The sequence below is a fragment of the Tinamus guttatus genome, unplaced genomic scaffold (assembly GCF_059628265.1).
Source record: "Tinamus guttatus ecotype Peru unplaced genomic scaffold, ASM5962826v1 Tinamus_guttatus_pri_ptg000503l, whole genome shotgun sequence".
NCBI lineage: Eukaryota > Metazoa > Chordata > Aves > Tinamiformes > Tinamidae > Tinamus > Tinamus guttatus.
In genome coordinates this window covers 5,753,770-5,825,604 of record NW_028289037.1, presented here as the reverse complement: position 1 = coordinate 5,825,604, position 71,835 = coordinate 5,753,770, and the positions used below count along the sequence as shown (strand labels likewise).

General features: G+C 40.9%; 3 protein-coding genes across 3 annotated transcripts; 2 read left to right on the top strand and 1 right to left on the bottom strand.

Moving 5' to 3' along the window:
- Positions 1-10,389: 10,389 nt before the first annotated feature.
- On the top strand, positions 10,390-15,919 carry AGR3 (anterior gradient 3, protein disulphide isomerase family member). Its single transcript, XM_010222819.2, has 7 exons — positions 10,390-10,495; positions 12,007-12,070; positions 12,775-12,827; positions 13,518-13,594; positions 13,868-13,931; positions 14,965-15,048; positions 15,809-15,919. Exons 1-7 carry the CDS (start codon positions 10,390-10,392, stop codon positions 15,856-15,858), a joined length of 498 nt encoding a protein of 165 aa, XP_010221121.1. The 3' UTR covers positions 15,859-15,919.
- A 25,124-nt stretch (positions 15,920-41,043) lies between these two features.
- On the top strand, positions 41,044-45,376 carry AGR2 (anterior gradient 2, protein disulphide isomerase family member). The gene is made up of 7 exons (XM_088533447.1): positions 41,044-41,193; positions 41,307-41,370; positions 41,464-41,516; positions 42,621-42,694; positions 43,097-43,160; positions 44,193-44,276; positions 45,054-45,376. The coding sequence occupies exons 1-7, from the start codon at positions 41,049-41,051 to the stop codon at positions 45,101-45,103; spliced, it is 534 nt and encodes a 177-aa protein (XP_088389573.1). The 5' UTR covers positions 41,044-41,048; the 3' UTR covers positions 45,104-45,376.
- Positions 45,377-47,025: 1,649 nt separating this feature from the next.
- On the bottom strand, positions 47,026-63,118 carry TSPAN13 (tetraspanin 13). Its single transcript, XM_088533514.1, has 6 exons — positions 63,031-63,118; positions 52,849-53,016; positions 50,675-50,755; positions 49,532-49,645; positions 49,088-49,198; positions 47,026-47,979 (listed from the first exon to the last, which is right to left on the bottom strand). The coding sequence occupies exons 1-6, from the start codon at positions 63,091-63,093 to the stop codon at positions 47,905-47,907; spliced, it is 612 nt and encodes a 203-aa protein (XP_088389640.1). The 5' UTR covers positions 63,094-63,118; the 3' UTR covers positions 47,026-47,904.
- Between the last annotated feature and the right edge of the window lie 8,717 nt (positions 63,119-71,835).

Genomic DNA, 71,835 nt, shown 5'->3' with positions numbered 1-71,835 from the left:
AAAACTCTAAGAAGTGAGGCACATGTGATGATAGGAAGTATCAAAATATATTTACAGAGAGGGAGAGTAGTTGCAAAAGCCCTAGGGAGGCATATCTAGAATACGGGAGTACATTTTTGTTCAGGAAAGATGAATGTCAGAAGATGGCAACCAGGTTTGAGGAATAAAGACTTTTCCTTACAATGAGAAGAGTCAAAATCCTTTGCTTGTTCAGTCCAGAAGATAGAACATGAGGCTGACATGTGATATGTCTGCAAAAATACAAGAGCAAGAAAAGAATTATTTTAACAAAAGAGCAATGCTGGCAGGAGTACACCTCCCTGAAAAGTTGCCATGTGTAAGTTTAGACCAGTTAAATAAACTCAGAGGAATGAGTTTAAGGATAATCTTATGAAATGTAGTAGGACTACATTCCCAAATAACTTTTAGATAGTTTAATACAACTGTGAGCAAGATTTTATGGTATGGCTGCCTCCAGGAGTGGAGGACAGTACTTCATAACTCAGTCCTATGTTTCTGTCTGCCTCCTATTAATCTTTGGCTTTAAAAAAAGCCACAACAAGAAAAGACTTCAGCTAGAAAGAAGCTAATCTGAAACTAAATATGTTTCTGTGTCAGCTATGTGGGCTATACATACAAAACAGAGAAAGGTTAAATTAGGCCAAGCTAAAAATATACCCCAACAGTAGAAATGAATTGTTAGACAATAGAAGCCGGAATGTAATGTTTAACAGTCTTTAATGGACACAAATGTGAATAAAAGTAAGATCTGGGATACCTGACAGTGTCTCAAGGTAGTCTCATCTTTTACATTCTGTTTTCTTCTCTTCCATTCTCCTCAAAGTTGTTTTTAATTAGACACGTATATCTTTGCCCTGCATCTCAGATGAGAATCATAATGAAAGGAAGCCATAGTAATCCAAAATAAAATAAAACAAAACAAAACAAACACTGATTTGGGAGAACCCTTCTAAATCAAGTTTTATGAACACATAGTGTTGTGAAGGGTAATATATGTGTAAAAAAGAGCTTTCTATTTGAAGAATAAATAAGTCTACGGTCAGTTACCCTTTTCAGACTGCATGAAAAATGTTCCACGTGGCAATAACAGGTTGACAATAGAACAGTTATGGCTTCATGGATTAACTTCAGGGAACGAGCTCAGACTTGGTCTAACTGGTAAACACCAGTGAATCGTTCAGTGCAGGGGTACCTCAGAGGCTCTACAAAGAGGCCAGGTTGGGAAAGCTACCTGGAAATGGCCATAGCAGAAACCCTTCTATTGGGAAAGCAGTGCCATCTGCTCAGCTGGTGAGGAAGGATCAGCAGGAGGTCCTGTTGAGTAATTCATTGCTGAGGATAAACACTACAGCACCAGAAAGATAGGTCCACATCAGGAGAAGAGAAGCCTTCCTGCCTTCCTTAGGAGAAGCTTTCCTGAATGCCTGCCAGAGAGATCAATCCCATATTCTCTGATCCTATATAAACACTCAAAAACATGCTTAACTTTAAGCATATGAGTGGTCCTAAGGACATCAATAGGGTTGCTAATATGCCTAAAGTTAAATACATATCAAGTGCTGTACTGGAATGGGGCCAAGGGCTCAAAAAGTTGCAGGATCAAGGTTTGGCTGAAGAACAGAGAATAAAATGGGAGACAAAAGCTGAGAGATACTGAGTTGCTCTTGTGCCCTCTTGTGTCAATCCTTTATGGAAGCAAACTCTGGGCTAGACCCCTGTTTATAATAAAAGTTAAAGAAATACCTGTACAGAAAACTTAAATACTAAAAGAAGCTGTAAACACTCTCATTTTATAGCACACAATGCTATTTGATTTTTATGTGGTATTACATTTTAAAGCAAAGATATAGTGATGTCACTGCAGGAAAACATCCCCAAAACATTGCAGCAACAGACGTCTCTCTCAACAGATGCCTGGTTGACTCACTCTCACAGCTGCAGCAAAGTAGTCCAATGTGTTTCTGGAGAGCATTCTTGCTTGTGAAGTCTTTATTGGGACACTCTGACTGTAGGGGAATGCAGCCGCTTTTCATTTCTTGTGGCAGTCAAAAAGTTTCATTGAATATTTCTGAGCTCTCAATCTCTTCCAAAACACATGCTGAATTTCCTGGCTCTCTTTCTTAAAATCTGTTCTGGGTTGCTATCCCCATCCACTCTCAAATTACTTTATGTGCACGTAAAAAAAATAATAAAAAAGAGGCTGATTTTTTCAAAATTGATTTTTAACTGTTTTTCCAAGCATTGTGAATTTGTATATGTAATCATTTTATGCTTAAATGATTTGCATTCTAAACATATCACTGGAATCCAGCAAAGTTAAAATAAAAACATTTGTTCTTTAGCTATTAGTAATGCAATACTGCCAACTAGAGGAATTGGGAACTATCAAATTCTTGTCTTACGGACCACATCAATAAACTGAAATGGTTGTACAACCATAAATACTGAAAGATTATATTCGCTCTGTGCAAGTCCCACCCACAGCCTCCAGCTACAGTGGTGTTTGCATTTAATTTTCTTTAATTTTGAAGATTTTTGATATTATTCTATCAACGTTTGCACCACCCAGAAACTCAAACAAAATGAGAAAGTGAGATGGGAAATTAGAGATATTGGAGAAATATCTCTACAGATTAAAAAAAAAAAATAAAGAGTCAGAATGCAAAAGTAAATCTGAGATCTTTCTTATGATTAAAAAGATTTCTTAATCTACTGAAAGATAGAAATAATACACTATTCAGGTAGGCTACAAATTTATTTCTATGAGTCTATAAACTCATAAAATGGTGTATACTTCTAGGGAGAAGGTATTTGTTCATAGCTGAAGTAGCAAGATTGAAAATACAGAAAATATACACTTGAGCAAACAGGTTTAGCTGCTGCCTGTGTTTTCCTGGCAAGCACATTTTTAAAAGATCACTGTGTGATCACCAGCTCAGTATGAATCTGTTAATTTTGCACACTATGGAGGGAGCTGGGTCACTTGGGCCCCATTTCATGGTCCGTGTTCATTTCCCAGAAAGACCCATCATGCTAGGTCATGACCACTGTTCGAGACTGCCCAGCATTCAGCAAAAGTGCTGGAGAACAGGGGTGGCAACATGACCTGCTTCAGGACTCATGTCTCTCCTCAGGAGACTGCAACAAAGTTACCAGGAGAAGGCTCTTCCAGCAGTGTCCTCACTCTGTGGTTTCTCCTCTATCACAAGACCAAAAAAAGCATCACCAAATACACAGGCAAAGTCTCACCGGGACAGGAAAAAACTGGGAGGCCTGAGCATGCACCACACTTCGAGATTTATCTGCTGTGCTCTGGATCATGGAGTGAAGAAGTATGGCTCTCCTCTCTTCCAGATGATGATCACAAACGAGAAGCAATCTGGGGAGCTGTAGCAAACATGGTTCATTTTGGAAAACTGTTCCGCAGAGGCTCCCTTGAGATGGTTAAATAAAAGCAGAGAGAAGACAACTCTCTGCTCCATCACAGCAGTTTCTGATCTAGTTAGCTTGAAATAGGGAACTAGTCTAGTCTAGTCTTCCTCTCCGAAGAGGTTGGGTGGCAGTCTATGTGCTCACAGGCACATCAGGAGCTCGGCCGGTCAGAAGGCCTTCCAGGGCTTCCCCATGTGTGATATATTCCAAATCTTGCTAATGCTCTTCCCTATTATTCAGAAAATAAATAAATAAATAAAAATACACCTGAATCTAAATGAATGGGATTTTTATTTCACTGGAACCCTGGAGGATTGTTTGTAAACTACGTGGTTAGAAACATAACATAATAGAAAGATCTGGGATAGAAGGGTCAGCTCTGTCTGTTGTAGCTCACTTAACATTAAATAAACAAATTGTTGAGAACATTTTATATTTTTTAGATGAAGGCAGTAAAATCCAGAGCTGGTTTCCTGCTCTTTACCATAACACATTTATTCTGTAAATCTCAGCAAAATTCATCAAAAATAATAAATTCCTTATTTCCCCATACAGCCTTCCAAGTCTAGTATCTGCAGAAGTGGCAGGGAAGTTTGGGAAGCCTAGGGGGGACGAAAATAATCTCATTGGGAAATGGAAGCAGACAGGCAGACAGCAGTGACTCATGGAGGCTTGGACCTTCACTGTAGCTGCAGGGAGCTGACAGAGAAATGCAGATTAAGACAGGAACAAAGTTTTCCAGGGGCTGTAGGGCAATTTAAGGATGGAGGAGTCAGAATTCCCCAAAAACCTAGGGAAAACCCTGGAGGGGGTAAGAGGTGACAGTACTGGAATGGGATAAAGGCTTAGGAGTGAGAAAGTAGGCCTTGACTGGGGAAGCAGAGAATGTAGTCTACAGCCAATATAAGCGACCGTAAAAATTAGCTCAATAAATGTGTTTTTTTTCCCCAGTTATATTATTATACTTTCTTTTAGGAAAGAAAACAGTCTATGTGTTGTGAACTGGATTGTAATATCAGTGCCACTTCCACATTGGTGGCTATTTTGAAAGACAAACACAAAACCAGAAAAGCCCATTAGCATGTTGTACCTAGATTTCATGCAATTGTTTTATTGAAAGGAATTAGAAATGTTCCAGTAATTATTTTGACTGCCATGCTAATCCTAAGCCTAATTAATAGATTCTTGCAGAGGTTTTCCATTTATTCATGTTTCTCTTTGGCACTGAAGGTTCATGCTCAGAGCTCAGTGGCTGAGGTATGCTTTTCAGTCCTGCTACTGTTTGAGCTGTTTAACTATGACCTGAGACCCAGAGCTCTTGTACACCGATAAGTGTACACAAAAATATGTTTTTATGATTTTTTTCATGCCATTCAGTATAAAATTTTGGGGGGCATTGTGGTTGTGTAATCTTTGTATTCATTTTCTAAGGCACATCAGACAAGTCTTTTGCAGGGTTATCATGTAGATGCTGCAGAAACAACTTTGAATTTTGGCTGCTGTGGCAGCTATGCCTTCATCCCTTGCTTACATATGAACCTAGGTGAGTAGAACTGAATGGAAACCATGTCAGCAGCCTCCCTTTCTGGGAAGCAGATTCACACAGAGCGTTTAATCCTCTGAGTTAGCCCAGATGGTCAGCCTGGCCATAAGAAAGCACCAGCTGGAGGTTTCATCTTTAGATAAAACAGACTCAAAGACTCCCAAGATTCTTTTAGTCTTTGCTTTTTATAAGAGTAGATTCTTGGTGACCTATTTCAAGAACGGTCATTTTATTTTATTTTATTTTATTTTATTTTATTTTATTTTGTTACTTTATTTCATTTCCTTTTAAACCAGTGGCTAAAGCATGTTGCAGAATTCCTGCTGCTGAGTGAGGAGCTAGCCAAGATTGTCTATTACCATTTAACTTTTTCACACAAGTGAAAGTGCAACACAAATGATTTTTTTTTATGCAGGTGCAATTAAAATTGTGTCATCCTTATAATGTCAGCGTAATCTGGCTATGTTAGTTACTGAAGCAGTGAAGTAACACTATTACCTTTTGCCATGGTGTTCTGGCGTTTGTTTTTACAAGGGTAGTTTAGCTTCAGGATTCATGTTAATCTCAAGGGTGTTTGTAAGGAAGGAGAGATCTTCCCCCATCGAGGTTTGCTGGGGAGGGTGTTAAAAATGACACTTTTGTACTCTACCTCTTTTCAGACTGCTCCTTTCGCGGTGAGGATGTGTTCGGACGCATGGGAGCACAGGTGAATCCAACCTGGGCAAGAGAGCTGTTGCAGTGGGAAGTTCATCCAGGCAGGCTCAGTTTCTGCCAGCCAAAGGATGCATGTGAGAGGGGTGGCCAGGGTTTGAGGAGCTTTTGGGCCAGTAATATTCTTTCAGGGAGTTTTAATGTTCATCCTATGCTTCTGTGGACATTGAAGAACCCAAGACTGGCTAGAATTAACACAGATTATACACTGAATGTAGATTTCCATAGCAATAGGATTAATCCCCAAGGTTATAGAGTCGGGGCCCCCCAGCATGGCAACATTCCCATATTGCTCAATTGCCCCCTGGAAGTCAATGCCTAGCGTACTTGCTAGCCTTTAAAATTACAGAGGAAAGTCTTGGCACCAGCCACGAGAAAGTTCAAAATCTCACTGAGTTCAGCAGGACAGGGCATTTAATTCCCAGTCTTCAGCACTGTATGGGCTGAGCTAAAAGAAGCAACAACACTATCAAAAATTTGCGCTCACCTTAATGTTATGACATTTGTGGAACAATTCACACTGGAAAAGAAAAAGAAAAAGAAAATCTTTTGTATAGGCTTCTCATTGAAACTTGAATCCTTCATTGCCCTTTCCTTCCTCCATCAGTGACGCTAATGCATTTTTTGCTTCTCTTTTTAAATCCAAAGCCTTTTGTCTCAACTGTTGTAAAGGAGAAAACTGACACTCCTCGTCTTACAAAACAACAGCTTGAACCATTTCCTTTTGTCTGGTAAAGAAACACGGTCAGAGTTTAACATGACTGAGCTGTGCAAGAAGCAGTGGGACCATCAGGTCCCTTCAGAAACATTTCAGGTCTTCTCTGCCATTTCCACTCAAACTATAATATTTATAAAATTAGGATTAACTAACTGAGAGGCATAACGAGAAGTGCAGATTGCAGATGCTTGAACAGAAAATGGCTTTCTAAAGTTTCTTAATATCCCTTTGCAGTACTTTATCAGTGGTGTGTTTCATATCATTATCCTGTTCGTATGTTCGCCAGAGCTTGATAGGAGACCAGTTCCCACAGGATCCAGAGAGGCAGAGAGGAGGTACATGACATGAGTATTTCAGTCATGCAAGTACAGAAGAAGCAGACTTTTAATAGTCAAAAACAAAAATGAAAGATTTCATTTTCATTTAAATCAAACATACCTTCTTTTCCCTGTAATGGAGATTCCTTCTACTGAGCCTGCTGTAATTCAGGGGTTTTTATACTTTTCACCATTCATGTTTCTGATTTCACCACCTTTTTGTCCAGAAGATTTTGTGCATCTTGCCCATATAGTATTTCCTGTAGGTTTTTTACTCAATAAAACTTTATATGTACTCTAAATCGTGTTTCTCTTATGCAAGTAGTCCAATGATCATTTTGAATTAAACTCATGCATAAATGAAAGCTAATGTCATGTGGCATCATCCTTTTGCCACCCCACCAGCTTGTTGTTCCTCAGATAAAGGTATCCCCTACCTTGCATCAGGAAAAACACTTGGGAGCCCACACAATAAATGAGATCAGGGAGTAATAGAGGATACAGCAAATATTAGGAAAGAGCAAGGGAGAAAATTCCAGAGAAAAGACCATCTAGAAGAAAGTCTTATGCTCAAATTTTTCAAATGGAGCTGGAAGACTTGAATAGATAAGAAAAAAAAAAACATAATACAAGAATTGTGTATCCTTAATCTTATGCACATTAGTGACATTGAACATCAAGAGATTAAAGCATCAAAGATAAAGAAGAACCCAGATTTCACAGAGAGGAGGAAAATCTGTAACCATAAAATCAGTATAACTAAATATATGCTAGAGGAAGAACCAAAAGAGGATTGTGTCCGATTCCCTTGCAAAAGTGTTTCAAGAAGGAGAAAGGTGACCCAGCTACCTCTTTCTTTATGCAATATGAATAAATGACTTTTTTATTATTCAAGGAAGTTGAAATTATATCAAACATCCCATCTAAGGAACCAGATCATTTTTAAACTACAGCTTAAAGAAGCAATAATCAGATTCTATAAACTATATTCTTAAAAAAAAAATCCCCCTCAGAAAAAGTTACTTTTATTTGTTAATTGCATTCCTCCTCACAAAGTAACCCTTATGTCTTCCTATTAGCTTCATGCCTAATCTCCAAGCACCAGTGAACCCAGCCATTCACCAGGAACAAAAGCACCTACAGTCCCAGCTTTCACTGGTGGTGTCTGTTTTCGCTGGACACAGGCCAGACTCAGGCTATTTGAGGGGGGACGTGGCAGACACACATAGGCCACTATTTGTTTTCAGTCCTCGCACAAGACACCTGATACAAGCCCAGATGAAGCGAACACCAAGGAGCCAGTGCACAAGCATGAGAATTCACAAGAGCAGAAAGTCAGAGAGATGGCAGAACAGGAGGGGGGTGGGTGGAAAGCCATCGCTCCGGTTTCCAACAGAAGGTCCCTGCGGTCCCTGCAGGTGAACGTGCTGTTGTTGCTGCACAGAGACGTGGGCAGCGCAGGTGCTCGGGGTTTCAATCACCCCTGTCCTTAACCAGCCACCAGCCAAAGCACCTCGCAGCAGGAGAGCTGGGCAGCTTGGGTGAGCAAATATTTCTCATTCTCCACTTTTCTTTTAGTATACCCAGGAGCCTTGGCTGATAAGTGTGTTATGAGCTTAGTGATAAGAAAAAGATGAATGGTAGGTGCTTAGAGATTAACTAGCAACATGTTTGTTCTGACAGGGAGATGGAGGCAGTTTCTATCATGTTGGCTGTTTTTTAATTTATTTTTTCTAAAATCTATTAATTATTGAATCATAACATCAAAAACTTAGAATATTGAGTTTAAACTACCCTAGCTACAGCTCTGTAAGCTACCCTTCTGAAAGCCTCTGAGCTTTCAATAGGATGAATATTACTTATCTAAGCATAAGATAAACAATATTGTAACTTGGAGAAATTTATACTTTGATATTTTTCAAGATATTCATCCTGAAAGAAATAATGATTTACACATTCCATACTTGATTTTTAGTGAACTGCCTGGTGTGATTTTTTTGAAGCCATTATTGTTAATGTTTATAAAGAGGCTTTAGTATGTTAATATAAATGCTAGATGATATTATTAATATTTGACAGGTAGACTGATGCTAAGTATACTTATTAACCTTCACAGGGAGCTGTTAAATCTACTGATTTGTCAAGAATATAGTACTAGGTTGTAAGGACAGACTTCTGGTGTTACCAGTTAATGGTCTGCACAAATACACTGGAAAACTTAAATGAAATTTCCTCAGTCCCAAGCTAGCATAAAAAAAAAAGTTTATTTTCTTGAAATACTAAAAAAAAAAAGAAAAGAAAACATATTTTATCAATCTATATCCATGATCTTCAATTCTTAAATTAAGGGAGAGACCTAATAAGCTCCAAGGAAAACCCCTTTCTGAAAAATTGAATCAATGATGGCTAATATATAGAAGCCTGAGGGTGGAAAATGTGAAACAAATAGCAGCTCTAGAGTTGCTATGCCACAGAGGGGCAAAAGGGGAACTGTTATTGATGAGACTAAGAAGCAGAAGGTATTATAGTGACTGCACTGATTATTTTAAGGACCCAGAGAAATTCCTTCATAAATAAGGAATTGTTATGTTGGCATTTAAAAAGAATTTTTCCTTCTTCTTAAGGTACGATTTTTCTTCTGCTCCTTGAGTGGAAAAGGTATGTTGGGAGAAGACATGTCTAAGTCAAAAGACTTTCTGAGCAGGTTATCTTATTAACTCATTCCTTAACTTGGTCCAAACCAATTTTTTTTATCCCTCCCCAGAGCTCTGCTTTGAGCTCTAACTCTTACCAGGACCAGAAGTTATTGCATTTCTTAGTGACTTTTGTCATGAAGAGAAGCAAATTCCTCAGAACATTTAAATACCTAGGAACATAAAGGGGTTATTTTTTAAAGGAGGAGTTGAACTGAAAATTAGTTTCCAAATGTCATGTATTTTTTTTTTCATGAGAAACACCTGGAAATCAGAACAATGGTTTTACATCTGGCTAGTCTCTGCACATCCTGCTTTAAAACTGTAGGCTAAAATTTGACTGATGGTTTCAATATTCTGGAGGAATTTGCTACCCTAAAGTGGATTCCCACAGGATGCAATCACTGGTTTGTTTGTTTGTTTTCCTTTCTTTTTTTTTTCTTTTTTTTCTTCCTATTTCATTAAGGGATTTATCATTAGATGCTTTTTGATCAGCAAATCTACTATCCATTTAAAAATATATAACAGCATAAATTTTTATTACTGAAACTAAAAAACTAACAGCACAAACAACTAATAGCCTAACATCTTGCTATACTCTTGACTCATTATGCCATTGTATTTGTTCATGATAATCAAAATCAGGGTGACTAGAAATGAAACTGAAACGAATTCATTTCCATGACCTGTAAGAGTGAGAACGATCACCCGCAGCCTATTTTTTGACAATTCAAGGCAGTGTTACATAATACAGAGTTATGCATCCCTATTTTATGCTGTCCTCAAAAGTAGGCATTAATAGAAATAATCAAAACCATTTCTGTAGTATAGGTTGTTAGGAAACATTAATTAAGTTGATTTACTTTGCACCAGGTGATGAATCCAGGCAACTAAAGCTGTCACATTGCCTTTCAGTTCCCTTGCTGTGTCGAGAGAGATCTTCTTAAAGAAATAATGTTGCATTCAACATTGGCCTTGTCGCTCCTGCTCATTGCCGTTTCTTCCAACCTTGCAATGGCAATCCAAAAGGAAAAAAGAGTTCCCCAGACACTGTCAAGAGGTCCTGTGCTTTTGCTGTATTTAATTAGCCTCCTTATCCAGCCAAATATGTCATTAAATATTTTTACTTAGAATATACCTGAAAGTCTGTGTTTGTGTGTGCGTATGTATGTATATATATTATATATGCTTATTTATGAGGTGCGTTTCTCTAGTGTTAAGCAGCACCCTAAACTGAGCATCTTCTTATTCCCTGACTCTTCACCCTCTGGTTTGTCCTGAAGGATCTGGTTGAAGGCCTCATATAATCTGCATAACTTGCATGGCTCCTGGTGACATAATGAAGCCAATAATCTAAACAGAGCCTCCCAAAGAAAGTGACACTTCTGTAATTACTGAAGCACAATTGCATAGCTCCAGTTTCTATGGTACAGTTTTTCTACAGATCCATATTTCTACACAGAACAGCAGTTTGAACTGATTTTTTTAATGTTCTTTTTTCCTATATAGTATATATAGGACAAAATCACATGACACTTAAGAAATAACCAAAAGGAATTTGAAGATCTTGTTTCATAAATGCAATTTCTTTTTGATTAGACTATGAGCATTGCATGATTTTGAAATATAATGACAAGAAGCAAGTGTCAATTTTCTAGTCCTGGTTTCTGGTCCTTTGAGATACTGTAGAGACTTGGTCATTACCTGTAATGTCCACAGATCAAGGGAGAATATTTATATTTATTTGCAGTATTTGATTTGCAGCATGGAGTTCCCCTGGCAGCCTAGTGAAAGGAAGCAATGCTGCTCATGAGCCCGAGCTCTTGCACGGGGCTGGCGTTGCTGCAAGTGCAGGGCTGCAGAGCAACTGGACCACTCACTTCTTGAGACTCGTGTATTGCTAGCCATGAAGCTGAGGACCCATTCAGATTTTGTTTTTCTGGAGATTTTTATTGTCTAGTCAATTCTAAATTAAATTATTTAACTAAATGGAGTACTCTCACCTCCAGGGATTTAAATCCATGGCTCGGGAGCTGATCTTAAAACTGTAATATGCAAAGCATATTACAATTGATTACAATTGATTACAATTCATTTTGTCTGGCTTCTCGTATTTTATTTTCCTCTATAAATTTTATAAGCTGTCTCTTTCTGCCGGCTCCAGGGTTTACATAAAACTCAGATCAGCCACTGTAAAGAATCTGAATCCTTATTTGGGGAAATGTGAGTATTATGAAAGAGATCTAGAGAGTTTGCCAAAAGGATGTAAACTGCACTCGCTTCTAACTGAGGCTATTTTTTTATTATAATATTTTTATCTAGGTTATATATATCAAATGTAAAATAATTTAGATAACAAACTTTTATATAAGTCTGATTATGTTTTATATATCTAAGTTTATGTAGTTCTTAAGATTTTTACAGTAACCATAAAAATTAGTATATCCCTAATAGCTGGGAATCTTTGAGTTAAAAAACCCATTTGTGTGCAACTATTGATAAATATCAAAAAATATATATGTAAATTTTAAAATATATGATCAGTAGCTAATCCTTTTGTTATACTTTTAGGTTGGGGAGATGATATTACTTGGGTGCAAACTTATGAGGAAGGGCTTTATCAAGCCAAAAAAAGGTAAGAGATTAACAAATAGCTCGAAAAGACATAAGTGTTAATGATATAGTCATGGCTCAACGTATTGTAAAGGAACCATAAATCCCATTACAGCTGGCCTGCAGAGCACGCAGTTCAATAAACCAGAGCTTGTGTATGTATACGAAAGCAGTCGTAAGAGACTGATGGCTCTGAAGCTGTTAGGCAAGTTTGAGTTTAATGCTGTAAACATAATCAGTGTAACCATTTGAATAAGCAATTATAAATGAAAATTTTAATAGAATAAATATACTTCTTTCCATATTATGTATCTCTGATTACTTCCTTAATGAACAACTTGTGAATCAGTTGCATTTTCTCTTGCATGTTGATCTTCTGCCTCTGATATTTTCTCCAATACCTTATAGGTATGACATATCTACTATTTCTCACTGGTAGTTACAAATGAATTTTTCTCTGAAAAGATATTTGAGGATTAATAACTTCATATTAATTTAAATCTTCCTACACTTCATTTCAGACCATAAATATGTAGTACAAGCTATTGTTAAATTTAAGGGCAAATGTTTTTAAAAGCTAAAGCATTAGTCTAGGGAAGAACTAAAGGATCTATGTTCTTTTGCTCTAAGAATTTTCATTTTTTCACGGAACCTCTGCGTGCTTTTACTGTATGTTATCATATCTGTCAAATGAGCTAACTGTATGTTTTGTTATTATTTATAAAGTAACAAGCCACTGATGGTCATTCATCATTTGGAAAACTGTCAGTACTGCCAAGGTAATTTCATTTTTTGAGCTTTAAATCTATGTGAAGATTTTTATAAGAAACTGCAAATACGTATACGTTTACACGGTCCTCTCACAGTGGCTTTCCAAGACAACTACATTATCACATATGTGCTTACTCAAGAGTGTTTAAAGAAATAGGTGAATGAAAAGATAGCTGAAGAGCTAAGAACTTATTATTATTTATACAGATTCCACTATGAATGTGCCCCACAAAAAAGACGAAAAATCCTTTCTGCTGCTGTCCTATCATCCCTGATGCAACAGTCAGTTTAATTTGAGACATATAAATTTTCTACTGATCCATTGAACAGATTTAATATTGTTCAGTGCTCCTGAGCTGGTAATTGGAGAAGGAGACAAAGACAAGACTGCTGAAATTTATCTAGTATGAAATTTCCAAGAATAATGCACTTTTGTCAAACTGAGACATCTTATCTATTGAAACTTCAGGCCTCATAAATAATAGAAGAGAGTTTCCATTTTAATAGTTGGGAAGCTGTAGAGGCATGGTTTGAAAAAATCAAAAAGCAGTGATAGAGCCCTGGAAGGAAATGTCTCCTTCCGAATGTGAAACGACAGGCGTGAACAAGGGCAGTCAGTGTCAGGCCAACATCATGGCTAAAAGCTAACGAACAGGCAATGATTGAGGTGCACTTCAAAATTATTGTGTCTTTTCCAGCACTGAAGAAGGCTTTTGCAGAAAATGAAGAGATACAAGAAATGGCCCAAAATAATTTCATTATGCTGAATCTAATGGTATGAAGGACTTGCGGAGGTTTGACTGTGGTTGGTTGGTTGGTTAGCTGGTTTTTCCTTCTGTTCATGTTATTTTGTCCTTCTTTTCCTGCATTTTAGCTAAATGTCTTTTGGTATCATCTTTCTGTTAACATTTATGTGTGTGCATATGTGATCACATAATAGTAGTGCTTCTTAGAGCTTTATCCACTGGTAGAGACTGGTTTGCAGATTATGCTACTTCAGCAAAATTCCCCCAAATGTTTTAATGATCAGCTCTAATTTCTCTGTCAGCATGAAACCACAGATAAAAACTTGTCACCTGATGGACAATATGTACCTCGAATCATGTTTGTAGGTATGTACAATAATTATGGGTCTTTTTATGTGCATTTCTGCATTTACATTAATGTAGGGACCTCAGAATGAATCACTTTAACAGGGGAGAAGAGGTGGGAGAGAAATCTCAAAACTTTCCACTACTATGGAATGAATCTAGAACTTGGGAGAGCTGAATTCAGCTCTGTTCATTGCAGACTGCTTGTGACCCAAGTTTGGTCATAGTAAGGTCATATTCTGTGTATTTGGGTATCTAATTCCTGCTGATTTCTTTGGGAATAAGAAACTTAAATATTTATAAGCATCTAGGCTTTTCTTGCACTTTGCTACATGCTAGTTATGTTTTGAGACTTTGTTTACTGAAAATTGTCAAATATCTGACTGAATGTATGAGTCTAAAGTATAAAAAGTTTATCACAGAGGTATTGAATAGTCAGTGTAGTCCAAGGAATGATTTATCCCGTTGTAAAGTTGCCTTCACTGACCCTACAGGCAACCTAGAGCTGCTCATTCTGTGGTGCAAGCAACCACACTTTTTATTTAGGTGAGATGAAACCCATCCTCAGCGAGAGAGCAGCACAACAACAGAAGTTGACAATTTGGTAACAAGGCTGGAAAGGGAACAGAATGAATAGTAACTTTCTCCACCACAGAAAACATTAAGAAACATAGTTTTAGTTCTGAAGGCTATAGGTGGGTCATGCTAATGTTGAATTAAGTATGCATGACCCTTGGTATTTGTAAATCCTGTCAAACTGGTCTTTCCCAATGAAATTCCAGAACATGCAAAACAGGATATTTTTCTTTAAATATGGATGACATATGTGATATCTCTCATTTAGAAATAGCTGCATGTATAAAAGCGAGCAGTAGCAATTGTTCTGGATTTCTCCAAGGAAAGAGTGATTGGCTGGAGAAAACACAATCATTTCGTAGTTGTCTCGTTCATCAGATCAGAATGCCTCAGAAACAGGTCCATCAAAGCAATCCCTCACTTGACACCCACAGCGATGATGAAAGCAGACTCATTATTTAGTATTTTACTTTTTCAGACCCATCTCTCACAGTAAGAGCTGATATAACAGGAAGATATTCGAATCGGCTTTACACTTATGAACCACAAGACATGCCATTCTGTAAGTGCTATCTTTTTTGTATTATTTTACCTTTCCTGTTATAGTTGGTCAGATCTACCCCACCTCCATTTGTGCTTGAGAATCAATTAAAATCTTCCCTCTTTCAAATTCATGAATGAAGAAAGTGAATGGACATTTACAGTAAGTTGTAACAGCCTAACTCATTCTACCAAAACACTTGAGCAAAACTATCATTGCACTGAATTCATTGGACCTACTCAGGCAGGCAAAGACAGGTGCCAATTTACAGGATAAAGATCTAAGCAATATCTAAGCAAGGGCAATACTGAAAGTCACTGTGCTCAAAGGTATCTAGCTGCGCAATATCAGCAACCAGGGGTGGGAGAGAATCAGAAAAAAAAATGTTGCTGGTTTCTTGGATGCCACCTAAGACCCACATTTCAAATAGGAATGTGACTTTTCAGGTTGAGTTAATCTTTACTTGTTACCATCTATCTGACAGCAAAGCAGTATCTCGCCACAAATATGCACTTCACATCTGATTATCAGGTTGCTGCTGAGAGGTAATGATGTTGAAAAGAGCCTTGTCAAGTCCCTTTAAACTGAGCTCCTTGATTAGTGAAACTTTTTACCTTCTGCTTCAGTAACAACACCAAAAATTCTCACTGTAGAAAATCCTAAAATAAAATGCATAACCATAATTTAATTTCAATGTGAATAATTTACCAATCAAACTATTTTAAATTGTATAAATGCACTTTAACAACATGTTTATAGTTCTTATTTATTTTTCTTCCAGTAATAGAGAACATGAAGAAGGCACTACGTCTCATTCAGACAGAACTATAACCAGCAACAGTGAAACGACCATAGCCTCTGCGAGGTGGAGCTGCACCAGCAAATCTGACATTTCAAATATCTTCACTTTTTTGTTTCTACTAGCATTATGAACTCTTACCAAACAGCTTTGGTGTAAGAGATTTCATGAGAAAGTTACATGTATGATATGAAGAACATATATAGATTACTGTATCCATTAGAAAGCAAGATGAGAATCCTGTTAAACACTTTGAAGTTGGCTGTCTGAATAACTGAAGGGGATGGTGTAAGTTGCAACAACTTTGAAGTGTACTTCATAAACCCAACTGTGGTTTCATTAAGCCAGCTGTAACTACTGGCTGAAAGCTGTAACCAGTTCTTTTTGTGCCTATCTGGTATTCATTATGTAAGTTAGCAGCTACATCTCAGTTCCTCATTTTAATTTTTATTGCATAGTGCAAATCTTTAGTACTACTCAGTTTTATTCAGTTATTTCTCATTGAAGAAACAGAAATTAGCTGGAAAATTAGACGAGAAGATACTATCAATTGATTCTGAAGCAGCTTATATAGGAAAAAATCAACGATTTAAGCTTAAACATAGGAGTGGCTATTCTTTACATTTAGTTTTCTTCTGTATCGTTCTTCAACTATCATCTCTGATAGCTGAAGAAAGAACACACATTTCATGCTTAGCTTGTGATATCAAATTGCAAAACCAAAAGAAAAATACAGTGAAGTAAAAGGAATGGAAAAAGACAATCTTAGAACTCCACACCTGAGACCAAGTGATGCTCGTAAAATCTGATATGCAGAAAATAAGCAGCCTTGTCCTTAGTTCTTTTCATTTAAATGTCAGTTCACGTATGGGAGCCTCATCATAGGTCATTCCCTTTTTTGTAGCATCCCAACCCCAGATGTTACAGGGGCGATTTAGTAAGAGATCTGCATGTACAAGGCTTGCTTCACAAAATTTCCCTAGGCTCACTGCAAGAAAAAGCAGACACCTAATTATGATAAAGTGTATAAAGTATTATAAAGTCCACTGAGGTATAAAATTTTTATTCTGACAATGTGATTTTTTCACACAAGCAAGCCAGCAAATGATTCATCTATGATAAGGGCATGCATTGGTTATGGTGCAAAGCACAACTGTTGCTTTTTTGCTGTCTGCTATTTCCCATGACACTGCCTAAATGCAGGTATAAAAGATAGAGGAAGGCTCTCTGCAGGACAGCTTTGCTAATTTACCATACCTACTATTAATATATCATTTTGGAGTTTTATTGTGACTATCTATGTCTTCATATAACTGTAAAATTGGGGGAAAGAAGTGTCATGTAAACTAAAAGAAAAAACTATTAGTCATTAATAGTATATTGTCTTCATAATCTGTTAAAACCATTTTTAAGCCTATAAGAAAATGCTAGAAGCAAAATTAAACAGTTAATCACACTTCCTTAAATTATGCTTATATCTACTCAATGATGCCCTTAATTTACTTCATACTCAGCAACTTCCCAAGTTTCCAGCTGTGTGAACACCCCCTGTAGAACATGGCAGGGACATGTGGGAGAAAGACATGTGAGCTAGCTGTCAAAGCTCACAGGTGATATGGGTCAAGAAAAAGCTTCACTTTGGAAAGGAGTGCAGTGCAAAGCAAGTTAGGAAATGCCAAAGTATGGTAGAATCAAAATACTACCAAAAGACTAGATGGAAAGTGATTTTGCTATCATTTTTTTCAGGGAATTTTTTTCCTTCATCCATTCACATTGGCCAAGACTGTAGGAACTAGGATTTTGGTACAATCTTTCTCTAATTCAGGCAGAAAATTAAAGGTAGAATAGTTACACCCTCAGCCAGTGCCCACTTACTTAAGATTGAGAGTAGGGTCTCAGGCTTTAGAGAGATATTTGAGGGGAATGCTAGACTTGCATATAGATAGGTAGATGCACATATGCACAGCTCAAAGCCATGGGTGATGCCTGTTTGTGCTGATGTTCTTTATGCTCAATGCTATTACAGTACAATAACAAAGAGAGGGAAGACAGAGATAGCTTACTGGCATAACTCAGCAGGCCTATCTGAGCAGGTTTATTTAGGTTGAATTATAAGAAATTCTCTAAAAGCAGCTTAGTTATCAGCTAAAACTACAAATCACTACCCTGAGCAAACGGAAACCAAGACCTGTGTGTTAAACTGAATGGGGCAAACCTGCAAAACAGCAGCATGCACAGCAGCAAGGTCTTCCTTTACACTTACAATTAAATTCTAACGAGGTAACGGAGGTTGCTTTTGCAGCAGTTGAATAACTAATACGTAGCACTTAAGTCTAGATGCAAAGTCACCCTGGAGTTTCTCTCAGATGAGATTGCCAAACTCTACCCACATCTCGTGTCTGTGGTTGCCTTCAGTGAATTTACTGTTCTGAGGAATCCAGAGGTACAGCCTTTGCTCTGGTTTCTTGCCTACCTCTGCTGAGTTCAAGTCAAGTTTATTCATTCTTCCGTGCTGATAACTATTGCTAGCTCAGCTTGAAATAAGATACACACTTGAAGACGTTTGCCTTGACTAGTTCAGGTTTAAATGAAAATCAATATTATTGTCATGCTTCTATTTTAGTAGCTATGTTACAGCAGGGAAGATATCAAGATAGAAAACTAGATCCTCAGAGACCAGATACATCCTAACAGTAACACTTAGCTCCTGTATATCTGCTGTGCTTTGCTCAACTATGGGCAGAGCAGATGTGTGTCAAATTGCTTGCTCTGAAAAATGTACAAAATAATGCTAGAGATTACATTTCTGTCACTGCTTTCTGCGATTCATGAGCAGAGGTGACTATCAAGAACCCACAAACCTGGAAACCCCAAAGTTTTGCAGCTCTGGACCACAGTCCAGAATTTTCCTGAACTCAGTAATGCTGCTCTCTACAGCCTGACCAACCTCAGTGCTAAAACAGAAAATAAAAGGATAATCATTTATTGGTACTGCAAGAAAAATATCATGACAATTGCTTTCATTCTGGAATGAAAGTTAACCTTTATATCTACCCTCCAAAGACTGTAATTTTAACTTTTTAAGAAAATCAAGATAGATTAAGTAAAATCTCAGGCATGCTGGTTGTACTTGTGACCTAGAATAGGATTCTCCACTCTGGAAATGTTTGACAGATTTGAGACACTGAGAGTTTTTCACCCTCTTCTCCTCCTTCTCAAATCTCTAGATAGATCAGGATGATATATCTATATATCATATATCATCAGATCAGGATGAGTTCTGTTCTCAGCACCAGCCTTGAGAAATAGTACTGAATCATTATAAGTTGGAAAGATTCAGATCCAGTCCTTTTGGTGGAGCTAGATATTCAGGTAAAAAACACCCTGTATATTGCTCGACATTTTTTCCTGTTCACAGCTCAGTTCAACATCCATCTTTAATTTTACAATTCACACTGTATTTCTGTCTCCTTTGTCATGAAGATTATTTTGCCAGGTAATATCTCTCCTGATGGAACAGAAACTCCAATCTCAAAATAAAGTCACATTGCTCAGAGACAAAAATCACACTTCTGTGGCATATTCAAGAGAAGATGTAACGCACTTGATTCTTCCCCTCATTTCTTTTCCCCAAAGTGAGCAGCTCTATTCCTCTCTTTTTGTTCCTTGTCTGCTTCCATGCCACTGAAATCTCTATTTGCAACATTGGTGGTCAGCTGATTTTTACTTCCATGTTTCAAAATAGGGTGGGGAACTTCCTAAAGTTCCTTGATTAGCTGCAATTAATACAACCAGTGTTATTTAACCTCCACTGTTCAGTTTACAACTGAAGAAGGAGAACGAAAAACAGAAAATGTGGGTGTGAGTGCAAAGGTTATTTTACAGTAAATCAGTCATGATATAAAAGACCTATAACTGAGGAAACATACCTGTGTAGGCTGCGTGATCTTACAGAATTAACAGCATCCACAGATGCAGCACACAGCTTAATACAAATCTGAGCAAAGCACAGTGTGACTTGTGGAAGTTTTGTATAAAAGATTTTTCTGAGTTCTGCCTTTGCTATAAACATAACACATTCTGGAAAGCAAACTTTATCACCACGGGCTCACAAACCCATGCCTGCTTTACTCGCTGCACTTATCTGTTGTAATCAGACCAGGGGAAGTCAAACAAACGTGGACTTAACGTCAGTGAGGTGAGGCACAGGAATCGGGGAACTGACGGAACAGGATCCTCCCCTACGTATCCGTCTCAGAGCAGAAAGGCGTTGCCTTTTCTAGGCAGATGGCTGATGTATTGGTCTGAGAAGCTAAAACATTTTCCAGTGCGCAAATATTTGCACTGAGCCAGAACAAAAGAAAAACGACCATACCTTTGTGTACTGTGGAGACAAGGGACTGTGGGACACCTCAGCATTTTAAGGGCAAAAGCAACATGAGGAGTAAGGCTGCTACATTGGACTGCTCCATGTGCTATACGTGTTCCTGGCGAAGGCTGATTCAGAGAAACTGCTGAATGCTGAGGTGTCCTCCACGAGACTGGCCAAGTCACTACTGTGTTTCCTTTCATTTCTTTCTTTATTTAGGCAGTTTGCAGAGATCCGCAGTATGAATGAGGTAGGAAAAATAAGTCTCCATGGCAATTAAAAAGTCCAAAAACAGCTCCAAGAAGTGAATGGAATATTTGCTCTGGCACCAGGAAAAATTCAGAACCTACAGTTTACGTCCATGTACCTTTTCCTTGGTGTGCCAGGGGCTCATGGTAATCTTCCCTTGCATCCTGGGTTGCCGTTGTGCATCCTCAGTCACAGAATCACAGAATGACCGAGGTTGGAAGGGACCTTTGGAGATCATCTAGTCCAGCCCCGCTACACAGGCAGGGTCCCCTGGCGCATGTTGCACAGAATTGCATCCGGGCTGGTTCTCATGTAATATGAAAGAACCTTGCTACAGTGGAAACCACCTTCCCTTCATGCTGCCCCATCAAGGACTACATTTCTAAATTTCCCTATATTCTAACTCCCACTGTTAGTTAAGTGAATGTTCAGCAAAAATTGGCCTCTATGCATATCAGGGAAAGAGAAAGATAATAACATATGCATTTTTTTTCAGGATATTATGCTCACAAGACAGCACTCCTCTGTATTATTGGGGATCAAACCTAGTTACTGCTTCAAAAAAAGTGTTTAAAACTAATTGGAATAGTAACAGAAGATTCAGTAGATCTTTTTAATGTCCACTAAGGATCAGTCATTACTGCTTGGCACAATTTGGTTGTATATCTCCAAGTGAGTGCTTGTGAGATTTGGCACAAGAAGAAATCTACCCTGCTGTTAAGCATTTAGCCAGATGGAGACAACTGAGTCCATGGATATAACCAAGCAGCTGCTCCACGTACAAGGAAAGTGACAGTGACTACCTAGAGCAGAGGCTAGGCTAACCCTTTATACGTTGCAGGATAGGAAGAAAAGGAGTGTTGGTCTGACTATAGCTAATTTTTGCTTCAAGGCTAGAAGCAGGTGAGGGTGTGATTTTATAAAACTCTTGACCATTTGTATCGAAGAACAAGAGTCGGCTGCTCCCAGACCTGCACTGCTCAATTAGGAAGGCAATTCAACATCTGATATATTTTACTGTTATCAACTATTTTCTCGTCTTCACTGAGGAGCAAGCTCATAATAATAACTCAAAGAAATATTCCCTCATGGCCTCAGTGGCTTTAGCTCTCATTAATTTCTTTATACGCAACATTGATGAAGGGAAAAAAAGGACAAAAAAAATCCTAAACCCCATAATGAATTCTCAAGAGGCCTGAAAGAATTCAAAGATTCAGAGTAAGAGTTGCCTTGGATGGAAGAGAGCAAAGACTCCTTGGAAATTGGAGTCTCCAAGAGCTTAGACTTTTCCTACATAGAGGAATGCCCTTTCCTATTTACTAATCAAACAAATTAAAACATAGAAAATCACACTTCAGTGAAAAGACATTATGGCTTGTTCTGCTTGCTTTAACTAAGGACATGAGATGTGGAAAAACTGAAAGAGGTTTTAATTTGTTGTTATTGTTTTAAAAAGTCCAGAAACATATCTCATGGATGTTTTTAAATACATAGGCGTTATTTCAGGAGATATTGATAGGAGGCAAAGATACAAGTGTTAACGTATCTTAGATGTCTATACGGTTTGTGCCATAATAACACCATTAAGTGGGAATACTGGTCTTCTCAGGCCACCTTTCATGACCAAATTTGTTGACTACACAGATACTGAACAGCATCTGTATGATCTAGGTACAACTATGGGGCCTCTCCAGAGAACAACAGCCCAGATAGAGAGCTTAAGCTTTAGGCTACATTGTTATGTAGACCTAAAATATAGGTAGGTTAAGATCACAGAAGAATCCTGTGGCAAAGCAAGGAACAGAGGCTGCATTTATCCAGCTGATGATACGAATGAAAATAGGCACAAAGAGCTGCTTCTTTCTGACCACAGAATGCATTCTGCTGGTCATTTTATGCTTGAATCTAATAGAAAAGAAGACACTATATTAAGATAAATGAAATGGAGGGCTTCTAGGATTTGATTTCCAAGGCACAAGCCTTAAAGCACAAAAAGCACAAAACCTTTTTTTTTTTTTTTTCACTGAAAAGAATCAAGGGATACGTGTCCTTCTGGGGCAGAGGAGGAATGACTCACCAGGAAACCTATAGAGCGCAGCGGGAATTTGCATTTTATAACATGCTCTACTGAGCCATAAACAAACCCAGAAGTAACAATGTCATTGAGAAAGGATAAATTCCAAAAATATTTGTGGTAAATGGATAATTCCACAGCCATTGCTATAGTACTAGAGGCTACCACATTGACAGGTAGAAAGGCTAAAAATAGTTTTAAAAAAAAAGATTCCAACTCTGGGAATATTGATTGTTGCCAATGCCAGTGAATATTTTGACATTACTCTGTGCATACGTTTCACTCATGTAGATTCAATACCCTTGTAACTGTGTGCAGATAAATCAGGGAAATGCTCAGACTACACAGCAACCATAGTGGTTAGTTGCCAAAAAGATGTCAAGTTGATAACTTTCTTTTTAACACAGAAGTTGAAAAACAAGAAGAATCTACCATTCAAATAACTGCAATAAATTAAAACTGAACGAAAAATATCTGCATTTTTATATATAAATTATGAATGTATATGCAAATCTCACTTATGAGACCTAGAATTAGAGCAACACTTCTAGGGATATTTCAGTTGTATGAAATACGGATTGGTTTGCACGTTCATATGGTAAAAAATAAATAAATAAATAAAAAGCATTGTTCTTTCTGACTCATATTGACTGTTCTCGGCACAAACTATTTCTGGACTAAAGCTTTCCAAAAGTTCCCTCATCCTCATCACAACAAAATACACTCTAATAACTTATTGCTGTTCTCTGGACTTGAAAGTGAGTTTGGAATATCAACATTAACATTTGTTGTTGCCCGGTGAAGTGACAAGAGGGGAAGACCCTGAAATCTGCAGCACAGGGCTGGAGGGGAGCCAGCCCAAGTGCATGAACGCCAATAAAGAAGGGTTGAGAAGCCAGAATTACAGCTCTCATGGTTTGGGGGGGAAATCAGCACAACCATGTGCCTTTTTGAAAGTCTCTGTACACAAACGCACACAGCATGGGAAACTGGGGGTGTCAGGAGGTATTAGAGATCTCACGGGGACTGCAGAGTGGCAATGGGATAGCTCACACGACCAGGGTGCTGCCGTGGCTGGGCACAGGCTCTTAGAAAATGTAGCCCAGAGCAGCAAGGAGGGAAGCTGCCTGCTGCACGGGAGAGGTCTGCAGGGAGCTCTGCCTTCTACAACAAAATGACGGGGTCACTAGATGGGGGAGAGCTCAGAGTGCTGCTCAGTTTGACTTTAGCAAGACTTTCAACAATTTTCCTGGCACAAAGGGTTGTGGTTAGTGACATGGAGCCCAGCTAGAGGCTCGTCAGAAGGTGTACCTCAGGGGGCAGTACTGGGGACCAATATTGTTCCAACGTCTTCATGAATGACTGGGATGATGTGAGAGGCTGAACCCTCAGAAAGTTCTCAGATCATACAGAACTGGAAGGAGTTGCTGATACACCAGAGGGCTGTGCTGCCATCCAGGCACCTCGATAAGCTTGAGAAATGGGCAGCAAGGAATGTCATGAAATTCAGGAAAGAAAAGTGCAGTCCTTCACCTGGGGGTAGATTATCCCAGGCACCAGTACAGGCTGAGGTCCAATTGGCTGGAAAGCAGCTTTTCACAGAATGATGTGGAGGTCCTGCTGGACAACAGCTTAAACATGGGACAGCTTAAACAATGTGTCCTCATGGCAAAGAAACTCAACAACCTCCTGTGTTGCATTAGGTAGAGCATTCTCAGTAGTTCAAGGGAGGTGATCCCTGTCCTCTCCTCAGCACTGGGGTGTTGTGTCCAATACTGGGTATTGGATATATTAGAGCAAGTCCAGGGAGGGGCCTTGCTTAAGGGACTGGTGACATTAAGTATCTTTCTATTGCATATGTAGCTAAAATCTTCTTAGAGAACAGTGACTGCTATAGAGCGAAGCTTTGGTCTTCAGTGTGTGGGTAGTCACCAGCTGAGGCTTGAAGGATTTCTTGGAAGTTTTCTTCTCTTATGTTAGTAGCATTAGTCTAAAGCCAACATAAGTATTAGCTTAAAGTGCCTAAGTGGACAGATGCTCATGCATAGAAGTCCCTGTTTGTACCTGAAGTTGAGTGTACACAAACAGCAGGAAAACCATCACGTGAGCCTCAGTGACTTCTCTGCACAACAAGTGTTTTAATGTTGTTCAGGCACTTACATGCTGCATATCTTGCAGTGGAGGGTAGTGTGTTTAATTACTAAACCTTAAAAAGGACATAATCTTTTTTCTGTGTGAATAAAACTGCAAAAAAAAATTGAATTGAATTGTATAGGTGTTGAATTGTATAGGTGATTATAATCCTTATTTATAAAAAGCCTGATATAGAAAGGAAGCATCCTTCTTGAAGCCATTAATTTTAATTACTACTTTATGCATCTCTCACAGGAACAAAATATTTTAATTATCCAAGCAGTTACCAAGGTGATTACCATGCAATGAATACAAAAGATGTTCAGACTTGGCTCCTTTACAAGCTAGGCTTTATGCAACTAGAATAGAACAGCAGATAGAGATCAGTTTATTTAACAGAAAAGGACAGCTTACACAGTTGAAGCCAGGGTGTTAGAAAAGAACAGGTAGAAAATAGAATTCTGCACTTAATTCAGCACCTACTCTTTTCTAACTTGGGTTTTAAATGCAAATCAATATACATAAACAGTAGTCAAAAATATTTTCAATCTAATTGAGTATCCTACTGGAAAGTATGGATACTATCAGTCCCTTGCTCAAAGGTCATGTCACTACCTATATTGTATATCCATATATTATCATAAAGATAGTGCTAGATTTAAAGAGTCTGCAGTATTTTGAGATGTTTGTAACAGACACCAACACATTCTAGACACTGGGTAGCTAGTTAAATAATGTCACTGATATCTGCTTTCTTACATCTAGGTTTACAAGAAGTCTAGAAAGCCACATGCTAGAAGAAACATGGCAAGTTGCCAAGCACGTTTGGGGCCAATGACAACAAAACAAGCCTAACAGTGGATAGGAAACAGCACTTACTAAAAACATCCCCTGTATTGTATTGCCTACGTACCAAAAGATGACAACAATAACTACCTCCCTGCTTACTGAAGTGGGAGGTTATCCTGAAAGCTTCAGGATGGCTTTTCATCATTTTGTTTTGGAAGCCATGTGAATTCCTGAGATATGTCAAAGCACACTGCTCTGCAGTACAGAGGAGAGCATTATGTAGAATCAAAGGGATTAGCCACACTATACCTCAAGTTAAGCTTGAAAAAATACATTCTCTTTTTTTTCTCTATATTTTCTTTTTTTTTCTTGATTGCTTTGTTAAATCCATATAAAACACAAGTAACTAAAATCCAGACTTCTTTTCTATCTCTTTCTTTGGTTGAGACAGCAAGAGTTGCTGTCTATATCAATGAATATGATGAAGTATTTAGTAAATTAGTTTGATTGATTTACTGCAAATTATCAGTTTTTAAGGAATATGGGAGTGGATTTTTTTTAAGAGACCACATGCATCTCAATTCACCTGCTCACTGCCATCTTGCCTGACTGCACAATATTCATATCCTCCTTTGATTTAAGGGAAAAAGAACAAGAAATAAAGCAATGTCAAAGGTAAGATTGGATCCAAAAAACAGCAGAGGAATAATGAAGAAGCTATGCACGAGGAAAATCCCCTCAGTAAGCTTGAAGTGTATCCGACTAGATACAACCCAGAATCAAGACAGAAACTAAACCTCTTAAAAACGAGTGTGGAGTCAACCACCAGTGGTTGGCTGGGGAAAGGAAAGTCATCATGCTGATCGGCATACAAAAAAAAAAGAAAAAAAGAAAAGAAAAAAAGAGAGAAAGAATTTGTAATGTGTAGTCTTATCCTACTCAACCAAAGATAGAGGACCTGGAAGAAAACTGATCACAAGCTGTAAACGACCACAATACAAGACCCGTGTTCATCCGCTGTTTCCTCTATGTGGTCTATACCTGTGTAGCAAGTAGTGCCAAAGATGTTGGTTTGCTGAGCCTGATTGCACCTGTTACCAAAAGGCTTGTCAGAGGTTTTGTGAGCGAGTGGTGTCCTGTCCTATGCTACAGTAAGTTCACATTGAGCATGTGCATTGCAGCACTGATTCTTCCCCTCTTCTCCCAGGTGCAGAATTACAGTCAGTGCAGAAGTGGCCAGAAAGGCTCTTGGTGACCATCACACCCCCTTTTTCAGCACACAAAGCATTTTTATTCCCTCTACGCTTCGTGATGATTCCTGTGCTTCATCAAGGTTGTGTTATTTTGCATAGCACACAAATCACAGCCACAGGGCCCATACGCTGCTCCTGTGTTTTACAGCACCCACGCAGGCAAGCTCTGAATTACACTGCCGCAGCGCCTGCTCAGTGATGTCCTTCCTCCTGCAGAAGCCGAGTGGATGCAGGAGTTTCAAGATCCATTCCCCAAGTACACTGGTCTTCCCAGTTTGCCCAAAGCAGCCCAAGTAAGAGTAGTTGTCCTCTAATTCTCTCCCACCTCTACACTAACTTTGTGAAGTGCACAGCAGGGCCTCACCCTGAGCAGCAAACTTCACAGCACCAGTTTAGGGATCAAAGGTCTCTCTGAGTCTTTACAATGCAAAAAGAGTATGCAAACAGTATGATATCAGTGATTAAGTATTCAAGAACTGTTCCCTGCCATTTTACTTGATGGAATACGCTGTTCCTTGTGCTCCCCCCCTGAGCTATGAAGGGGGAGATGGGGAGAATGCAGAAGATTATTGTGCAGGCAAAAGAAAGGGGGTGGGGGGCAGAATGGCAGCTGTTCCTTCATGTGGGGGTATTTAGGGACTTTGTTGAACGGGCTATTGTTTGGGAAAGCTGCCTAGATTTCCCCCAAAGCCCCGCAGCAGCAGTTTGCACAGTTGTTTGCTCCCTCACTCTGGCAGCTGGGCCGCTCGCAGCAGGGCTGTAATTACAGCAGGCAGCAGAGCATTGCTGGGCCCTGGGCTGGTGGAGATTAACCCCTGCCCTCCGCGCTGCTGGAGCGCCAGCGATCTCACACACAGCACCGGCTGCTGCGCAGACCCGAACCCGGCCCTGTGACCGCAGCGCCTGTCACCTGCTGAGGAGGGCACAGGGGCAGACGCGCTCAGGCAGTCCCTGTCGACGGCTATGACTTCTCCTTTCACCCATGGGAGAGCAGGCACTGGGGTCTGGGCCAGCCCCTCCAAAAGCTACATCCATGGACCTTTGCTTTCTGAAGTAATGCTCCCTGGCAGTTTTTAGGGTTTTTTCCCCCCTTTTGGTTGTTTTTTGTTTTATTTTTATTCTGATGATGGGAATGTACACCCTGGGGATTTGAGCTGATAGAAATTAAGAAAAGCATATAATACGTGGAATACAAAGCAATGCTTTGAGTCTAATGAAATGGAGCCTGAATGTCAGGACTTAAACGTGACTGTCTTCCAGAATCATTCATAGTAAAAGCCCAATGGCAGCAGATAAAGTTATTCCAGCCTCAGACTGTATGTACACTTAGAAGTAAGCAACGCTGTCTGCTGTTAGTGCTAAATGCAGTGCTAAACTGCAGATTACAATAAAAGACCCCAGATAAATAGTGTTGATGTCACTCTTAAAATTACAATAAAGTTCATGAGGCTTCTCAATCCTGCAACATCAACTAATGACCTTTGTGGGTATCAAAAGTTTGAAAAAACTCTGAAAAGAAGAAATTGTTTCCTGTTCCCAAACATTAGTTGAAAGAGAGGTCTGCTGTGCCACTGCCTCAGCAAGACCCTTATTTTCTCCAGATTCTGCATGTATATAATCACACAGGGATAGATGTTAAAAAAAAAAGGGGGGGGGGGATTTGATAGACAGACATAGCAATTTGAGATTAGTAGAGCAAGTGTTAATGATACCCTAAGACTTGCCTTTATTAGAAACAGGAAAGATAACAGGATTGAAAAAGCAGTCATATAGAGTGATCAAATTTAGGACACAACTAAGATTTAGGACAAATTATTTAAATCTAACCAACCTATAAATAATTGCTTAATTCAAGACGAAGTTCTTTAATTAGGAAACTTTAATTAGCAGCAGCTTGAGAAACGGAAGCCATTATGGATAAATATAGCATAGGTATCCTGTAGCCTTAACTGGTCTTGAAAACCATGAAGGCAGCAGGAAAGAGGAAGACAACCACTCACAAAGTGACACATATGCTCTCCCTTCATAAAAGACTGCCCTGACCGGGGTTTTGAAATGGCCTCACAAGGCAGGAATTCTGAACTGATTTGCTGTTGCATAAAGAACTAAGCTGCAGGTAGAGCAACATTCTCAGCAGCCATGTTATCTGACCTAGCTCACATCCTGATTAAACACATATAGATTGGAAGGAGATTAGTCATTAAATGCAGCTGAAATACACGGCAGGCTACAGCTCACTCGGAGAAACTCTATCCAATTAGCTTGCAAGTGATCCGAAAACAGGAATTAAGAGGAAGGTAGTTGCAGGACTCATCTGCCAGCATATCCGGTTTTTATATATATATAGATCTGGACCCGAGTGCGGAACCCAAAATGTCTCAGATTTCAATGACAGAGTTCCAGTTTGAAAGAATCTCAGCTTAAAAAACTTGAGTTTTTTGCTGTTATGTTTACCACCATTTTCCAAAGCCTCTTTGCACTTGAAGTAGCAGCTCATTTTTCACATTTACATGGCCAGGCAAATTTTCAAAATCCATTTTCTACCAAACATGGGAGACCCCTGTAGAAAACCTGCTTATTCTCTGTTGTGCCACATTTTTCCTACCATTTTCCTATGACTTAACCTATTTCATCTCACCAGCCTGCCACCTCGTCACACCCTTTGTAATGTGCTGAGTTCACGACTGCTTTGTGCTTTCCCTTATTCTTCACACTGCCATGAATGTGCACCAGTCAGAAGCAGCACACCCAGTTCTCTGCAACACAGCTTCATTTCGGGAAGGGAAAAGAAGCAAAAGTAAATTTTCTCTAAAATATTTTTATTTTTCTTTTGCATAATAAATTTTGAAATCCTCACTATTCATTCAACAAAAATGAAAACAAGTTTTTTTTTTTCAAAATGACGGACTTTGAGATGCAAGAAAAATCCTATTCTTTCTTCAGGTGCTGCAGTATTAGGTACAAAAACATTTTGCTTCAGAGTGTGGCTCTAGAATGCGATGTAAGTCTTGGAAATGCCGTCAGGTTTTCCAACAATAGCTTTTAAAAGATGTCATATTGCTTTAACTGACAGCAAATAGTTTAAAATTCCAGTTCTCTCTGTAAAAGTTTGAAAAGAAAGTTTAAAAGGAAAATGAATGAACAAAATATAAGGAATCAACTCTGCCTGACTCTTTTTTGAAGATCAACATGGTACAGAAGCCATGGGGATAGGGAGAAAGAGGTGAAAGTATATCCTTACTAAAACAAGAAACTAGTGCTGTTCCTACAGCCTCCAAATATAGCATGAATTTTCCAAAATATCGATAGGGACACTGCAGTATATGGGGAAAGATATGAAATTAGCTTCTCACTAGTATCTTTAACATGGACTTGGCATGAATTGGAGAACAACTCTTAAAATGGTGGCTGATATATATAGATAATTATTTCTGATATATAGAGAGAGAAATTCTGGGGTGGGACTTCTATTGTGTTTAGTTTTATATCCAATCCACTTCCTGTTAGGGAAAAGTGCAGTAACATTCTTTGTATTGTTTAGCCGCGAGCTATTGTGTAACCAGCCCAATAAACCCAGCATTAACTTTTTTAGCTGTCTCAATTTCGTTAACCAAGAACTGCATTCCTGCATTAGGATGCCCTGGTCAGTACCTTCAGAATGAAATCCTATCCAGCATAAAATACCCAAGAGGGAAGAGGAGTATATTGTCCTTCATGGTCAGACAAAAAGTCTTTGCCATTTGTTTCCCACAGCGCTTACTGCAACCAGTTGCCACTGCCCATTCCCTTTCTTAATAAAGGCAGCGAGTATTTTGATTATTAATTAAACAAAGCCACTCCTGAATTGCCATGGTGCTAAAGAGCAGGCAGCCAACACCCAGGGCTGCTGCAGCTAGGGAGCCCTGCTTGCCAGACCAGAGCAGAAGTCAGTGGAACAGTGAAATGAGGAGGGCAGCATCTTCATGCCACGTGTTTTTACAAAATTCAGCTCTTCTCGTGATGTGCCTCTGTTTCAAACTTAAGTATTTTATCAAGAAAGAGTTCTATAAAACAGTTCTTAGAGAGAGGTGAATTATTTTATTAGACCAACTGATGAAGTCAGAAAAAGACACAGGAGGCGTTCAGTTCAAAATTCCCTCAGTAACAGCTGACCTGTAAAAAACAGATGTTCTCAGGCTCAGAGAACTTGCAACGTGGGGTGCGCCCAGGAAGGCAAAACTCAGATTTTAATGGAAAAGTCCTCACAAAACTTTCATTTGCAGAGGGGCTGCAGAGCAAGAGGAAACTTTCGCCTGTATAAGAAAAACACTGGTGACAGGAAGAAAATTTTAAAATCATGCAATAAGAATCATACAATACAAACCATACAATACAAGCCATACAAATTCCATACAACGGAATATTTCTTTTCTTCAATTTAAGTGAAGTGCCAACACAAAGTAGCAGTTTCACTTTCCCTAGACTGTTAGGAGTCTAACACTTCTCTGCCTAAATGAACATATTTAAGCATCTTTAGTTGTCCAAGGAACATGCCACTTATCTGGAGAAGATCTGTTAAGTTAAAGCATTTATTCTTCATTTCCAGATTCATAAGGTACTAAAAAGCCTGTGAGTGCTCCAGATCCTTGTTCTGCTGACCAAATGGCCTGTGCAGTAAGCGGTCCCACAGACAGCACTGGAGCACTGCACAACTTACACAGCACAAGACACAAGTTTATAGCATGGGCCCTAGCAGTCCAACCTCATACCAATTCAAACAACACTGCAGCTCCCAGAGATTCCTACAAATACAGAATCCACTGAAACAGCTAAAAGGTAGAACTACTTGCACAAGGAGCTTGATATTCTTGTGTTCCTGTTTTTAACAGAAGAATTGAGTTAGTTTTATTTCTAAACCTATCTGACTATCTCAGAGAGACAGCCTGAAAATTTCTATTATTATGGTGCATTCATGCTTAAGCTTCATTGACATAGCAGCATCAACCAAGATGCAGCTTGCTGCTGTGCACATCAGTTCTTAGCCTCTAGTAATGACTCTGCTTTAATTAATCAGTTATATGAGTGTTAATTATTTATTTTTTGGGCTGAGTCAGGGCAGTAAGAGCAGAAAGTGGGACTGGCCCTGCATCACACCTGCATAAAAGACAAAGAAAGACAAACATGCTAAACACTGATATAACTCACATCAACCAGGAAGCTTGCAAGGTGCCATAAGGTTATTGGTCTATGGGAGGAAGAAACAAGACTGTAATGAATGCCTTTAATAAAACTACAGTGAAAGCCTCATTAATTCAATCCACTGTCTTCCAAAGGAGGATGCAGAGAAGAGGAACATTTCATAGGAGGTCATGTCCAAAGCCATGACTCTCAACAACAGAGCACAGCTTCTCATGTACACATGTGTGAGAGTATTCATAACAGCCACATCAAGCTCACCCAAACCCGCAAGTAATTTAAGGCAAGTAGATGATACTTCTGCCTCTTCCTCTATGTCCTTAAAGGGAAAATAGAGAGAGCAAGGACTGATAGAGGAGCCTCCAAAGCATTCACAGGTTCTCATTTGAGCATCATTTGAGATAGGGAAAAGCTACTGCCCTCACATGACCTTACAGTGATAGGAATTTTCATCATTTTCAGTTTACAGATGAGGTAACCTATGCTCACAGGCAGCCCAGTGGGAGGAGAAGCAGCTAACAGCCCATGACTGGCTGCCACGCCAGCGCTCCGTTGGCCCAAGCACGTGGCATCCATTTAATCATGCACCACTGACAAGTAGAGTCCAGATTTTCTGATTCTCTTCAGGAACCTGACATGAATCATTCATTATCTTCACTTTGTTTGTTTCATTTTTAGCGAGATATTTGGCATTTCTCTGGACTAGTAACTCAGATCTTGGCACTGTTAGCCAGCGCAGCAAACACTGCACCACCTGGGCTCTTCACGTGCAAAGCAAAGGCCACACATGCATGGACAGTTTTCCCCTTCCCCTTGTGCTGCTGCTATCTCTCATTCCTTCTAGAAAGCAGTTAGGAGCTACTGATTGGCCTCACAGTTGTTTCCCCCAGGTAACCCCTGCTGAGCACAGCGGGCTCAAGGGCAGCCCCAGCACTAGCTGTCCGCTCGCCTCCATGGTCTCAGCAGCTACGTGAAACAGGAATATAGGAACCAAAGCCCCAACCTGCCAGAGTTTATAATTTAGCTAATCCAAAGGAGCTTTGTATCTTTCACCAAGACAAGAAGTGATACCTTATTTCATCTTTTTCTGTTACACATACTAAAAGACAAGCAGCTCGCAAAGGACCATTGATATAACAACTCAAGTACGTATAATTTTACATACATATGACTCTTCATGAGGTTGTAAATGCTCTACTTTCAGATCACTCTCAGATCTCCATCTTTCCCACTCAATTTTATGTGCATACAGCAGGCAGAACACCAGTGATTTGACAACTTGTGAATTCCCTATACCCCAGAATATCTCCAAATGACAGAGAGCGCTACAGTGGAGCAGCTGGATGCAGAAGGCCACATTGCCTAAGTCTCTGCTGTTCTCTGCATTCTCAGCTGCTGGAATGACCTCATGGGAGGGAGGAAAAACAAATGTTGGTTGCTCTATGAATGTGAGGGCTTTGTCCCAACTTCTATATAGCAAGACTAAGCACTGTTCAAACATATCTCTTGTAAACTAAGTAATTACAAGACTTAAAATTGTGTTTCTTTTGCTAGCTTAAAAAAAATCCATTTTAAAGGAGCAGAAAGAAAGTTTTTCACTGTATCTGAATGTAAAGATGGAACGTCATTATTGTAACAACACAAACTGGAATGTGGCCAGTTTGAGAGCAGTAACACCCAGTCTGCTATCAGGTCTCTGTGACTGATACTGCTTATTTAGTGTCACCACCTGAGGGAGTGTGCTTGCTGTTTCCAGGCCATAGCTGTTAACAGGACTTTAGTACACGTGTCCTTATGTCTAATTAGCCAGCTACCTATTCTGGTAGGGATAGTACAATTGTATTTGAACAGTGGGATGACCCACACAGTGGTGAAACCTAAGCATCTCATGGGCAGAAGGTAATAACCATTATGTTTGAGCCATAATATTCCAATCTGTAAACACCATATGACATTTTTCAACTAATTTAACTTTTATATGGACATAGATCAACTGCAGCTGAGGGTGGGATATGTCTGGGTCCATTATAAGTTCATCTTTATACTACTTAATCTTTTTCCTTACATGCTTCATATATACTTGCATAGAATCATACAATAGTTGAGGTTAGGAGGGACCCTAGAGATAGCCCAGCCAGAGTAGGGTCAGTGAGAGCAGTTCACTCAAGACTATGTCCAGTCAAGATTTGAATAGCTCCAAGAACGGAGACTCCATAAGCTCCCCAGCAACCTGTTCCTGTGCTTGACCACGATGACCTCAGGAAAAATTCTTTCTTATATTTCAATAGAATTTCATGTATTTCAATTTGTGCTCATTGGCCATCACTGAGAAGATTCTGACTCTGTCTTCTTTAGTGCCTCATAAGCCCCATAAGCAGTAAAATATCAATGATAAGATCCCCATGAGCCTTGTCTTTCCCAGTCTGAATAATCCCAGCTCTCTCACCCTCTTCTCATATCATGGATGCTCCTGCCCTCTGTCATCTTCACAGCCCTTCACTAGACTCATGCATCTTTTATATGAGGACCGAAACACTGGCCACAGTACTCCACATGTGTCTAACCAGTGCTAAGTAGAGGGGAAGGATCACTTCCCTCAACCTGCTGGAAATTTTCTGTCTAGTGCAGGCCAGGAAGTGGTCGATTTTTGCTATGAGAATCACAGAATCACAGAAGGGTTGAGGTTGGAAGGGGCCTCTAGAGGTCATCTAGTCCAACTGCCCTACTCAAGCAGGGACACCTAGAGGAGCAAGGGGCACAGGGTGGCATCCAGGCAGGTTTTGAAGATCTCTAGAGAAGGAGACTTCACAACCTCTCTGGGCAGTCTGTTCCAGGGCTCTGTCACCCTCACAGTAAAGAAGTTCTTCCTCACAAGGACATGGAACTTCCTGTGTTTTAATTTTTACCCATTACCCCTTGTCCTGTCACTGACCACCACCAGGAAGAGTTTGGTGCCATCCTCTTTACATTCTCCCCTCAGGTATTTTTACATGTTGATGAGATCCCCTCTCAATCTTCTCTTCTCCAGGCTAAACAGGCCTAGCTCGCTTAGTCTTTCCTCATATGATAAATGCTCCAGTCTGTTAATCATCTTTGTGGCCCTACGCTGCACCCTCTCCAGAAGCTCCACTGCGGAGCCCAGAACTGCACCCAATACTCCAGGTGAGGCCTCACCAGAGCTGCGCAGAGGGGGAAGATCCCCCTCCCTCAACCTGCTGGCAGCACTCCTCCGAATGCAGGTCAGGATCCCAATGGCCTTCTTGGCCACAAGGCCTCATTGCTGCCTCATGGTTAACTTGTTGTCCACCAGGACCCTCACATCCTCTTCTGCAAAGCCATTCGGCCCAGATGCAGGACTTTGCACTTCTCCTTGTTGAACTTCACAAGGCTGTGCTTGCAGCACAATAATCTGCTGTATCAGTTACTCCTTGCAGTTGTCCATCTGTTACAGCCTGCAGCAAATTATCCCTCCTAGGTACTTTGTTGGCTAAATTGGACAGTTTAGCCTGGATACAGGGGGGACATGGTGAGTTTAGCCTGGGTACAGGGGGGACATGGTGGAAAACTGAGAGACCTACTGCAGGAAACAGTGAAGCTGGAGTCCATCCAAAAGGCGCGATCTGTGAGCATTGCAACTGCATACTCTGTGGCAAATACAGAAGCCAAGACAACATCAGGAATTTGGGAGATGTCTGATGCCATGGAGCACGTCATATGGCCAGGACGTGCCACTACTTCCAGAGATCATGTTGCTTGAAGAAAAAGTCTAACAGCATTAACAACAGAGAGGAAATTTACAGAACAAATAAGCTTCATTAAAGATGTGATGATGATTATGATACTGGCCTGAAAACAAAAACAACATTCACAGTGCGATATTGCTACGAGCAAGAGTCATCCTTAAGACTTGGGCTGAAAAAGGACTTGTGCTAGTTGCATAGTGCTCCCAGAATACTTCTAGACATATTTACTTTTTTGTGTAAACCCTTTATTTGTGTAAACATCCAAGGTAAGATGTTATGAATATGAAGAATACTCTTCTGTGTTACTCAGGGACCAATTCTGGGAGTCAGGGTTGACATCATGTGTTTTCTTTTATCTGTATTGGTTGCGACAGTGGTGTCTTGCCAGCCACCTTTAGAGAAGTGAAGCACATAATGGCTTCTATCAGTTGCAGGAGATATTGTTTCTTCTCTGAAATCATCTTGTAGCCAGGTTTTGACCCTGAGCATATTCCAGAAAAAAAGTACAAGTCACTGATATTATCTAGAAACCAAAATCTTCTGATTTTGGGGGTAGAACATAAGGAAAACAGGGAGTTCCTAGACTAAGATTAACTAAACAAGTTAAAAATAACAGATTTTTGCTTACAGATTTGAACATCAATATGCTTAGATGGGGAGATGTCATTGACTAATCCCTGGGTACAGAAGTTTTTCTGTTTCTAAACAGAGCTTCTTGTTTTGTTAATTAAATTTACATAAAATTAAGTACAAGAGTTTTTCTTGAAGCCTTTCCAGTCACAGACAACTTGCTCAGGTAAGACAACTGGGTAGGTTTTCTCTCTAGAGAAGAACCCTCTAGGCTGTGATGCACCCACAGCTTCTATACCCCTCTCCTCAAAGAAATAACTCTTCATTCACTCAATGCCTCTCCATTGCCAATGCCTGAGGTTGAGACTGAATGAAGCATTAGAAAACTAACTTTAATAGTTGTCAGGATCAGGCTTTCTCTTACTGAATTCAAGTACAGCAACCACATGTGCTGAAAACCTTGACTGTCCTTGGTGCAATAGATCATGGTAGTTTCCATTATGAAAAAGTGCTCCGAACGACACAAGAACAGGTACATTTACTGTGGCTGTTCAAACGACTTGCTGATTTGGAAACATGCCATTCAGCAATTGCTTCCAGCATATTCCAGTACTTCACAACACAAAACAGAGTATAACATATGAACCAGTTACATGATAAACTCCAACTTTTAGCTGAAGCTATTTAAAGGACATTCCATGCTCACATTCCAGCTTGTCAATTTACACCTAGTGATGGTGATTTGTATTATATACATCCAAATGCAAGTGGGAAACTGCCTTCATAGATATCAAAAACCTGTCAGATTGGTGTATTTTCTACAGAAGCATTTTTTGGAAGTAATCTTCAAAAGGTCATATACCTATAAATATATTGAATCCTGGTATCTCTTCTTCTATCCAATTGGAAAAATACTACCAAGAAATTGTAGTTACTTCAGATTAATAAAGATATTCATTCAACGGAAAAGGGGAGGGTGTTAAGCTAGCATGTTTGGGGAAAAAAACATCCTTCAGGGCAAATCATCAGCAGTGTAACAGGTATTTACCTGAACACTTTGAATGCTTCAGGAAATCTCTTCAACAATGTTGGTCACCAAAGCTGTGATGATAGTGAACAAAGTGATCAGAAGAGACATGAAAATCAGAAAAAAAAAAAAGAATGAAAAAAAAGAAGTTTCTGATAGAAAATAATTCTGAACAAGCATCATGAAGGGGAATATAAATAAGGCAAGTGCCAAAAAGTGTTTAGGTTTAGACTCAGTTTTCAGAACGCATATTTAGACAAGCTCACAAAAAGTGTGCCTATTCATTATCTTTTCACGTAACTTAAAAGCAACAAGAACTTCTGCTACAGGCTTTAAAACTACCAGATATACACTAAGTGCCCCCTGACAAGTCAGCAAGAATATGTCAAACTATAATTTAGAATTGCCAGAGATAAGACAAAGATTTCAGAAGCGGATACCCAATTGGCTGAATCCTAAATCCACACTGAGGTGGATTAAGGAAGCAACCTGATTGTTCAGAGAGTTGTTTCGAACATGGACTTGGAGAACTTTTTTTGATATAAGTTTTAGAAAAACAAACAAACAAACAAATCAAAAAAAAAAAAACGCCTTAGAGTGGAAGCGATTTGGATTCACAATGTAACACCCGACAAAATACATCTGAGTCTTCTGGGAGAAGTATTCTAATAGGAGCAAAATGTTATATGCAATCTCTTTCTTATTTCATTCGGTTACCCCACTATACATGACATGAAACACAGAAATGGGAGTTAAAATGATGAGCCTCCCCAGAAGCTTTGGATTCCCATACTATACCACCCTTCTAACACTTGCAGTAAAAAATCTAAGCAAAGCACCTAAATACACACTTGCAAGGAACAGTAATTATTTGTTGCTTGACTTCACCATCTTGCTCCTTATTTTCCTAACTACTATTTTAAAGGGTTTAAAAGGCTGTAATCCAAAGCACCATTTTCTCTGAAATTCATTCATTCATTCAAAAAAAATGTCATTAGTAGCTATCAAAAAATGCAATGTTTTTCAAAAAGAAAAGGTCTCTTTTCAGTGGTGGCCACTGATAGGACTAGAGGAAATGGCCGGAAACCGAAACATCAAAAATTCCATAGGAACTTAAGGAAAAATTTCTTAACAGTGAGGGTGACAGAGCACTGGAACAGGCTGCCCAGAGAGGTTGTGGAGTCTCCTTCTCTGGAGATCTTCAAAACCCGCTTGGACGCAGTCCTGTGCCACGTGCTCTAGGTGTCCCTGCGTGTGCAGGGGGGTTGGACTAGATGATCTCTAGAGGTCCCTTCCAACCCTAAGCATTCTATGATTCTATGATTCTATGATTCTATGATTTTATCCACCCAACCGAGTAATGTTAAGTGGTCACTGCTTGTGGAGATGTGAATTAAGTCTCACCAAGATATATGAGGCACACATAGCACCTTTAATTTCATTACCCAGGACAAGAGTGCTGTGATCTCTTAGAAAGCACCATCTACTCTCTGTGCCAATAATAGGGATGACCTTCTAGTAACATAAGATGGTCTATAGTTTTCCTGAGGGTTGCACTGAACTACACACATCTGAAACCCCAAATGGTAGATTGCTATATTGTAGCTAAAATAAGTGTCTTCAGAATGAAACATGACATTTGAATTTATTTAGATATCAACTTATGAACATAGACAATTTTTATGGCTTCTAAGTATGCTTTTAGTGACGATCTTCATAAACTTGCTATTATGTTCCATTGAAACTTTTCCTATAAAGTGTTGTATGTGCACATGCACATATATGTCTGTATAATGTTCATGTAATGTACAATATGTATCTAATTAACACCTGGAGTTCTGAGTCATCATCTTATTTTTTAGAGGTCTACAAGGACAGGGATACAGGTTCAGTTCTCAACCAATCAAAAAAAGACAAATCACTCCTCAGGCAAATCGTGAGTCTGGATTTAAGCTTACCTGGACTTGGAGCTTTGCCAACATTTAAAAATCCTCTTTTAAAAATGTCCAAAAAGTCATCAGAAACATCTCTGAGCTTTACATATGGGTTACAACTTGGAAGTAGTAATGTTATTTTATTTCAAAATTAATCAACTGTGTTTTGGTGAGGAGGAAATTGGAAGATTTGTCTCTTTGTCAGTAATATTCAAATCCAAAGCTCAGGGGTGGAGCTGGGGTGCGGGAAGGTGCATAAATAGGCAGCAGGAACCGTAGTGCTCACACTGTAACTGCGGACACCCTCTCACCTGAACAGGCATCGGGAGAGTAAACAAGGTAAAGCAATGCAAGCTTCTTGGAAAGGGCCTGTAACACCTGCGAGCTCCGGCTCAGGTTACCTAGAGGCAGGCAGCTAGTATCAATGGGAAGAAAAGACTGCAGGAACCTGGCCACCGTGTGGGATGGCTTGCTAAAAAGAAAACATGTTGGGAAATGCTGTCTTTTCAGGTTAAAAGAGGCAGGACGGGAGAGGTTCTGTGGGGTGGAGAACTTAGCAGAAGTGCACAGAGCTTTGCAGAGGTGAAGTTTTAAAAGAGCAGGTCTAGTGATTCTCTGTCTTCAGTTTCCTGGTTGGCAAATGCTTCTTTGTCTTTTTTTGTCTTTTTTTTTTTTTTTTTAAGCATTTCTTCCTCATCTAGCTAGAACAACTTGCTAGGCAGTACTGGAAATCCATTGGACTAAATTTAATTTTATGTAATTTTCTTCCTTGCAAAGGAGACTTTTCTCAGGGCAGAAGGCAGTCTTTCAAAAGCACATTTTGTGCCTTTGAAAGGATGACTCTGGGGATGTTGAAGGTTTGCTGATGTCCCAGTGACAAAGAGCCATTCAGACTGATTGAGTTCAGCTAATGCCTTCTCCAGCAACTCCTTCCGAAGCCCAGAGGAATGCTTCTGCTTCCCGCGGCTCTCGTTTTCATTAGCTGAATTTTAAAAGTTTCCAGCCCCTGTAGTTTTTGCATGCTTGTTCTGGATTTTCTAAATTGCTCTTGGAATATCTTACCCTTTAAACAGGTATTTGAGTTTTCAGGAGGGAAATTTAATGAGAAGTCATAGGGTCACTTTGCTCCCCACCCCTGCCACCTCTCCCCACAATCGGAAGCAGCATCCCAGCTGGCCTGCTGAGGAGCTTCCCATCAGGTCCACCTCACCTCCATCCCAAACCCCCATGTCAGGCTCAGGAAGAGCCCTCTGCTTTCTACCTTGTTTCAGCTTGTAAAATGCATTTCAGTTCTCACTTTTCCACTGGTAATTCCTTATCTTTAAGGGCTAGATAAGACTAATCAAAGGGAAAACATGCTCTGAGGTTTCAACCCCAGCATTAAGTTGCATCCGTGTCCATAACATAGACATAAAACATAGCTTGCTATTTACTTCTCATTAGAATTGACATAGCTGCATCAGAGGAACAGGTTAGAAAAATATTTTTTCAGCACCTATGCTGGTGGAGTGCTTGGTTACTATGATTTTGAGAGGTCTAGTTAGAGCTATGCATGTGGGACTTGAAAGTCCTTCTGGATTCCTGTAGAAATTGCCAAAACTTGCTTGTTTACTGGGCAAATTCAACATTTGTAAAAAGAGAAACCAGCACCAAAGCGAGCAGCTAAGAGGACTGCGGCCCAGGGGGAGAACAGAGCAGTAGAAACAACTGGTTCCTTTGGGCCAGTTTGCTAAGCGAACCTGCCTCGTCCCTCGCTGCCCCACCAGCGCAGGCCCGTGCCCGGGGGAGCTGGTTTGGGCACTGACTCACCCCGCCGCGTACCTGCGTCCTGCGCTGCCGCTCGAGCGGCACCTCCGCGCTCGGCCAACGCGGCGGTTTCACGGTTCTCTCCTCCCCAGGGGCAGCCATGGAGAAGAGCTACATGTCGGTGTTCCTGCTGCTTGTTGCCCTCTCCTGCGCTCTGGCTAAGGAGCCACCCAAGAAGGAGACAAAGGAAGGAAACAAGGCGCCCAAAGAGACTAAGCCCAAACTGCCACAGACGCTCTCCAGAGGTAATAAAAATAAAATATTTAAGAAATGCAACCATGCTACAGTTCAGATTCCTACAGCAGCTCTAGCAACTTAACTTCTGCTCCGTTAAACTGCCCTGCCCTTCCCCCTGCAGGCTGGGGAGACCATCTCATTTGGACACAGACCTACGAGGAAGCCCTTTTCCGCTCCAAGACCAGGTACTGCAGCCCTGCAAGCCGGGCCCCCCTCTCGCACAGCCCCTGAGCGCATCCCACGCCTCTCCCCACCTAACAAGGCACCTTCCTTTTCAGCAATAAGCCTGTGATGATTATTCACCACTTGGAGGACTGCCCACACAGTCAAGGTAAGTACTCTGCACAGAAAAGCATCAGCTATTCAACTTCAGCATGTGTCATGTTATAAGCTATTAAATATTAATGTAATGTTAAAAAAATTACGTGCTCGATAAATATTTGTGAAATACTAACTTGTGGAATCGGGCATAATACTTTTAAAATTAGAGTAAAATACTTCCTTATTTCATCAGGCACAAAAATACCTGCATTTTGGTCTTACGTGATACTTACATCTCTTTATGAAGACAGGAAAGGGCACAGATCAGAAAACTTTGAACTGCATATTTTTCATTTGCCTTAGAATCAGCTGAAACTGAGGGCAGCATCCTGTCTGTAGCAACAACTGAAATTTTCTGGAAAGGAAAAGGAAAGGAAGAATTCAGCTCTCAAAAATCACTGATATTTGCAACCAAATCTGACCACAGACAAATCAAACCAGGCAGAAATGAGTTTTGAGGATATTTCTAGTAGCTGAGGCTGTCCTATATTCTCTGTGTTTCTGAACTTTCTCACAAGCTCCCCATCCTACCAGCCAATCCATGCAGCAAGGCTTTTGCATCCACCAATAGCCCCAGTAACTCCCAAGGGAACTTGATCCAGGCATTAAGATCTTTTGAGACATTTCAGGTTGAGATACTATACCTTTTCACTATATTGTTAGCACTTTAAGGGCTGCAGGCTGAAGTCATAATACCAGAACAGGTTCAGAGAGTCAGATACTCAAATTCCAATTAGTGTAGATCTCTTCAAAGTTTCTCTGCTCAAACTGAAGGAAGAGGAAAATTGTATGCTGTTAGACATGCTATTTATAGCAGAAAAATGAAGCTGAATGAAATATAAATCTGTATTTGCTGTAAAGTATAAAGTCTACCAGCCAGCAACGTGTGAATCTATCCGTTCTTTTAAGGCATTTTTAAAGACCATATTTCAAAACATATATATATATACACGTGTATATATATATATACGTGTACATATATATGTACACGTATATATATATACATATATATATACGTGTACATATATATGTGTACACGTATATATATATACATATATATATATACACGTATATATATATATAAAACTGTTACTCCACATTGCTTCCACTGCAGCACTGAAGAAAGCCTTTGCTGAAAACAAAGACATACAGAAAATGGCTGAAAAATTTATTCTCCTGAATCTTGTGGTAAGTTTTCCAGTTATACTTCCTTAACTGAAAGCAATCAACTTTTTATTTTAATTATGGCTTCCCAAGCTATAACTAGTCTGTTTAATAGTTAGCCTTGTCTAGGAAAAATGGCCAGTACTGAAGCATGACAGATTTAGTAGTAAGTCTCTTATCTCTAGCTATCAATAATATAAAAGGATTTAAAGTGTAATACTAACTTTTAACTGTTTCTGTTTGCAACTCCAGCAGTTACAAGATCATAGCCGAATTAGTAGATTTAAGTGGTAAAATTTTGTGTTTAAGCTCTATTTCGTAACACGAAGCATAAAATAGAAAAAAAATATGTATATATATATATGTATGTATCTGTAATATCCCCAGCTGTGATCTTGAATAAGAATCTTATCTCCTTTCTTTAAGTATGAAACAACAGACAAGAATCTTTCGCCTGATGGCCAGTACGTGCCTAGAATTTTGTTCATAGGTGAGTACTTTAAGCATAAGAGCTGAGCTTGGATTGAAGGCCTTGCTGCATTAGGAGTCTCAAATCATTAGGCACATGGCAGGAATATATTCCAAGAGAAATACAGAATGTCTGGCTGTGTTTTGGTGCACATATGAGGGAAAAAAAAAAACCCACGCAGACAGAATGAGCTGAACAAGAGCCTCCTCTTGGAGAAGGTTTGCACAGTCCAAGCAAAGGCAGTGGAGCAGGGGCAGGGGCGAGAGGTTGACCAGAGCTCCGCTTCAGCGTGCGCAGGGTATGGACCCTTCACCACGAACCATGCGCTGATGCTGCCTCACCTTGGTGCCCTGCTTCACCTGCAGGCCCCTCGGGCACCCCCAGAGAGGCGAGCGTGACGTGCTCCAGCTCTTGAGGCTTTCACTGTCCAACTCGGGTTAAAATTCGGACGAATCCCAGCCATGACATTAGCAACAGCAGTGATCCAGTATGCTCCAAGGGCTAGATTCTCAAGGCTCGAGACCTAGTTCTGTGCTCAGCTTACTTGCACTAGCACCTCATAAGCATTTTCAGTTTAGACATGTTAGTGGCCACGCATATATATATTCCTTCTCCCAGAGGAGCTAAGCAGCCTCATATATTACACACATTCCATCATCACAAACCTTCAAAAATCCAGGTCACGATTCACACTGCTATTCATCAGGCCTTTGGATGAAGATTATTTTCTGTTAACCAAAACAACTGCCTTTTTTTTTAATTTGTAGCTTGAAAGATGTCTCAGTTTATAGACTTGTGCATTATGCAACACAGGATCTAAGGCTGATCAATATTAACTGGAATAAAACCTACCTTTCCTTGATAAGCCTGTACACACAAAACTTAAACCTAAAACTTTGATTACTTTGGAGAACAACGTGCTGTTGGCCGTTAGTGGAAACAGAACAACACACTAAACAGATTAGTGGATTGTCTTGCAGAAGTGTGCAGGATGCAAGCAGAAGTGCAGAAAATTTATTAGCTTATGCTCAAAGGTTAATCATTTTTCTCCAGATCCCAGCCTGACTGTGAGAGCAGATATTACTGGAAGATACTCAAATCGTCTCTACGCATACGAGCCCTCTGATATTTCTCTGTGTAAGTACTGTATTCTCAAAGCAGTAATATTTTTCATATAACAAGAAATAGCACTAGGCATTACACACTAGAAGACAAGTCATCCAACACAAGGTAAGGACAGATTTGGGAAGAATATGACCATTTGACTCATGCTGTCTTGTGACAGAAATACTCAGTACTGTTTCATTCGGTGTTGAGTTCACCGAGTTAGAGATCTTCCAATCCCACTGGAGGTCATTGGGTCTGCTTCTCTTCAGTTTTCTAAAGTCTAAATCTAAAGTCTTTGTAAATTAAAAGGGGTGTTAGACTTAGACTCACTGATCTGAAGAGAACAATGGTACCGCCCTGGAGCTTTGATATCCTTCTGCTTTGAAAAAAAAATATAGGCAGTAGGAATTGCCTATAATTTAGTAGCGTTCATTGCAGCCAAGAGTTAGACTATGAGCACTCTTGCATACAATCCCCACGGCCCAGGGCAGCAAAACCTTTCTGGAGGCAGTGAAGGGTCGCATGCAATAGCTCTCCCTCACCACACGAATACTGTGTGCTGCACAGTTCGTGTCTCTAAACTGTGAATAATTGTGTTTGCTTTACAAGAACATTCTCCCCAGGTACAATGAAACAGATGATGCTCATCACACTCAGCGTAGGCTGCAGAACAGTGCATCAAAATAAACATGCCAAAAGGGATGTGGGCAAGAATTTTAACAATAAAAATGACACTGCTTTAACATAATTGTAGACAGAGGACTGCCAGAAATTGCAGCAGAAATAACATGAATATTTCACTTCTAGTGCTTTCAAATATGCAGAAAGCTCTGAACACCCTGAAGACTGAACTGTAAGAGGAAGGAGAAAGTCCTTGAATACCATGAAGTCTGATCTTCCATCTCTTCTGCACTCACTCATTGACACTGATGAAGAGACTATTTACAGTGGTTTTTAGTGATATATAGTGCTGGTTTATATATACTATAAACGCTATGGTCTTACACTAGCACTCTTATACTGGGCAGCATTTTTAAAAGCTAGAAGTTTTTAATTTTGAAGGCATGCAGAATACTGTATGATCCAACTGTAAATTTTTTTTTAATAAATCCATTTCAAGTGTTTACAAAGATGGTGCTGTGTTTTGTGTTTCTTTCCTACCTCATTACTATCTGCTGTTACTGGTAAAAGTCATTGCATTATAGAAGACTGCAGCTTCCAGCCATTATTAACTATTACTACAGTCATGGTTATAACCACTAGCTAGAAGCCAACACGTGCAACTTCTACGCCACTAACACTTCTCATGACACGGACTACTTCCTTTAACCCCAAATAAATTAGTGAAAATAAATGTGTTCTATTGCCCACTTAGAAATAAGTTTCTAAAATACTCTCTGATGTAGATTTTTTTTTAAATGACAAATTTAAAGAGCTGGGAAACCATTAGTAGGATAGAAAAAAAAATAATGCAAATATCAAATCCACAGATCCATCTCTTGAAGACTGAACAAACTCACGCTAAGGGTTCTGAGACATGACAGTTTTTAAAGCTCTAACAAGTTCAGGATTTTCTCCATAATCCATTCACACTTCACGATCAACACTTCTGTTTATGAAACCGGAACCACTAAAAAAAAAAAAAAAAGTCAAGCACTAAAAAAGACAGGGGGAGGAAAAAAGGCTAAAGTTGTAGCAGCCCTCTGGTATGATTTTAACCTTCATACAGCCTCTTCCTAAGCCTGCTCTTCTATTCACATTTATGTACAAACTACAGAGCCAGTCTAGACTAGGGGAATGAGCTGCTGCTACAGTTAGCCAGGAGATGGCCATCAGCTTGTTGACACATCCCGCGAGCGGCAGGCTGTTCGTGTAAGCAGGACAGCACTCTGAAGGCAGCCGCGTGCATCTGCACGACACTCAGGAACAATCTGGAGGCTCTTGGCCCTGCTCCTCTCCGTGCAGGAAGGTGACTGCAGCGGTAGGTACATGTGTTTGGAACACCCGCGCTTCCCGGCCTAGGAAGCGCAGTGACTCCCAGGCTGAGCACCAGGAGAGGGCGCTGACCGCAGACGGTGAAGAAACAGTAGGAGCTCGGCGTTCCCTGAGGAGAAGCTGTTCTGCCAAGCTCTTCACATCCCTCCCTCTGCTCAGGGTCCTGGGTCAACTCTTCCCTTCGACACACACAACACAATTTCTCCTTAGGAGCACTGTCCACCTCCTCTCCAGAGGAGTTCTTGTGAACAAATATTTAAATGTATTTTGCCTCCTCTGCAAAAGAAAGAAGGTAGAAAGAAAGAAAGTAGAAGGTAGGGGCAGATCCTTTCCGAACCCACTTCCCTGTGCACTTACTGTCTCCCAGGAGTCTCCCCTTCCATGTGACTCAACTATAGTGCTCCTTAGCAGATGGCCTTAACACTTCTCCTCTTTTCTTCCCCAACATCCTTCTGCATTGCCTTTCAGGCCACGGCAGCTGTTTTCATACTAGACACAGGGATTTTATGAAGGAAAGATACAGGACAGGTCTGAAAATGCATGGTTAAGAACTGGAGCACTGCACACCTCTAGTGTCCAACCTTCCACTTCACTGTCTCACTTGTATCAGAGGTTGGACTAGGCTTCCCTTCCGCTCAGAAAGTACAACACCGCACAACCATTTAAACGTTTTAATTTTTTTAAACAAACTAATGAAAACACCATTTTTTAAACACTCTTCAATCTCTCATCAAAACAAGTCTCTTAGCTGGATGACAGAGAAACATACACACAGTTATCACAACAGTTTTACACCATTTGTAAAAATAGTTGTACAACCACTTTCCAGACATCAAGTTAAGTTTGTTACATTAACAAGATGACAGACTACTATTGATTCTGATGTTGTGCAGATACCAAATTTCATTCACATCCTAAAGACAAAAGTCTCAAGTTACTCAGCTGTGGATTACATTCTTGGTCTTCATTCACTCTTTTCTTAGTGAAGACATTGAAAACAGAGTATTTTCAGTTTCTTAGAGGAATTCTAAAGCTAACAGAACCCCAAAGCAAACAAAGCGGTAGGGGAGCGGAGAAGACTGCAATAGTCTTTAATACGCATGTCCGTGCCCTACTGAATACAAAATATTCAGGCTCTATTTTTCTATTTTTACCCCAATAGGAGGTTGGGAGATCATTATTAAGACATGAAAATAAATTTAACATTATTCATCCTAAGGACTAACCAAATCACACAGCTCCAAGCACCAAACATGCTTTTATCATTTTAATGAGAAGCCATGTGAATCTTTGTAATCAATGAATACAGCAGAAAATACTTTATTTTTTTCAGACATCAAAGCAGTGAGTAGTGCTATAAAACTCACTGAATACGTACAGTTCACCACACAACTGTGGAAGTACTAACAAAGTCATTTAAGCAGCTCTGAGTAGCATTCTGATTCTGTCCAGCTACTGTATACACTAATCAACTTCAAGTCAGAGATTCTTTGAAAGGCAACAATGGGAACATAAAGATGACAAGAAAGTTTTTCTTTTTCTTTTTCTTTTTTTTTTTTTAATTCACAGAGATTCCCTATTATGGAGAAATGAGAAACTATGGAGAATTAATATGTTGAAGTAGAGGTCACAGGAAGAAGATTCAGTCCTTCATATAAACTTATCAAAGAAATGCACTCGGATTTGCACGGGGATCCTTTTGGTTCCTGTATCTGTAGGTCAGCCAGACTCCTAAAATCTGAAAATAAAGGGCAAAAATATCATTAAGCAGGATGTCACCATTGCAACTTCCAAGAATTTTACAAAATTTGTTTTTAATCATAAAACCCTGACAATGAATTTCTAGTTCACAAGGTTAAGATATTTGACTACTGTTAAAACCAAACCTCTCACATTTCTTTACCATTAGAAAAAAGAAGGCACTTTTTTAGAAAGAATTTGCATCTAGCATTTACAGGGAAAAAAAAAATACTAACACCATGCACACAATATCAAATATTTATCATGGAATGCGTACTTCAGAATTCTTTGACTTTTTCCCCTCAAAAGGGCAGAGATTCATAAATCTGTTTTTACTGCAAGAGTAAATAATATCCCTCAAACTGTTTCCCTTTACATCTATCATTTTAAGATAAGGCTATTTTCCAGTAGATTTTCAAATTTTCTCTCCCCTCACAACTACTATGTATTTTTACAGACAAACCAGCATGGAAGCCAGAGTGATTCTGCTTAAGTTGCTGTATAGCTCTTGCTGCTTTAATACCCATAAGCCTTCTGCAAACTGCATTAAGTAGCATGAAGAACATTTTCACATGCTCTATTGTGGAGCTATGAAAGACCTGCCATGAGGATTTACATGAGGAATGAGGATTTTCATTCAGCAATGGATAAAACAAGTTTTAGGTACCATCTAAAGACTCGAAAATGTCCTTTACATGTAATGCTTAAAATATAGTTGATAGCACAGCTCCTTCAATTATTCACTCACCACAAAGCTGTATTTTTGCCCTGTGAGAGACACCTACAGATAATAAAAATAATAAAGGAACAAAAAAAAGGGCAGAAATGTGTGAAGGGATAGAGAGAAGGCAGAGGAACAAGCAGCAGCACTCCTTTATTATTTTACTGGAGAGGTAAAGTCAAATGGCTAACTTTATAGAAACTTGAGCATGTTTACAGCATCACATTTTAAATATGATATTTGGTTGCAGTTTGTAATCTAAATAAAAAGAGTAGTTTGTGAAAACCTCCACAGTTGAAGACAACTCCTACTTTTGGCAAACTTAAGCAAACCAATAGGCTGAGAAAACTTGAGAAGTCCTCCATTTTCTAACCTACTCGCTCACCTCTGTGAAGCTGAAGAAGAGTCCTATGCCTCCAACAAATCTCAGCACCATTCCAGAATATTCTTCTATTACCAATAAACACGGTTGACACTGGTGACTTCTAAAGCAATCCTTTAAAAACAAATGTTACAACTGGTTAATCGCATTCCACCTCCCGACACACTTCACCCACTGAACAACCACTTAGCTCCATAACAGATTGTCAAGCATGGACAAAACTCTGAATTTTAAAAGTCTGTGGAAAATATACAACAGCCACCTAACTTTTGCAGGATGCTCCATCATTAGGTCTCCAGGAAGTTAACAAGGTAACTTAGCATCACTGTAAAGACTAACTTGTACACTTGTTAAAACTCTCACGCTTTTATAAAAATATGAAAAAGTCATACATTTTGAATACAATGAGGGAAAGTTACAAGTATTTTCACCCTTTAAGCAACTTACAGACAAGCAGGTTTCATTGGGATCAAAGGTTCTGAATCCACAACAATTCAGGTTTCTCTCAATATCTGCTCTTGCACTGTTTGTGTTATTCCATCCAACCTCTAGAAGCTGACTCTGGGAGGCATAAGTACATAAGTATTAAATTAATAAGAACTATTATGATTACACTTAACTGGAAACCGATATACAGGTAAACAGATAAAGTACATACAGGCCAAGTTAATGATCCCCTTCTCCCTACCTTGACAGAAAGAACCAAAACCAAGTGTTCCCAAAGAGTAGCCCCAAAAGGGACTTCATTTGAGAAGACATCACACCATCTACTGTCATGCCAATCCTACCCTTGTTCCACCAACCTAGGACTATTTTGCAACTAAAACCATGGGATCCCCGTGTCTACCAGGATAATATACTACAGTACGACCTTAACACTCACACAATTTCAGTAGCTGTGAAATAGCAGCACCTCATACAGTTTATGGTCATAATTACTTTTCTTCTTTCTCTTCCCTAACCCCAGCAATAGCAATAATAATTGAATATGTGACCAATCTAACAGGGACCACTCAGTTTTAAGGAAACACGGGTTTCTACATGGCAAGCTGATCATTTAGTCACCCTCTCTTTGCCTACTCTTAGTGCAGCAAAAATTATTCACCATATCCCATGGTTTTACATTTCACACTTGCAGGTCACCTCTGTACCTAACGCAGTCATCGCCTTCTCAGTTACACAAGAACAATTCAGTGGCTTTATCATCTTTGCATTACGATTACTGCAGCTAGAGCAACCACACCAGAGCTTATCGGGAATTCCAGAACACATCATAAAGTCAAGGTACCACGCTACTAAACTTGTCACCATAAACCTAGATGGGAAGCTTAAAAGCAAAAGTAAAAATAAAAAAAAAATACACACATCATGGGCATTTTTGAACCCAGAATTATTTTTTCCCTAGCTATCAAAGCCCAGCATTGCCTGGAGCCTAGTACTTATTTAAAAGGAATATGCTGATTGCTTCCATTTAAAGATTTCTGCTCTTTACAGAAACAAGATTCATAAAGCACATTTTGTGGAAAACAGAAGACAGATACAGAAACTGCATAGTCTAGGTTAACTGAAAAGTCAGGAAACATTTCTTACCTGCTGTTCCTTGTTTAGTGCCAAGCAGGCACAGGAGACAGAAAACTGTACAATAAAGATGAGCAAAAGAATAATCATGTACTGGAAGTGGTAGTTAAGGATATACTCTCGAATTACTTTTCCTCATGTGACATTTATACCTGCTAGCATTCCTTACTTAGTTGGATAACAGCGGGTGGATATGGAAAAGAAAAGAGTCTCCCCAGCAATCAACCTCCACTTACAATCTTTCTCACTAATCACATACATACCTTGTATTTCTGTTATGTGTTCTTTGCCTGGCAAAGAGACATGAGCAGAGACATAATAAGAGAAGAACAAGTCAATAGGAAATCACCCTTCCCTACTTTTCTTACACCCAGAACTACCTACTTGTCATATATTCTTCAGTTTTAATTCATACCGATAAGTCTCTAAAGAACTTGAATATGAAACAGGAATTGTATTTAAGAGGACATCAGGAAGCAGGAACAATTCAGAGTTTGAGATTTCCTGCAACTACACTCCTCTTGCTTTCCTTGATTCAAGATGTGGACAAGAATATGACTTAAAGCTAACTATATTAGAACTATATTAGTTTGAAATCATGTCCCATGTGTGTTCTGTTCAGGCAGACGTTCTTCTTCCCCTTTGGAAACACACAAGGTGGTCTGAAATCTCAGTGATTGCAGAGCTGAAATCATGTATACAGAATAACAAAGCTACCCTGGGCAGCACCTTTCTGGTATGGACCTTTGACTGGGGTTGCTTCATGCCTGTCTATGCTTGAGACCAGAGCTGAACTCCAATGAAAGATAAAAAAGCTGAACACAGTCCACAGCAGCTGCTTTTCCAAGAGGCTTCAGAGTCCTGAGGAAGGATCTGGAGAAGGATTGTACACCCTGCTGCACCACAGCCCCACTGGTTTGTTGCAGTTTTGTAGGTAAGTCTAAGACCAAGGAGGGCCAGCAACTTGCTCTCAGTTTCCCATAGAATAGAGAACATGAACAGTCCATTTCATATACTAACATCATTAGCTATAAACATATCAATTGGTGTAGTCTGCTCAGTGGAGAAACTGCCCCCCTATATACCTTGCATTTGATACCTGCCATGCATTCTTTAGACAGGAAAATCAGGGGAAGCATATGACAATATTTGCAGAAGATGCCTCTCTGGTGTCCCTCAAAGAGGATCTTGTTTTGGAGAAAGCTACAGCTAAACCCCTTAACTTTGGGGGTTCATGTTATCACTTTAAGGTACTTTATCCAAGGGAGGTAATAAGAAAACACTGTTCTGGGTACTCCATGATTATTTTCTTTTTCCTCTTCAATAGGGGGCCTTGTATAAGAAAAGGAACTTGAACTAATTTAGAAAAAATAAGAGAGTTGCCTCTGGCACACACAGCCTCATAGACTTTTGCAGTGATAAAAACAGCACAAGAGAGACAACATATCACAATATAGATATCAAATACTAAGTTTTATTAAGTCAGACAGTGGATTTGTACCTTGGCTACTCTTTCCTGAGGGAGCAGTTATTTTTAAAGTCTCTTTGACAAATGACTTTTTAGTAGGCTGAAATGAGAGAAGCAAGAATTTCTTCCATTGAATCTATTCTGTCATCTAAACAGAGCAATTCTGCTATGCAAGGCAGCACCACAGACTGCTTACGCAGGGCAGGGAACATAAAGGGGCAGCAAAGCACTCTGAGAAGGCCTGTGCTCATTTCTAATCTGAGATCACAAAGGAGGGCTAGGTATAAAAAGAAAATGCTTATTGACAACATGTGCTGCTAGTGATGCATTTCTCTGCCAGTTATCACCAGTTCACTGGTCTGCAAGTATCATCTTCCCACACAGTTAAACATTAACAGCTTGTAAAATGGTATAGGCTCAAGCATGCAGTAAGAAGCACCTGTGACTTATGAACCACCATAACCAGTTTTCAGCAAAATTAACATATTTCTTAAAAGGAGAAGGGGTTGGTAATTGTGTCTTCAGAGCAAAAACAACAGAAACGAAAGGAATGTGGAACACAGTAAACTGCAAGGAGGTTTAGACTGCCCTTGATCAAAATAGACTGAATTTCTGTTCTGTTTCTGAAACATCTATCACAACAGCCTCAGTCATTACGAGTAAGTTATTTAGATGGCTTGAAAGAAGTTACAGTTCAAATAACACATCAAAAGGATACAAAGAACAGCAACACTTGATGATGCTTCACCGCACCAATCAGTCCAACCAAGGCAATTAGGAAGAGGAAAATTCCTACTGCAATTGCTACTCCAACGACTCTCAAACTAGAGATGAGGCCAAAGCCAATGCCCCATGCTGCAATTCCAATCAGCAGGAGGCTGACCAGCTGGAGGGAAGAAAAAACACAATAGTTAGTTTGCACTTTAAAAAACAGGGTACGGCTACACTCTGCATATTAAAAACACATTTTTAGAAAGACAAAATAGTTCTTTCTAGTTCAAAGAGAAGAACCACCCACAAACCAACCCTCCACTTCATCCTAGAGATGACTCTAGTTCCAGGGATTTGAAGGCCTGCTGCTAATGTGGGGTAGTTTCTTCAGTCCAAAACATGTTCAATGCAGTGTCCCTAGTCAGGCCTAGAAATAGAGGTGTGGATTGTAACCAAACTGACTGATAAGCTAAAATCATTGGTTTTAATAATGATAATAATAGAAAAATGAGAGTTCCAAATACGTTCCAAAATACTGACAGCGTATTTAAAGAAAACTGCATATACAGTCCCACAGTTCTGAAAATGCAAATATTCAGAACTCTCCCTGAGTATGTATTTTCCCAAAACTTTCTAATCCTAAATACAATGTCTTAGTATACTAAAGCTTCTACATAATAGATGACGATATGATACAACAGTTAACAAGGTCACACAACAACACTAACTCTTTAGATTTGTATCTCAGAAAGATAGCTGTACTATGAAGTCAACACTATTTCAATACCCAAAACACTTGTGTATTTCCTTCCTTTTAAAGATGGTATTCAGGGAAGGCAAGCAGAAACTGTCCCAGTTAGTTTACTTATATAGACAGGAAGCTCCAGCCTTTCCTGTTCCCATACCAAAAACAGTTAAAAAAAAAAAAAATCCATCATGAAAAGCCATAGTGAAACCTGCAACGAGACACAACAGGAGGGAAGCAGCACACAAAGCCCCATCCAGTCTCCTAGGCGAGAGATGCACAACACACGTTTAAAAAGTCAGACCTATGTGTAAAATACCGCCAAGGGCATATTCTGTTAAGCATCATTAATTCAATATGAAGTTGAACTTTTCCAAACCTTGCCAAAACACACTCAAAATTTGTGTTACTACACAAAAAAAGACTGTAAAACTGTTTAGCCTAGTCCCAGTATTTTGCTTTAATCAATAACAAATACAGACCAAGCACTTGCACCTGGTTACCAGTCTCCATCCAGACAACAGATACCTCAAAAATAGGGAGTAGGAGGATATTTCCAGGTCACCCTTCATTTCAGCACATTTGCCTTGGAACAGGGATTTTTTTGTTGCCTTTAAGTAGTAAACATGTCTGCATATCTTTTTCAGCTAGAAGACTTTTTAGAAGCCTGGCCCATATAACTGTTTTTGGGTATGGAAATCTAGCATGACACTGAGAAAGCCACTAAAACAGGCAGCGAAGTGAGACAGAAAGAACAACCCTTGGCTCTGCCAGTGGCAGATTTTCTGAGTATAGCTGCACAAGGCTGCAAACGGCTCCATGATATTAAGTTAAAAATTAGCCTTGCTAATCAGACAGTTAAGTGCAAGGTCTACCTGTTCTGGTCTATGTCTATTCACTTCATTTCATTGTCTCAAACCACTGAGATTTATTTTACCATTTAAGTGTCAGAAGAGAACAAAACCAAAAAAGAAATCTCACAGCCTCCTTTCCAATCAGATACTGCAGGCTAATGTCTACATCACCTTCAGGGCACTGAGCTCACACAGGTGCTACACGTAACCTCTTGAAAATGTTATCTCATATTTCTTACAAGAGATCTCAATGTTATATCATATTTCAACTTATTTCAAAGAAAGGCAGAACAAACCTTTCCCCTTAATCACTTCCATTAACACTTCTTTCTCCAAGTTTAGCTATGACTGCAGGTATTTATTTTCACCTATTGGTTCCTGTACACCAAAAACATATGTTCATTCAAATCTTTGCACATTAACTTCACTCAGTTGCTTTAGGCTTATGAGGTGTGTTTTACTGTTCAGATCAGAACTGACCAGAAACAAACCAGGAAACCTAAACAAAATCTAAACATCTAAAAAACCCATTAGCTAAATGCAGCATGTGTGTGTGCGTGTGCACGCACCATATACATAGCTGCTACTGTTAATCATCTCAGCTTCTGTTATTTTCAGAATAAGTGCAAGAAATTCATGTATAAGACACTAAACATTATGGTACTCCTCTTTCCAAAAAGCTTTTCTGGCAGAAACAACCACATGCTGACTCTGGAAGAGATACTGTTTTCAAGTTGAAAAGCAGTTTGTTTAACTTTTAAGCCTGCTGTTGAGCAAATGTTCATGAATCAGGTACACAGCTAAAATAGGAATATCAGTTTATAACCAAGATACATTAAAAAAAAAAAATCTTTTAAAAGAACAGAACAGCATCGGTCTCTTTTCAGTAATTTCTAGCTATAGAACAGTGTTTGTATTTTCAGTTTGGTCCTCCACAATGCTGTTTATTCCTCTTTTAAACTGGAAAGCTGTCCAACATCTAATTCCCTAAAACGCCTGGCGCTTCAGCACAGTCTCAGGTCTGCTCTCGCTGTCAGGCTGGGCAGAAACATGTCATCCAAACAGCGAGACCCACCGCTTGGATCAGGGTAGAGGCTTGAGTAGCTGGAGGCTACCCTAATTTTGTCTACTTGGAATTGTGACGTGTATTATCTGTAGGAAAACCGGTCTGTTTTAGAGCTGGGATGACGACAGCAGCTCACAAGCCGTTCTGGAAACGGATGTAGGGCTGGGCTCCCACCCCCTCGGCGTGCAAAGGGAAAGCTGGACTTGTTGTAGCTTCGCTTTCAGGTTTAGATCAGACCGTCGGAATCAATTCCTCTGGACCTGCTCTCGCCGAGGGAACAGGCTCTTGTGAGGGAAAGGCCTCACGTGAGCGGCCCAGGAGCCTCCTGCTGCCAGACCCAGCTCGCAGAATTAACGGCTCAGTGCAGCCCTTCCAGAAACAGGCTCCTTCTCTCACCAACTAAACAGACACCAGGTTTTTTGTCCCACCTACACCCCCAGAAATAACTTTTTGTTTCCCCTGCCCTCTTATTGTAATTCTGTTAAGCAATAAAAATAGATATGTAGCTTTATAGTGCTGTAATGTGAGCTAACGTAAACTTGCACAAAAAAAATGTTTTGGGAAGAGATTTTATAAGTAAAACAATGCAAGGCTCAGAGCTTTAATGACTGTTTAGTCAGTAGAAACTACTAGCAAACAATGTTTAATTAGGTTTTGAAACAAGATGATTTAAAGGCAGTGCATCAAAAAGTGGAGCTGCTGAGACCTTCCAAGTAAAACATGCTTGAAAGAAAGCCAATTAGAGACCCTAACCACCTTTAGATGAGTAATATGCATATCCTAAGGGCACAAATTTATTTTACTAACAAAAAGTCACGTATTTCTGAAAAAAATGGAAAGGTTTCTCTACAGACTTTCTACACGTTTTGTGTTACTACAACCACATTTCATGGCATGGAGCTCCTCAAAAGAGGAGAGCACTATTCTTGGAAGACTGAATTATAAAGGGAAATTCTGTTTTACCTATGGATTCGCTATGTGAAGCCACCCTCCACTACCAGCATTGCCTAGAGTTGTCCAATAACTCAGCAGAAAGAGAGGCCATCACAGTCCAGTTCTTAGCATTTGGACTGGCCCTGCTCCCTGTAGCACTCTCAGTAGTAACTTGAAAAAGCAAGATTAGAGAAATGGGCTGTAGATTGAAAACTAGCTGGACTACAGGAAGCAAAGGGTAGTAGTAACACCAATAATACTCATTAACTTCACCCGCAAGCTGGGCTATTAGAGAGAATGCATCCCCAGAACATTTGCGGATGACACTAAATATATAAAGGAATGGCTGCCTCTCCAAAAGGGTCATTAAATATTAGATAAAGTGCAAGATGAATTACAAGAACAGAAGCAAATTCTTCTAGGTACTGACTGACAATAAAACTACGGGTAACAGGTATGTGCAGCAGCTTGGTAGGCTCGGACGGGATATTAGAGAAAACATCTTCGAGGCAGTCCAGCACCAGAAGAGGTGGGCTCCATTTCTTGCCCACATGGCTTATGGCAGCTCTGTTCTCAGAAGTCTGGAGGATCTGAGCAGATGAAGGCACAGCCCGGGACAACCTCGTGTTAGCTCAAATCCTGCCCCCCACAGGAGGGGGAACCAGGCAAACCCCAGAAACCCCCTCCAACCAACCCTTCTGCAACTGCAACCCCTCAAGCATCGCGCCAGACTTTCCTCCGCATGGCATCTTCGCTGCTCTCCACACTCACAAATCAAAGATTTTAGCAGAAAGATCAAGGCCACATTTAACTCTGATCAACAACATACATACTTGGACTTCAGAGATATATTAGGAAAATAACAATTTATACACAAAGAATAGTTTGCCATAGAAGATCACAAATCTGCTTCTGTTCTCTAGTTAACTTACTGTCATGACTAAAGAATAACCATATCCTCCTTTCCTTACCCCTGCATAAAAGCCCACCAAAAAATCCTAACAACCTCTTCTTCATTTGTTATATTTTATTCTTCAGGTTGGTTGCTTGTCTCCCATCCTGCTGTATTGGATTAATGGACTGATTCTCATAATTACTGCATGTGTGTTTCTCCACAAACTTCTACCATTTGTTACAAAGAAGACCAAAGATAATGATTTCCCTAGACAACACTATTGGGACAATTCAAACTTCAAAACCAGTTGTCCTCCCTTCCTCAATGGCATGGCACAAGGCTACTCGCTAGCAATTCTTCAGTAGTTCCCTAGGCTACTTCCCAGGTAGAAACACAAGCACAAAGTTCATGTTCTCAACAGTTTATTGCAGTCTCAGACCAAAAAGGAGTTAGTAAAAACTCCATTTCAGCACATAAGTTTCAAGAAGTATGTTCTCACCATTCCTGGGTACAGAGATTAAATAGCATTTAAAATGGTATCAGCAAATGGAAATATTTACAGAACAGCTGTCAGGCTGGATATGGAACAGGAACTAGACGCAGGCAGATCACACACACATGATGAAATACATCCTCCCTAGCCCCTCCTTCCATATATAAATTCATAGTTCATTTCTTTTAAGAGGAATTCAAAATTTAAACTTCAAGGAGTATGTACTTGATGGTTAGAAACTTCTGCTGCCCTCTCGCTCAACTTGGTCAGTTATTTCTTGGCTGACACAGAGAATCCAGAAGACAGTTCTGGAAACGTCACAGCGATACATCAGCCAGTTCCCAGCCAGGCGCCTTCAGCAAAGCAAAGCCACCTACATTCATTTCTGTCGCTGTTATAAGCTAGACAACCTGTACACAACTTTGATCCTTTACAGCGCTCCTTCAGCTTTACTGAAAATACAGCAACTATAATGAAAGCTCTGGACACCTCCGAAGGATTTGTAACAGAAGACAAACTTTCACCCTGAGGTGACGTATTTAGGTGAGGAGCGATCAGTGCTGACCAGTCCTGAACACATGATGTGGAACAAAGACCTACGGCAGCATTGCCACTTGCTATTGCAAAGGCCAGTCCTCCTCACGACTCCATGCTCTAGTTCAGAGTTCATATTACTAGCCAATAATTAGGAGTAAATTGGCTCTGATGAAGTAACAAGCTTGAAAGCTAAAATGGCAGGGAGATTTATACTTCCCGGTCTTTGAAAATGCAAATTTTCTGCTGTGCAACAGGACTGCTCTGGTCCATTGGTGGGTGGGGGTTGAGTTTTTCTTCTTAGTTCGTTAAGAAGTTGCATTTTCAAGAAGACCAATGATCTCTCAACCCCTCCCTTCACACACTTCTTCCTCAACATGAAAGCACCAGTAACTAACAAGGTTCCTAAACACCAATCCAAGGGCTTCTCTAAACTGCGTTGACTTTGAAGTGTCTGCAGGCACTGCTACGATGTCTGAAGCTAATCCAAACACATGAGGCTCCAAAAAATTCTCTTTTTGTGCTCAATCATTTCCCAGTTCTCTCACTAAACATGGTCTGTGTACATAGCTCTAAATGTGACTGCACAAGAGAAGTGTGTACATATTAAAAAAAAAAAAAAATCACTTACACTGACCTACACAACCACCACTCGTCTAGACATGCTGGTGTCTTAAGCCTCACTACTAGAAATTGTTAGAATTTTATCTACAGACTGACATGCAGTATAATAGTGTGCAGCTCCAAGCACTGACAAAAAGTCTTGAAATCTTGAAATATACTTATATTTTTCTTGCAGTCATTGTTTTGTATTTTTAAGTGTGACCATAGAAACCTTGCAAAGAAAAGTGAGGCTGGATTGACATGACCAACAATAAGTTTTCCTGTCACATACTCAGGAGCTTCCTTACCACCGTTTTCTTTACACAGAGACCAGACACCAGCAGAGACACATTGCCACCTTCAAAATGATCTTCGGAAGGCAGAAATGGCTCTGGAACAACCCACCACACCTGATAACCGCCCAGGTTGGAAGAGGAGTTCAGACTTCCCATGAGCCCTCTTAAACACTGCCTGAGGACCATCACACACAGCATCACCCAACTCGGAGAGACTGATCTACCAGTTTGAAAGAAATTGCCAGTTTTCTTTACCTTATAGCAGAACCTGGGATTCCCTGAGCTGTGCCTGCCAGTACCAGGCTCCCTGTAACCAATGCAGCAGTCAGGAATTATTGGAAAACATGGACTAAAGCCACGTTCCCTTTCACTCAGGAAAACCCAGACGTTTACACCACCTCTCAGACAAGGCTTGCCTTATGCAGGCTGGCAGAAGGAAGATGGAGCTGGCACACTGGCACGGAAGATGGAGCGTGCCCGTGGCAGAGAGGTGGGCATGGTGCAAGCAACACAAGCATTATGAAAAACACACACTGTGGCAAACATCCGCAGTCCTAATCTGAGAAGTTCTTTCCTAATTTTTGCACATTTACATCATGCAGGGAAAGAGGTCTTCATAACATGGACATGCTAACCCCACTACCAGCAATTACAAGAACATGGACGGCAGTGCTTTAAATGGTGATGCAAAAAACAGGGCACTATAGTCTAGAAACAAGTTCAGAGAGCAAAGCAGTATAACAAGTCAATTATTTTAATACAGACTTTTTAGTGCTTAAAGATATGCAGATACTTACCTGGTGAACTCTGTGCTATTAAATACACACATTTAATGGAAATATTGATATGAAGATACCACAAAATTTCCCTTAAATTATAATGGCGTGGGACTAGGTGTGGGACTCATCAAAACAAAGTCAAGACATTTTTACATACCTGTTTAAAGGGCTGTTCAAATTATATAAACAGCCTCTACCATAAAAATGAACTGACTTCCCATTGTTGTTTTCTTCTTCTTCTACTTCTTTCTTGGCAGCCCAGTTGCCCTTTCACTGCCCTTGCCTAGCACTAGGCTAGGACTTAGGAATTTCCCTTTCCTTTCCGAGAATCTGATCAGAGTAAGCTACTAGGTGCTCACACTAACCAATTAATTAGGACTTCCTTGAGAGGAACCCTGTCCACCTCAGAAAATCGTCACCTGATTCATGTGAGTAAATATTGGCGGAGCAGGCTCTTAGGGTTCTCATGCCTGCAAGATTAGAAAACTTAAGCTAGACTCACATCCTTGGATATACATAGATTTTGTGAATGCAGTTTTATTCAGTCTGTCCAGTTTTGACATTCAAGGGGGGAAAAAAGCAAATATGAAGACAAAACTGTGCCTACATGGGCATTTTTAATACTAGATTTGGGTATGCAAACAGGCAGGTCTTCAACATAAGGCATTAATCCAGCAATGCGCTTCCTTTCACAGACCCTAAGTCAATGAATAGTCTCGACTGTTTTTCTCCACTGATCCTATAGCCATGAGAAGCAAGAGTGCACAGGTGTCAGAATCATTCATGTAAAATAGATCTAAATATGAAATTGAGGCCTAAGAACATTAAGTTAGCCCAGAAAATAACCAGAAGTCATCAGCAAAGTACCATCTGAAAAAGAAAGTTATTGCGTTTGAGGATTTTTTTGCTTTAAACCAGCAACTAGTTAATTCTGCCAGGACATACACTATTGCTTGATGTAATACTGTGCAAACTAAAAGAAAACAGCATAAAAACCAAGCTCAAATACTCTACTTTGCTATTTTGAAAATTATTCTGAAAGTGTTTTAAAGAAAAGCAGAACACAAATCATATACAATTCTCTGGGCCATTTCCTTCCAAGCACGATACAAACAGACACTTCAATGCTAGCTAAAAAAATGTTCAAGAAGAGTTGTCCAGTTGACCTTATTGACCTTCCTTCTCCCACCAGTTATTGCTGTACAGCAATGGTGCTGTACAGCAATGTGCTGTTCCAACCCAAATTTTATGGCGTCAACTTTTAACAACCATGGCACAGAGATTCCCACAAATTTGACACGATCAGTTCATCCAGATTAACCAAACACCCTACACGCTATTTCTGCAAGTTGGAAATTAAAAGCACTATTCTCATAACTTTAAATAAGCAACATAAGCAACAACAGTTAGATATTCCAGTTACTGTAATATGAAGCAGCTATACTTTTGCTGAAGAGTAAGAGTATATTCTGCACAAATGTGATAAAAGAATAGCAAGTGCTACCTACAAAGTAAATTTTACTCACACAGGCATCAGAGCAGGATTTAGGCCATAGGTTGTGGAACAGATGTTACAAGTCTTAAGTTCGACCCACCCTGCCAGTTCGTTCAGGTTTGGTTAATATTTGACTGCAGAAGTGGTGATATCTTCAGAAGACGACACCTGTTTTCCAAGTGAGTTTTTGTGCACATCATGCTAGACAGACCCAAATCCCTTTCTCCCTTTTTGCATAGGAGAAATAAAAGAGGAGGAAGGGGAGGAAGTCTTGTATTACATCAAGGTTACTTAAAGAGAAATCTGACTCGAGGCAATCCAATCTACCCTCATTGAAAGGGACTACGCTGAGCATATCACCAACTACAGATACCAAACTTGGCAATGTCTGCTCCGTTCTACTCATTCTTTCTCCTTTTCCAACTCTTTTCCAGGGCAGGGGTGGGAACAAGGGTCCCTTGACATCCGAAGCAGTACAACAGCACACAGCTTCAGCACAGGCACATCCCCTCATGCTCCATCCTGACGATTACCACCAGGTCTTCACCAGCCGCCAGCTGTTAGAGGCGCTTGCTCTGAGGAGCAGCAGCAGCCCTGCCCGCTCCCCTGCCCTCCTTCCATAGCAAGATGAGGCAATGTTTTCACAAGGGCCCCGAGACGGCCGCCCGCAGGCGTCACTTCAGCTTCAGCCAGCTCCAAGTCACCCTCACACGCGGTCACCCAAGCGATGTTTGTTGACATTAACCGTTGGAGGACATGTTACTTCTCCAGAGGTGCTGCGAGAGGAAGCCATTATACGTAGCTGTGTTGCTTTCTTTACGTTTTAAAATAATAGAAAAGAGAGAGAACTGCACTTTTGTTGTTGTTTGTTTGTTCTCTAATTAAAACGAGTCTGTATCTTTATCAGAAGGAGGGAATAAGGGCAGATAACTGCCTGAAAACCTAAGCTCTCCAGCAAGTCATTTATTAGTGCAACACGTTTCTCCCTTTCCCCTGACGCCAGGACACCACAACCTCTCGAGGCCGGCCCAGGAGGGCAGGCGAAGCCCCCTCACAGAGTCATCCCGCACACGGATGCCCCACACCAGACATTTCGCCTCACCCCTCGCCAGGGCTGCGGGGCTCCCGGGCGGCCCCAGGGGTGTTCCGGCACCTCCAGACGCGCCCGTGCGGCCCTTGGGGCAGAACCCGGCTCCACACCGGGCCCGGCCGCCGTGCCCGCCCCAGTGCTCCGCGGGGAGCGCGGGCACCGGCGGCGCCGCAGGGAGAGGCCCCGCGCCCGGGGCTGCTCCCGCCGGGGGGAGCCGGGGCGGGAGCGGCGGGGCCGCTCAGCACCCGCCGCGCCGAACAGTAGCGGCGGCCGCCGCGACGCAGTCGCCGCCCCGCACGGCACCGGGGCTGCCCCCGCCCGCTCCGCTCCGGTGCGGCGGAGCCCCCGTGCCGCTCCCACCTCCCTCGCGGCGGCCGCCTGAGCGCGCCGGGCGGCGGCCACGCACCGTGTAGAGCAGGTTGAGGGCGCAGAGGCAGTTCTTGGAGCAGGCGAAGCCCCCGCAGACCATCGCGCCGCGCTCCCGCCGCACCCGGGGCCGCCGCTGCTGCCGCCACTGCCGCTGCGGAGCCGCCGCCGCCGCTCCCGCGCCGACCCCACCCCCGCACCGCGAGGGCGCGGCCGCAGCAGGTGAGCGGCGCCCGCTGATTGGCTGTGCCGCGGCACAAAGGTGCCGATATGCAAATGACGCCGCGCCGGGCGGGGGGAGGGGAGGGCGGGGCGGCGACCACCGCGCTCGGTCCGGTCCGGTCCGGTCCGGTCCGGTCCGGTCCGATCCGATCCGGTTCGGTTCGGTTCGGTTCGGTTCAGTTCGGTTCGGTTCGTGGCGCGGCAGGTCCCCGTTCGCCGCGTGCGGCGGGCAGCGGGGACGGGGGGAAGGGACGGCGCCGTGCGGCCGCCGCGGTAACGCGGGGCACGCGGGCATCTCCTCAGCCATTTTGTTGTTCGGGCAGCGGGAGCGCCCTCCCTTCCCCCCGCCGCCGTGCCCATATCTGTAATTGATGATTTAATCCCCTGCGCGACCAAAAGGCAGCGTCTGGGGATTTATTTTTTTAGGGCACTTAAGTACATGCTTACAGTGTTAGCAGCTCTTCATGTCCATGCTTCTTTCTCTCTTCGAATTTTTTATCAACAGTCTAGGTTTCCTGCACTTTTTTTTTTTTAATCTGCTTCTTACATATTGATGCCTTTACGTAGTTCCTTACTTGGAGACTTAAAATATTTAAACTGACATGTTGTCAAAGGAAACCGTCCATCTCCATGCCATTACCTCATGGTCTCACCGAGTTATTGCTGCTGTTTCAAATTGACCATCATGGTGTCCCAGTTCACCCAATCCACCCATTTCACCAATCCCCTCAAAATCTACAGCTTCCTCAGGCTTCACTTCACGATACTTTACAACAAACACAAGTTCAGGGCTTCGAAGGGCTTCGACAGGTCCGTGTGTTGCAGGAGCAGCACCCAGGATCTCCCAATATCTTGTTGCGGGGCTTCGTGTGGAGACATCGTGCCCTGTTAAGCAGAGGCCGTTCGAGGTGCACAGCCCTGTACCCCATTTTGTCCAGGTCCCTGGTGACAGGGAAGAGTTCAAAATGGTCACACAGAGGAAGCCACATCTACTTTCCGATGAATTAATGACAATCCTTAGTAGGAACTTGTCATCAAAACAATTTAAGGAGGAAATTCCAAAAGCGTTTTGTTTTATGCAGTTTGGCCGGCCTCTCTGAGGAAAGCCACAGCAGGCTAATAGCCCTTGCCAGCATGAAGACAAAAAGGCTGAACAGCAGCAGGCTTTGTCTTTCCTGCTCTGCCACTCAGATCTTTTTCTTTTTTTTTTCATGTCTTTTTTTTTTTTTTTTAACTGTGGTCTTTGATATTTTGCCAAACTTCTGCAATTAAATACAATGCTTTTTTTTTTTTTTTTTTTTTTTTTTGCTCATGCAGCAGTAAAGACTCGTAGCTTTCCTAATGATGGATATCTACCTCTGAGCTGCTAGCCAGGCAACAAATTAAAATTCCCCAATATTTGTGGCTGCGAACTAAATCTGAATTCTCGGCAGCTGCTCAAGTTTTCTGTTTGTTTCCAAACTTGATCGGCGCGGGCTCACCCTCCTGCCGAGGCTCTGGAAAGTGGCAGAATGAGGGGGATAGGGACACCCTCTTGCTAATTAAACCGACTCAATGTTGGGGCTAATTCAACCTATTGCAAATACAGATTGGCTGACTTGAGTTACTCTTCTCAGTGGGCCACCTTTATGAAATTTTGGGCCCAAATTTGCCACAGAATAAGCCCAGGAAAAAGCCACTTGTTTCAAAAACATTTACCAGCTGCTTTTAATTTTGTTATAGAGACCTGTCTCAAATTGTTTGATGCCTTCTCAATAGGAAATAACATCTCAAATGTACAGCCTTTCCTGGGCACAGGAAACGACCCGCATATCAAGTGTTTTTGTTGGATTCTGTTGCAAATACTCACCTATAAAGTTACCGTAACATTGTTCCTTTTGCTATAGCACTGAATTATTCAATATGATCATCCACCACCCCCTTAAAAGATCTCTTTCACTGTTAATTATTAAGAGGTGTACCTCTGCTTTCTTAACTAATTCCGATATTTCTTATGAAGGGAGCCTGCTCCTGCAGTCATTTGCGGGTCGCAAGTGCCTATTACGGAGTAGGTGCTGCATATGCAAGTATTCCCCACACTGTGTCCATGCAACTTGGTTCGTACCCACCTCTGGCAGCTGCACATTCTAGGGGGCACAATTAGACTGCATGATAAAAGGATATAAGTATATGAATGTGCCTTCTCCGTTTCTGTCCCCGCTGTTCCTGACACTCGCTCCCCGCCCCCTTGCACGGCCTTTGTTCCCGGCCTTCCTTGGAGGCTCACAGGCCGCGCGGGCGACGGGAACGCGCTCATCTTTCATGGGAAGCTGCGAGACGGGGAGAGCGCAGGGGCCCTGGCCTCACTGCTGGCGCTGGGGCCCCGTGAGGGACACGCACGGCGGGGTGGAAACGCGGAGTCGCCGGGGCTCGGCGCTGCGAACTCCACACGGTTCGGAAGAGCTTCCAGCGAAGCCGGTTGGGTAGTTCACTGCTCCTTTCCGTATAAAGCTAATGTCAACTCTTATCATTTGGGGAAGGTTTCAGCATGGGGCGTTTTTAGGCAAAATCGCTTTTGTTTCTATATGCTGTGATTTCACGCTCAGCTCTGGTCCCGTTTTATTTTATTAATTATGTACCAAGTGCATCTGTGTCAAATCTGAGGTACAAATTTGAAACCTGATGGCTTAAGTATATACAAATTGTCATAAAGTATAAACTGTTGTCTTAAAAATAAGACGTTGTGACCCTTTTTCCTTGCTCTGTGCTATTACAGTGTTTAAAACGTTGCTGGTGAAACATTGTTTGCAAAAATTGATTTTTATCTCTCTATCATTCCAGGTTTATGAAGAGCAGTTGGCAGCATTTTGGGTAGCATGTTTCACACTCTGTCTTGTAAAGCCATTTTCCTTCCCCTGCTGTTTGTATAAAGTCCCTCATTCACACTGAAATCAGGAAGGGAAAAGACAAGACTTAAGAAACAAAAATAAAATAAAATAAAATAAAATAAAATAAAATAAAATAAAATAAAATAATAAAATAAAATAAAGCCAGGTATTCTCAGGAGTAGGAAAGCCACATGCAATCCCCATGCTTTATAATTATTATCAGCTAAACTTTAATTTGACTTTCTCTTCTTAAATGTATAAACAAAATGCGTGTGATTGATAGTAAGAAAAATATACATAATGACTCCAAATGATATAAAGTGCAAGACAATGATATAAAGTGCAAAAAGCAAGACAATCAGCTAATTCCATACTTTTTTTTTTTTTTTTAGAAAGAAACATAAAATGAATCTTACATAATTTTCTGGCCATGTTTGTCTTGATATTTCTTTTATTTAAAGTCATGGATCTGTATTTTTGCTTTTTTAAGGTATTTTACAAAAACTCAAAATGAGATTGTTAAAAACAGTGGTGTTATGGCTATGAGGATGCACAGAAAATTTCTCATTTTCCTTTTATACATTCCAAAATGTCCCATAAAATCGTTTTTAAAGCTTACTGCATTGACCCTAAGAAGAAGAGCCAAGTGCCCATGGTCTGTCTAAATTGCATTCAAATCATTGTTTATATTCAGTTGACATTTTTAATGTTTATTTTGGGGCATATAGCAGATATTCACAAATGGAAGATTTTTCAGCTAGTTTGGAGTAGTATAAGGACTTATCCTATGTTGGCAGTTGGCCGGTAAAGCCTGTTCCTGTGCTTGGAGTGAGCGGGCCTGAGGCTTGATGGTACCTGTGAGATCCTTTTTACAGTCAACAATGTCTGTGAAATAAAATGATGCTTATAATCTATGGGAAGATCTATAAAATGAGAATTTTTAGAGATTATCATTTATAGTTTATGTTCATGATCTACATAATGATTTCCCTTACGGAAAGCAGATGTTCCTGTGTCCAGCCATTTCCTGGAGCTCTGTGAAGGGGAGTCTGAGTCACCTGGGTCACCTGAACCACCCCAGTCCTTCAGTGATGTCCATTAGTCACCTTAGTCACCGGGAAAGCAGCAGGTAAGATATATGAAGGCAATAAAACATGTGCTAAAAATGCTGCCTGCTTTAACAATCAGTATTTGTTTTTAACAAGCTAAACTTGGCTCAAATGCCCTGTGGTCGAGTCCCGCTTGCTCGCTGGCTGTTTCGCGGTGGTTTCATTGCTTTGTGTCCGCGTGAGTGTTCGTGTGCAGGCGTGAACTTCTCTCCACTTCCCCTAGCAAGGTTGATTTACCAGCACTGCTTGTGCCATAGGGCACCCCAAAGGCACCCTTTGACGGCCTCGAAGGGGCTCTTCTGGCAGGGGGCACCAGGCACACAGAAGCAGTGTGGGGCAGGACATTTATTGCACGGGTATTTGCCATCTTATGGGCAAAGATGTAGACACACAAAGTGGTGAGATGGTGGCTTGTGCTGGTGATCATCAAAACCTGGGAACAAGAAAGCGACCGTTCTGGCACGAAGAATAAACTCCTCTGTGTTGCTCATTGCACAGAAGAGAACATGTATGAAAACTGCTTTTTTCTTTTTTTCTTTTTTCATTTTTTTGGCAGGGGGAATAGACCCTTGTAGATTGAGAGAAGGAAATGAGGGCAGGAAAACAGGCTGTTTAAGTACAGTGGCCCGAACAAGGCTAATTTCAGTCAGAAATTAGCTCCCCAAGGCACAAAGGTGTGACAAGGTTTCAGTTTAAGAGTTCTCACAAGTGGGTAGAAATGATTACTGGTGAATTAACAGTGTATTCCAGCTTTGCTCTTGGAAAGATGGGTGCTGCAGGTATTTGACAAACTTTCTGACTGAGACCAAAGAGGCATAAACTTACTGAGTGAAGGAAAGGAAAGGAAAGGGAAGGAAAAGGGAAAGGGAAAGAGAAAGGGAAAGGGAAAGGGAAAAGGAAAGGGAAAGGGAGAGGATTGTTAAAAAGCTACCTGGAATGGAGGCTCTTTTTAGGCAAAAATAGCTGAAGCTGTTGTCCCAGGCTGAGCCACAGACTTTTTAAGCCATGGGTTAGAAATTCCTGCCTCATCTCCCATGCAGTGGGTGAAAGCAGCCCCGGATGACAACAATAGTGTGTCTGCTTGTTAATGCTGTTAATACCCGCTGCTCCTGAACTGTGCCAAGCATGCTGCTTGCCCGACAAAAGACAAACTCAGCATTGGTCTGCTGCTATGTTCGTAGGCACACGAAGGGGGGAAAATAAGAACTGAAACAGCGTTAGGACACTGACTTTAAAGGGCAAGTTTTTAGTATTTCCCAGGTCAAACTCATGGGGAAAAAAAAAAGAAAAAAAAAAAGAAAATAGATATTACTTTATGGGTTCATAAAGAACTCATAAAAGAAGCAAGATCTTTGGATTTTCTGAAGCTCTTATCTAACTATAAGAATTGCCTTTAGATACATTTTAAATCCACTTTGAATTAAGCAGAGAGGCAATTAGGGTAAGAAGGATTCATTTCAGCTAACCTATTAAAAAGCCAACAACCAGAGGCTGAAAATAACACTGCCGAATAACACTTTAAATAGTAGGACATCAAAGGCTTGACCCAAAGCCCATTTCTTGTGCTTGTGTAGGCCAGGATTTGGGAAAGTCCTGGAGTGGGCTCATTTTAGTTATCCTGGGAGAAAAAAGGGCAGGATTTGACACCCAAGCAGCAGACGTTTTCTTTAAGAATTCCTGCAGCCAAATTCAAGCTTATTTCTGCTCTTAGAGGTAAGGCACATCTCCCCGAGGAGCAAATACCTGCTGCAGGGGGAGCTTCCCAGAGACACTATTTATTCCCAGAGACACTACTTGTCCTGCCCGGTTCTAGCGGAAAGAGGGTGGATCGTTCGTACCAGTGCAGTGCGCCTGCCCTGAGCTGCTCTCAAGTTTTTACTCATCTTGCTTTGTATTTTTTTTTTAACTTACCAAGTGAAGTCTGGCTCTAGTACTGTGAACTGGAAAGGAATTAAGTGGCTGAAGTGCAAGTAACCTGTACCTGATCGCATTTGCAGAAAGGTGAGCTGTGTAAGCTGTGTTCCATGGGTCCCTGCCTCGATGCCAGTGTACCCTCTGGGCACACTTCCAACAATTTTACTGCTCACAAGAGCATGTATTAGATGCACCAGGAAGAATGGTATCATGAAAACCTGCTCAGTCTGCTCTGCTAGAAACCCCAGTGCCATTTGCAGTACAGTTCTCTTTCCTGTATATGGGGAAATGAGCTATGCCCAAGGAAGCCAGAGATTTCCACAGTCCAACTAAGGATCTCATTTGGACCTCTTGAGATTGTGAGAAATTTTTTATTTGCTTTGAATATGCAGTTTTACATATCTATATAAACCACTGATGTGTCACTCTTTTGGTAGGCAGCCTTATGTATATATTTTCATCTCTATTTTATGAAATCCATGGAACCAAAATTTTATCTGAGAAAGAATATATGATGCATTGCAAGTTGGAAATGCCGATTGGCAGGAATTTGCAGGTCCTCTGATCCAACCGTCTGCTCAAAGAAGGGCTAAATCAGGTTGCTCAGGGCTGTGTCCAGCCAAGTTTTGAAAATCTCCAGGATGGAAGTTCTACAACCTCTTGAGGTAATGACCTCTAATGCTGGAGCACTCTCATCATGAAAACTTTCCCTTCATCGGCCCTTCCCTTGCCACAGCTTGTGGCTATTGCTCTGCCCTCTTGCTGTGTCCCTCTGAGAAGACTGTGGCTCCACCTTCCCTCTAAATGTCTTCTAGAGAGTAGAAGACTGCAGCTAGATTCCTCCTCCTCACCTCCCTGGTTCCTCCAGATTAAGGCTCAGCCTCTCCTCACACATTATACATTTCAACCGCAGAGCCATCCTAGTTGCCATCCTCTGGACTCTCTCTGATTTGTCAATAACCTTCTGGAATTGAGGAGGCCAACACAAAACGTGTTATTCCAGATGCGGCCTCATGAATATCGCGCAAAGGAGAAGAGTGGCTCCCCTGGCCCCGGTGGCCGCGCTGCAGCTCGCGCAGCCCAGCGTGCGGGTGGCCTCTTCTTGCCACAAGGGTGCAGTGCGGACTCGTGCTCAGCTTTTCCACCAGCTCCTCCCGGTGGCTCCCTGCAGGGCTGCTCCCCAGCCTGTCATTTCCTGATGCCAGGATTTACGCCATTCCCGGTGCTGGGGTCCGCACTTGCCTTTGTTGCCCTTCATGAATTTCCTGTTGTGTCATTCTTCCAGTTTACTGAGGTCCCTCTGAAGGGGAGCCCTGTCCTCCAGCAAGGCAATACCTTCCCAAACACTGTATCAGCTCCAAACCTGATGAGGGTGTTCGGTGCCTCCTTTTCCAGGCCACTGATGAAGGTTTTATGCAGCATCAGATAGTTTTGAGTCCTGAAGGACTCCTTGCTAGTTGACCTCCAGACTGTTGGCTGTTCGGACTGTGGACACTTTCAGTCCAACGGTCCAGGCAATTTTTCACCCACTTTGTATTCCGTGTATCTCTGGTCTAGCCAGAAGTTTACTGTGGTAGATTGTGTTGAAAGTTGTGAGCAATATTCACAGATTTGTGCAGACCTGGGCATTTCATCACAGATGCCTAGCAGAGTGGACAAGCACAACTTGGCCATGATAAATGTGTGCGGACTCTCTCCAGACCCTGTCCTGTTTTCCACATGTTTAAAAGCAGCTTCAATGAAGACCTCCTCCATCATTTTTTCAAGAACTTAGTTTCTTTTCCCCTTGAATATGGGTCTTCTCTGAGGCACTGAGGGCTTCTCCTGACCAAGACAACCTTTCAGACATGATGGAAAGCAGTGGCAGTGGCCAGCTCCCTCAACAAACCCACCCAGTCCCATTGAATCACCTATTTCAGTAGCTCCCAGCTTTCCCGTCTGTTGACAGACTTACACTGGTTTTGACTTTGCCCTCTACATGCCACCCTTGCACACCCAGGCAAGGCTTCTCTAGCTAACTCATTGCCATTTCTTGCTTACAGGCATGATCCCCTTCCTCACAACACTTGACTGCTTCCAGCTGAGAAATCCAGTCAGACCCAAAACATCCACAGGGAAGTCCTGTTCGGTGTTTTATTCTTTTTGTGGTGAGAGACCATAGCTGTGGGTTTTAATCTTTAAAATTTCAGCACTAAGATGGGAAATGTGTTGTAGCCTGGCATGTAAGAAGATGTGGGAAGTCTATATAGACCAGAAAGCAAGATAGTTAGGGGGCTGCCCTGCTCAATTCAGAGATGATCCCTTCCAGGCCTTTCTTTTCACAGAATCATAGAATGGTTGAGGTTGGAAGGGACCTCTAGAGATCACCTAGTCCAACCCCCCACCTAGAGCACGGGGCACAGGGGGGGCATCCAGGGGTGGGTGGGTGGTGGGTTTTGAAGATCTCCAGAGAAGGAGACTCTGCAGCCTCTCTGGGCAGCCTGTTCCAGGACTCTGTCACCCTCACAGGAAAGTTCTTCCTCATATGGAGATGGAAGCTCCTGTGTTTTAATTTACACCCACGAAATAAGCAAGCTCATTCTGAAACACGCCCAGCTGATATTTTTTTTTTGACAGCTTGAGTTGCAAACTAATGCTATATTTTTCCCCAGCACTGCAGCACTGGCGTAATGTTAATCAGCATTTAACTTCTTTTCTTTTCTTTTCTTTTTTTCTTTTTTTTTTTTTTAATTG

Excerpts from the sequence above, each read along its gene's own strand:
- AGR2 (XM_088533447.1), top strand. The coding sequence starts at position 41,049 with ATGGAGAAGAGCTACATGTCGGTGTTCCTGCTGCTTGTTGCCCTCTCC. Across the intron at positions 41,371-41,463 it reads CTTTTCCGCTCCAAGACCAG|CAATAAGCCTGTGATGATTA; the intron begins GTACTGCAGCCC and ends CTTCCTTTTCAG. Across the intron at positions 42,695-43,096 it reads TTATTCTCCTGAATCTTGTG|TATGAAACAACAGACAAGAA; the intron begins GTAAGTTTTCCA and ends CCTTTCTTTAAG.
- AGR3 (XM_010222819.2), top strand. The coding sequence starts at position 10,390 with ATGTTGCATTCAACATTGGCCTTGTCGCTCCTGCTCATTGCCGTTTCT. Across the intron at positions 10,496-12,006 it reads TCCCCAGACACTGTCAAGAG|GTTGGGGAGATGATATTACT; the intron begins GTCCTGTGCTTT and ends TTATACTTTTAG. Across the intron at positions 15,049-15,808 it reads ACCACAAGACATGCCATTCT|TAATAGAGAACATGAAGAAG; the intron begins GTAAGTGCTATC and ends TTTTTCTTCCAG.
- TSPAN13 (XM_088533514.1), bottom strand. The coding sequence starts at position 63,093 with ATGGTCTGCGGGGGCTTCGCCTGCTCCAAGAACTGCCTCTGCGCCCTC. Across the intron at positions 53,017-63,030 it reads CCCTCAACCTGCTCTACACG|CTGGTCAGCCTCCTGCTGAT; the intron begins GTGCGTGGCCGC and ends TCTTCCCTCCAG. Across the intron at positions 50,756-52,848 it reads ATCAAGTGTTGCTGTTCTTT|TACATGATTATTCTTTTGCT; the intron begins GTATCCTTTTGA and ends TACCACTTCCAG.